Below are 72,089 nucleotides of genomic sequence, written 5' to 3'. Positions count from 1 at the left end.
TCTATAATAAATTCCAATTTCTTTTAAAAATGCAACAATATTTGGAAATGGAACATTATTAAATAAATCATACATATTATTGACATTGAAATGCTTCTTACGAATATCAGCAAAGTCAATACAACTAATTAAAACATGTTTAATAGTATACTTGCAGTTGCAAGGAGGAAGAACTATGAAAATTAGCGAAAAGAGGCTTAATTCATCAGATGCATACACAAAGAAGTACATATAACGAAAACACGGAGGGGACTTGATCTAATTACAGTGTTGAATTGATAGACTTTAAGGATTAGTTTATCAAGATCGTTTCTAAAAGAGGGACGAAAGATACCAGAGGGACAGTCAAACTCATAAATCGAAAATAAACTGACAACGCCATGGCTAAAAATGAAAAGGACAAACACACAAACAATAGTACACATAACACAACATAGAAAACTAAAGAATACACAACACCAACGCCACCAAAAACTAGGGGTGATCTCAGGTGCTTTCTAACTTTCTAAATTCGGCCGCGGTAAACACCATCTCCGTAAAAATAAAAATGTGCAATCCCGTTTGAAATAAGTTTTTTACAGGTACAACCAAATTTCAAATTCAAATATTTATATCTATGCAAGAATTTAGTAAAGGTTTTAAGTAATTTGTGGTAACGAAATGCCTGGCTTCATAATTAACCAGTAATACATAGTTAAAATTAAAAACGTCACATCAGAAACGGACACAGCGAATGAGTTGTGATATATAAACACTGTAAGATGTTGCTATAAAAACATATCTTTTGTTAAATACTTGCCTTCATTCATTTTAATAAGAAACAACAAATTGTGCACATTAACATTTAAATGCACTATATGTACCATTTGTCTTTAAAATGAATTTAAAGTGTTGACGTTGTACAGGAGGTTCAATTATTTGGAATAGCCGAAAAGACCAAAGAATGACCAAGTGAGATTTTCTCATAATTTGGTGTCCGTCGTTCTTGGTTGTCGTCGTCGTCGTCCGTTAATTTTTACAAAAATTTTCTCTTCTGAAACTATAAAGCCAAACTATATTAAACTTAGCATAAAATCCTCCTAGGGTGTATGGTTATAAAAAATGTGTCCAAGGACACCACCAATCAACCAAAATTTCCACTATGGCTAAACCTGGAACATGGAGCTAAAATGTAGTTTTTGGCTTTTATCTCTAAAAAAAAAGCATTTACAGCAAACCTGACATGTTTTTTCAATCAAGGTCTATCTGCCCAGAAATTTTCAGACGCATCATATAACCTGTTGTTTGGTTGCTGCCCTTGAATTGGTTATATTTAGAACATTTTGCAGTTTTTGGTTATTATCTTGAGTATTATAATAGATAGAGATTAACTGTAAATAGCAAAATTGTTCAGCAAAATATGATCTACAAATAAGTCAAAATGTACAAGTGGACCCTGAAGGAGTAATTGCTTTTCATAGTCAAAGAAACCCAATTACATGTACCAATCAACATTACTGACATAGCTAACAATAGAACATAGGGGTAGAATGCAAGTTTTGTCTATTATTTTTTGAACCGTTGTAAGTAGAGACAAAATATGAAAGGAGCAGATATGTTCAGAAAAATGAGCTTAACCAATTGTCAATATACGTCAAAACTCTAAAACAAATTATTTTAGGACTTATTGTCCATAAATGACAAATTTTACTATTTTTCTTTCTTGTTTGCCTATTATAAAAAAAAATTATGTTTTGGAGTTTAGTATAACGTCCATTTTTACTGAACAAGAACACATTTTCATTTAAAGGCCGGCTAAGACCAACCTCCGGGTGCGGGATGTTGTTGTTGCATTGAAAATTCAGTTGTGGCCTTCGGCTGTTATATGCTCTTTGGTCGGTCGAGTTGTTGTCTCTTTAAAAATTCCCCTTTTCCATTCTCAATTTTATAAACTATAAGATCAGTAATACAAGTTAAAAAAAGATTTCTGTCATGAAGTTTATTCTCGTCTACAATGTTGGAGAGTGTCTTTTGTTTGATAGTTTGACATGCCCATAGAACAAGGTAAGCGACATAGGCTCTATAGAGCCTCTAGCTTTAGATTAATAACTGTTTTAGTGTTTTTGTTTGTTTAAAAGCCACTTTGAATTTTAACGAGAGCATTGAAATTATCTACACGTTTTGAAAACAATACTTTATTGATTTTGTCTTCGTTTCAGATTTTGATAGCTCAATTAGTAATCTAAAAAGGAGTTTTGAAAACCGAAAAGATATGAGCGAATTTGAAACAATATACACTATGAAGCAAAAGCAACTACCGCGAAACAATAAATTAAATTCGCTGCTATTAGAAGCATCAGCGAAAAAACAACCTTTCCTATGTAGGTGGATATTATTCAAGCTTCGAAATATAGAACACAATAGAAATATTGAACAAGCATTGGACATTGCATTAGAAAACAACGACATTCACACTGCAAGAGTTCTCTCATGGAGCGTAACAAATATTTTTTATAAAAGATATAAACAAAAGCTTTCAAGTGCAGTAAATATATATCCTGGTGTACGTTGTATATGTAAGGAAAAGGAAACAGACAAACGTTATTTCTGTTCCAAAAGTCTTGTAATTGTTGTAGTATTGCAACGTAAAGTTCGAGGTTTACCCAAAGAATTTAGAGGATTTATGATTGAACACGTAAGGCTGTATGCCTTAAACAGATCAGAAGGAAATGATATATTAACATATCTTTCTAAGAAAAGACGCGATTCTTTTCATTTAAAATTAGGCATATCAAGTGAACGAGCTCAAAACTTATTTGTCAATCATAATAATCTTGGGCTGATTTGTCCATCTATTGGTAAGTCCAGATATTTCTCATCTAAATGTCATATTATCACAGATGAACTGTGTGTACAGTTTCATTGCACAAAGAAAGGAATCATACCGATAGGGAATGAACATTTTCCAAATACTATTAATGGATGTCCTACTGATGTGATTCAGTCCCAAACTCAACTCTTGTCTACTCTACGAATCGGGGATAAAATTGGACCGCAAACAAGTATAGGAACACTCGGAGGATTTGTACGATATCTAGATGTTTTCGATTGTTTTTTAACATGTGCACATGTTATGTATGATTTAAAAACTCTTTTTGAGTCATCTTCAAATTTTGCAAGGCTTCAAGGTGCAAAAGCATACATACATACTCCACAAGGACAAGTTGAATGTGGAAACGTGATTTGGCGAGCTTTTGATCATGACGACAAAAGCAGAACAAGTGTGGACGCAGCATTAGTAGTGTTAAGTAATGCAAATATAAATCCAAATGACATTCTAAATGGATCATATTCTCCAAGTAATTTTTCTGATCTGGGTAAGTAGATTATGATTGGACTATAAAACACATACTTTTGATACAACACGTAATTCATTTGAAATCTAGGGGTATTAATTTCATGATTGCTCTTCATATTAGTATGCATGAAAAACTTTAGCCTTAATATTTAAAATTAATATATTAAGCGTTTATCTATTAACAAGGGATACACATATCCATTTTAGTACATTGCAAAATCATGTCTTAAAATACTGCAACAAATCTCAATTTGGTTGGTCTTAAGGTGGTATCCAACACCTTGATTAATATTTATTTGGCTCGTTTAATTTTCATTAAATTTTGACTAAGTATTAACTTTAATTTTGACAAAAATATCAAAATTTCAGAAAAATTTCCTTGGTTATATAGCAGTTTGACAAACATTAATGTTGATCGTTTAGAAGCTAAATATTTACTTGACAATGAAACGTGATTAAAACGTTTAGCTGACTTTTTAAAGAGTTATCTCCCTGTAGTGATTGGTACCACCTTAAGTCTTAAGTGAACCGTTGTCAAGAAAATACCGAGTCCCCCACAAAATATAATCACTCACTACAGATCAATTGACGTCGGCTATGGAACTAAAATAGCAATTCATAAGAAACGAGTATCGTCGTAGAGGGACGCATATAGGCAGCGCCATAATATTCAGCGACGACAACAGGCTACACAATGTATCGCATGTTTCAATAGTACTGTTTGAAATAGTGATAGGAAATGAAATAGTTAGTTCTTACTGGTATTGTTTGTTTAGCAAATAAACCATATAATTTGCAATTGTAGTATACCACGTATAGACTGAGTAAATTGTTTTAAAACAGGTTATAAAATTAGTTGATCATTGTAAAGGACTAGCTATCGAATTAAATTGCATATACACAAAAATAGTAAATTTTTATCTTGAAGTAAACATGTCTTATTGAGTGATTCGTTTTTTAAAAGTTTGAAGTTAGCAATGCTGATAGATAAACTAGTCACGAAGTTGATTGGTTAACTGGACTGATAATATTAGAATAAAGTTAGGGTTAGGTTAAAGGTTACGTTGGGGTAGGATAGGGGTCAATGTTCGGGTAATGGGTAGTGATTGGGTAAGGGTATATGATATAGGTTATATGGTAAGAGTTATATTATTCCATAGAATTACGGTTAGAGTTTAGTAAATATTGGTGTAAAAGTAAAGATAAGTGGTAAGATTTTTTTTAAGGATAAAGTTTAAGGTTGTCAAATAAATTATAAAAATAAAAAATGTGTCCCTAGAACACAGATGCCGTACTCGCACTGTTATTTAGTGGACTGTGAAATTGGAGTCAAAACTCTAATTTGGCATAAAATTAGAAATATTATATCAATGGGAACATGTGTACTAAGTTTCAGTTTGATTGGACTTCAACTTCATCAAAAACTATCTTGACCAAAAACTTTAACCTGTGGCTAAAAAAATTAGAAAACAAATACTGAAGATATAAAGAATAATTGATATTTATCCTATAGACTTGCTGACCAGCCTTACTGAAAAATTGTGTTGTACTGATTTTTTTATATGTTGCTAAAGTATCGACAAGAACATATAACGAATTGATATAAAGAACCTATTACTTGTTTACCTGTCGACTTGCTAATCCGTTGACTAGTTTACAAACTGACAGCGACACTGTCTTCTTGTCGACATGCTGACCGGTTAATTTGATAATCGAGACAATGGTTTGACTTACCTATCGTTTACATGCAGTCTTTATATAGTACCTATTGATTTTGGGAGAGTGCTCTTGAATCATAAGAGCTATTTACGATTTTTATATTTTTATAATCAGTTAAATACGAGTTCTAAATGTTGCTTTACTTATATATAAGTTTGTCTGTGATGAATATAAATAAATCGAAAGCCATGTCCTTTCGGATTAAAAACTTTAAAGTCAGATTCCTTGTGTTGTTTCGTATTCCCCATCTTCATATCTTATACATACTAAATATTTTATATCATACAGGTTTGTCGTCACCATTTTTAAACACTAGTTGTTTGGACCATGAGGAATTTTGTATTTCATCACAAACAGCTGATACTATAAGTGCTGGAGCAGTGACTAAGTCGGAAAAAAATGTCATGTTTCCAAGACAATCAGATGTAGATGTACAGTTTTCTAATACTGGTCCAACTGCAGCTATCGTAAACGCTAATGTATATCAACCTCTTTGGATTTATTCGCAAGCCCACTTACAACTACCTTCTGGCTTTTTGACTGATAGAAGAATATTTCGTATGTATAATCAGATAGCACTCAATCTTCCATTGGTGCAAGGTGATTCTGGAACATGCAGATACATAGTAAATCATCCAGGTCACAAAAATGGATGCATTGGAATGGCTGTTGCATTTAGTGGAGGATTAACATTAGTCACTCCATTGAAAGACATTCTTAAAAGAATGAATATATCATAAAACTGACTAAACAAATACTTTAATGGTCATCTAGTCAATTCGTTTGGGCATAACTTTATTCGTAGCTGATTGTAATTGTTTTTAGTCTGTACATGTACTTCTTGCACACTTGAGTTGTAGAAGAAGCTCATTAAATAGATACATTAAAACATGGTTTGTTTCCTTTCTTTTAATTTCAACCACTTCCACGAAAATTATATAATATGATATCTCCTCGATTTTTCTTATTCTTTATTTTTTTTTTTATCACATGACAAACATTTTAAACTTATAAATATTGATACATAAAGAAATATTTTGCTTTGAGTGCAATTTTATTATTTCTGAAGGTTTATTTTTAAATTTCAGTTTTCTGTAATTTTTGCGCAATTAACATATTTATGTGCACCTGCTTTAGAATTCTGTTAATCTGTTCTATTTCGTTCATATGATATTTTTTTTTTAGAAAAAAAACAAGAACCAGCAAACACCTTAATTAAGGGGTGTTAATTATTGAACTTTGACATGATTTAATAAAAATTGCACCATACGAATTATTGATGACCGAGAAAAACAGTTATTACAGATAATAAGCTATCACATGATATATATAATATAGCCGTATATAAGGTGGATGCATTAAAGTCGTTAACTGGGCCCCTTTTTAAAAAATGACACTCGCGTAGTAACTACATCCGTGAAGAAGTCATTTAGGGTAATCATTTGATCAAATTTCAGAAAAATCACTACTTTTCCATGATTGGATATACAGCAACATCATTCATGTAAATGATACTATTGCTTATTGCTGAAAATGGGGTCTTTACAGTAAAACACGTATAAGTTTAACAAAATAAGAAATCAAATTAGATAGCCAAATTATCAAAATTAAGAATAGCAATCCAAAAAAGACTGGTTAAACATTATATGAAGAAAGTACTAGAAGAACTACATTTTTATCAAACAACATACTGTAAATAACCGGGGAGGAAAAATTGCTAAAGTAAACAAGAAATATTAGATCCAAAGGAAATTAATACAATTTTAATATATATGACAAGAAGGTTCCAATTGGCTATCTTTAATTGGACAAACTATTAAATTGTGAAAATGAACGATTTGAAGCTAAGCATTTGCAAATATTTATTGATAAACATTTAACACCCAGTCTTTGATAGAACCATGCAAAATGCCTATAAGTAGGTCCACAAGACATGTCAACCAAATAAAATTAAATTTTGCACACATGTTATGATAGTCAAGAGAAAAACAATTCTAACTTTAAAATTATATTTTAAGCTATTTTTAGATTTTACAGCGCCATCTACTGGAAATGCCTGAATTTCAAAAAAATCTACAAAAATATCACAATTTTGTTACTCTGAATATGCTAGATAAGGTTATGTTTAACTGGTATTTGAATTGATTTTTATAACAAGCATTATTCGTCCTAGAAAACTTGACAAATTGTTAAAGCTTGAGTATTTCTAAATTTTTAGGCTGACTGGTCCAAAAAGGGCATTTTGGGCATATTTTGGATACTTGGTAAAAAGAGCATCAAAAGGACATGAAATCTCATAAAGTACTTTGAATTTTTAAATGTTTTAAATATTTCTATAAAGGTTTACATGTGTACTAAAAGTTTTATGATTTTTGAGCTGGGGGTCTCTTACACCGTTACCATGGCAACGGAATCAAAATGGGTTATTTTCAGATATTTTCCACAATAATCTGTGTATTTAATCAAGAAAACTTATTTATCTTTTGACACTATCTCATAATATTTGGCATGAAGGTGTATTACAATAAGGCAGTATGTCTTATAAAATTAAAACTGCCAGTTGACCTTGACCTTTGATCTCAAGGTCAAAATATTTGATTTTTTCCCCGTTTGTTTTACTAGAGCACACATTTTTCTCTTCCTTGAAGATTTTTTTAATACTTGACACACAATGTCAGCACCTAAATATGATGTGCTATGTACCGTGGATAATGACCTTGATATTTGACCTTCAAGGTCAAATAAAAGGTCAAGGTCAAATAGGTAATTCTATATGTCAGCCTAAAACACAACATTCTGTCTTGACATGTCAATGTGAAATAGAAGTGTACTGATTGCTTATGAGACATCACAATTAAAATGGAGTGGTAGTAAGCAATTTTATTTTATAGGCCACAGAACGGACAAGACCTTTGCAGTACAGCTAAGGGTTTTTCCCTGTGGTCATGTTCCGCTCCCTCATATAATGATGTTTCTGTTTAGACTTTATCTTTTAAAAAAGTTCAGAACCCAATCCGTAACCCATATTTAATCTTAATTGCCTTTCTAGTTCATCATGGGGGTCATGCCCTGCCCCTACATACAATTGATGGTTAAATAGCTTGAGATATGTTCATATTCCTACCTCAAATCATATACGTATATTCTTTCAATCAAACCTTAGAGTACACCAATGATGTTTTTGTTGGAGTTCACTCCCTTATAAACACTGTTCAGATACGACCTATAAACTATATACTTTAATAATTTTATATCATGACTAGACCAATTAAGTGTACCATATATTATGTTACTCATGTCCTAACCCCTCGACTCCTAAATTGTTAAATTTATTGGAAACAGTGCATAATTCCACGCACGCACGGTATATTTTAATTTCAATTGCAGTCTTTTTTGACAAGAGTGACTTCTACAGGGCAGTCATTAGTTTTGATGCACTAAAACAGTTCTAACGAATAATAGTTAATTTTTTTTAAAAATCGTAGAATTTTAGCATAATGCAGAAACTTAAAATACTGCAAATTCAGAACTTAACGTTTGTAATAATATTAGAATTGCTTATTCATGATGGTGACCGTCAAAAATGTGAGATTAATTGAAGCAAATTTAAAGTACACTGTAACAAAATATTGTACAAAAATAAAAATGCAACTTTGGTTATATAACAGCCTATGCAATATAGAGCTAACTAAATGGTGACGGGTTTCGCAGTTTGTTGCAGATCGTGTAGCGACCAATGGGTGTACAATCTTGTGGCTGGTTAACTTCTAAGATGAAATGTTGTATCCTTGACATACACCCAATATCTATTCTTGTTGTCCCTCTCAGCATCACATTGCAGTTGGGGATATATGTAAGACTCAGATCGACGTCCGGTCTCTAATCAACGTCCATTCCTCAAATCGACGTCCAAATCTGACGTCACAGTAAAATATCCTTCCAAATCGACGGTCAATTTTATGCCTATCTAATCGACGTTCATTTTTTAGCTTCTCTAATCGACGTCCAATTCTTAGCTTCTCTAATCAATGTCCATGCATTTTGGACACAGAATACAAAATTAAAAATAGCCGACAGCAGCTGAAACTTTTAGACCTTTGAATATTTTATGTTTGACAAATAATATATATTTAAAAAATAAAAAGAGTTTTGTTTAAGATTTATAACATACTGGACTAAATAAGAAAACTGGTTGTGATATCAATTTTTAAATTTTAGAGATTACATAAAAATAAGGAGATGTGGCATGACATGAATAATGCAAACAATTAAAAAAAAAAAATTCGAAAAAAGAAATATGACAGACATTAACCATCGAAAACCACTGCAGTACAGGCCAATAAAGTATATGTCGGGGTTAAACATGTGAGCACTTAACCTAGAACAGTTGTGCACAACATAAAACAAAATGCCAATTTCTTGCGTGTATGTCTTACTCCAGGTGAAAAGCTCAGAAATTTGTTTTAAAATATTTTACACAGTCCGAATTATAATACTGAAGAAAACAAAATGGCTGTACTTCTTTATTTTGTCTATTGTTGAAGACCTAATAATGCCCTCTAGATGTCGTTTGGTTTTCTTTGTCGTTAGGTTGTTTTCTCCTTTGCATACCCTCATATGCATGTCATTTATTAACATGAATAGGAATGACACACTACTTTGTAGATCGATTCGATTAACTTTTTAGTCAAGATAAACTTTGATATACATGATACCTATTTCGGGTTAAAAAAAAACAAATATAAAAGGTATGTAAAAATGTTTGAACCCTACAAAACATGTACATGTATATAAGTGTAAATAATTAAGTTCAGTTATTTATTATCTATTTATATTGAACAATTATCGATTAAAGACGATTAAAATCAATCGGACGCAGTTTTAGCAATACATGACTTCACATAGGGCGTCGATCAGAGGTTCAAAGTATTTGATGTCGATTTGAGAATGTGACGTAAGATTTGGACGTCGATTTGAGAAACGGACGTCGATTAGATCTGAGTCTAACATATATATAAATGCTGTTCGTTTTTCTATCCGAGCATCGGTTCGTATTGTAAAGTATCTAGTATAATTAATCGTTATCTAATCTAAATTTACACCATTGCTTTCTAAAGATAAATGGTCAAGGCTGAAGATGAGCCCAGTTCAAACAATTAGAAGTTGAGGAACATTGAACATCGGTTGTTTTATTCATATTGCAATTATTTTGAAATTTATAGAAGGTCTCTTTAGTCAGTTTGTTAGATTTCCCAAATAATAACTAAGAAAACAATGAAGATTTGATAAATAATGGCTGTTGTTTGAAAGGCCCAAGGAAATGTAAAATTTCTTCAAAAAATTAAAAAGAACCTATAACATGTATAATACATTGTACCACATCTTCTTACTTTTATATTGTATGCTTTTTATACGACTGCAAAAAAACACATTTGGTTTAAGTGAATGGATCTCTATAATTAAAAACAAAGGTTCAATACCACAAAAGGAAGGTTGGGATCGATTTTAGGGCTGATGGTCCTAACCGTTTAGGAATAAGGGGCCACAAAGGGGAAAAAACAAGCATTTTTCAAGTTTCAGGATAATTACTTGTGTATTAGTATTTCTATTGCTCTGAAATTGTACCACAATATTTAATATTACAAGTAGAAGGTTGGGATTCATTGTAGGGGTTAGGGGGCCAACAGTTTAGGAATAAAGGGCCAAAAAGGGACCAAAAACAAGCATTTTTATAGTTTCCAGACAATAACTTGTGTGTTAGTGTATGGATCATGACATTGTACCACAAGGTTCCGTATAACTTAGGGAAGGCTAGGATCGAGTTTGGGGTTAATAACTCAAATATGGAGGAATAAGGGGACAAAAAGGGCCAAAAACAAGCATTTTTCTGGTTTCTAGACAAAATAAATTGTGTTATGGATCTCTCTGGAAAGTACTAAAAGATTCCGTTATACAAAGGAGAGGCTGGGATTGTGTTGTGGGGTTGTTGCTACAAGGGGGTTTCAAAAAGGTAATGGGGGGGGGGGGGGATTTTTTCCAAAACTTTACAAATTTCGAATTCAATTGCACAGTATTGCACAATAGAATTGTTAGATCTTTGACGACATTTACTTTGTGTCAGAATTATATATATTGTGTCAAAAATTTGATTTCAATCCAAATTCAGACAGTATCAAGCATGAGTATTGTGTCAATGATGCCCCAACAGTTCAATGTTCGACATCTTCTGTCGTATTAGGCTGCGCGTAGCGAAGCATTTCATATCAGCAAGGCGGGAAAAAACTGAAAAAGACCTTGTTATGAAGGCTGTGATTGTTCGTGTCAGTGTAAAAGTGTAATTTTGACATAAAATATATAAAGTGTTTCTAAAGTTTGCTTCAGACATTATCTCTTAACCATAAAAAAAAAAACTTAACATAAACAGGCTCTGTCCAAATTTCATAAAATCTAAGTTTTGACAAAGTTGTTGGTGTTAAAAAAAAGAACTAAATGTTGACGCCGCTGCAACATCGCTATATCTCACTTTTATAACATAAATAGTGCAGTATCGATATAAATTATCAGCATGACAATATGTAAAAGCAATTCAATGGCTAAACTTGCCAGTTTACTTCCTATTGGTGTTATTGTCCTTCAATGGCGATTTTAAACATTTATCTGCGTGTTTTGAAATGGGACAAACTGTAATAGTTTAATATATAGATGTATAGAAACTATAGGGGCAAAAAACAAAGAACTACAAAAAAGGTCTGCATTGCTCAAATTGTCAGACGACTTATAGCCTTCTAAAGACGATTTTTAACCTTTTTTTTTTAAATTTTTGACTAGTATCTTGAAAACTTCAATCTAAAGATGTCAACTTTAAAAAGCAACAAAAAAATGTTTTATAATTATTTGATAAAAAGAAACATTTGAATACATTAGATTGTTTTATAATGATGAGTTAAAATATGACAGCACACATTAGTTTAGAAGTCTGTGTTTATAATTTAGGATTTCTTTGTATTATCCAATTGGTCATATAAGAATCAATGTTAATTTGACTGGTTTTTTTTAGGTATTTACACCTTGTTAAATTATTTCTCTTTTCTTTTAAAAATATTCTTTGAAACTATATGGATATACAGATTGTTATTCTATAAATGTTTGTTTATAATCAATTAACAACTGCAAATTTTTACATTTTTCAACAGAATAGTACAAGAAATCCTAATTGTTTTAGTCTGAACATTCTCTTTATACACCTTTGTAGGCCTTGTTTTTTATTCATCTTTATGAAAAGAAAGGAAGAATTGACAGGCTTAAGAGTTATCAAGAGCAAAACACTAAATTGGAAGAAAAATCTTTTTTTTTCTTCAGATTTTAGAAAATGCATTTTTCTCAAAATTGCCTCCCTTTTAATCATAGATAATCAATATTAATGGCATTATTTATGTTGATTGTATTGTCTTCGTTGTTAGTTTAACATTGTTAGGTATTATAATGGTTTAGAAAAAAGACAAAAATACATTCACAAAATTGTCTACGGATTGATATATTAATTTCATTGATTTCAGAGAAAGGCAAATTTGAATATTACATGTATTCAAGGAGAATTTTAGAAAGTACTCAAACAAGAGCCCAACCATCGTATATGCTTAAATGCGTTAATAACTATGTCTCGTAATATAAGTTCAGTTATTTATTATCTATTTATATTGAACAATTATCGATTAAAGACGATTAAAATCAATCGGACGCAGTTTTGGCAATACATGACTTCACATAGGGCGTCGATCAGAGGTTCAAAGTATTTGATGTCGATTTGAGAATGTGACGTAAGATTTGGACGTCGATTTGAGAAACGGACGTCGATTAGATCTGAGTCTAACATATATATAAATGCTGTTCGTTTTTCTATCCGAGCATCGGTTCGTATTGTAAAGTATCTAGTATAATTAATCGTTATCTAATCTAAATTTACACCATTGCTTTCTAAAGATAAATGGTCAAGGCTGAAGATGAGCCCAGTTCAAACAATTAGAAGTTGAGGAACATTGAACATCGGTTGTTTTATTCATATTGCAATTATTTTGAAATTTATAGAAGGTCTCTTTAGTCAGTTTGTTAGATTTCCCAAATAATAACTAAGAAAACAATGAAGATTTGATAAATAATGGCTGTTGTTTGAAAGGCCCAAGGAAATGTAAAATTTCTTCAAAAAATTAAAAAGAACCTATAACATGTATAATACATTGTACCACATCTTCTTACTTTTATATTGTATGCTTTTTATACGACTGCAAAAAAACACATTTGGTTTAAGTGAATGGATCTCTATAATTTAAAAAAAAGGTTCAATACCACAAAAGGAAGGTTGGGATCGATTTTAGGGCTGATGGTCCTAACCGTTTAGGAATAAGGGGCCACAAAGGGGAAAAAACAAGCATTTTTCAAGTTTCAGGATAATTACTTGTGTATTAGTATTTCTATTGCTCTGAAATTGTACCACAATATTTAATATTACAAGTAGAAGGTTGGGATTCATTGTAGGGGTTAGGGGGCCAACAGTTTAGGAATAAAGGGCCAAAAAGGGACCAAAAACAAGCATTTTTATAGTTTCCAGACAATAACTTGTGTGTTAGTGTATGGATCATGACATTGTACCACAAGGTTCCGTATAACTTAGGGAAGGCTAGGATCGAGTTTGGGGTTAATAACTCAAATATGGAGGAATAAGGGGACAAAAAGGGCCAAAAACAAGCATTTTTCTGGTTTCTAAACAAAATAAATTGTGTTATGGATCTCTCTGGAAAGTACTACAAGATTCCGTTATACAAAGGAGAGGCTGGGATTGTGTTGTGGGGTTGTTGCTACAAGGGGGTTTCGAAAAGGTAATGGGGGGATTTTTTCCAAAACTTTACAAATTTCGAATTCAATTGCACAGTATTGCACAATAGAATTGTTAGATCTTTGACGACATTTACTTCGTGTCAGAATTATATATATTATGTCAAAAATTTGATTTCAATCCAAATTCAGACAGTATCAAGCATGAGTATTGTGTCCAAAATGCCCCAACAGTTCAATGTTCGACATCTTCTGTCGTATTAGGCTGCGCGTAGCGAAGCATTTCATATCAGCAAGGCGGGAAAAAACTGAAAAAGACCTTGTTATGAAGGCTGTGATTGTTCGTGTCAGTGTAAAAGTGTAATTTTGACATAAAATATATAAAGTATTTCTAAAGTTTGCTTCAGACATTATCTCTTAACCATAAAAAAAACTTAACATAAACAGGCTCTGTCCAAATTTCATAAAATCTAAGTTTTGACAAAGTTGTTGGTGTTAAAAAAAAGAACTAAATGTTGACGCCGCTGCAACATCGCTATATCTCACTTTTATAACATAAATAGTGCAGTATCGATATAAATTATCAGCATGACAATATGTAAAAGCAATTCAATGGCTAAACTTGCTAGTTTACTTCCTATTGGTGTTATTGTCCGTCAATGGTGATTTTAAACATTTATCTGCGTGTTTGCATATTATTTTGAAATGGGACAAACTGTAATAGTTTAATATATAGATGTATAGAAACTATAGGGGCAAAAAACAAAGAACTACAAAAAAGGTCTGCATTGCTCAAATTGTCAGACGACTTATAGCCTTCTAATGACGATTTTTAACCTTTTTTTTTTAATTTTTGACTAGTATCTTGAAAACTTCAATCTAAAGATGTCAACTTTAAAAAGCAACAAAAAAATGTTTTATAATTATTTGATAAAAAGAAACATTTGAATACATTAGATTGTTTTATAATGATGAGTTAAAATATGACAGCACACATTAGTTTAGAAGTCTGTTTTTATAATTTAGGATTTCTTTGTATTATCCAATTGGTCATATAAGAATCAATGTTAATTTGACTGGTTTTTTTTAGGTATTTACACCTTGTTAAATTATTTCTCTTTTCTTTTAAAAATATTCTTTGAAACTATATGGATATACAGATTGTTATTCTATAAATGTTTGTTTATAATCAATTAACAACTGCAAATTTTTACATTTTTCAACAGAATAGTACAAGAAATCCTAATTGTTTTAGTCTGAACATTCTCTTTATACACCTTTGTAGGCCTTGTTTTTTATTCATCTTTATGAAAAGAAAGGAAGAATTGACAGGCTTAAGAGTTATCAAGAGCAAAACACTAAATTGGAAGAAAAATCTTTTTTTTTCTTCAGATTTTAGAAAATGCATTTTTCTCAAAATTGCCTCCCTTTTAATCATAGATAATCAATATTTATGGCATTATTTATGTTGATTGTATTGTCTTCGTTGTTAGTTTAACATTGTTAGGTATTATAATGGTTTAGAAAAAAGACAAAAATACATTCACAAAATTGTCTACGGATTGATATATTAATTTCATTGATTTCAGAGAAAGGCAAATTTGGATATTACATGTATTCAAGGAGAATTTTAGAAAGTACACAAACAAGAGCCCAACCATCGTATATGCTTAAATGCGTTAATAACTATGTCTCGTAATATAACCAAATAGATACATACTTTTATGTTTAATGTACTGAGAATTGATAAGTTTGAAAAAAGTTATTTTAAGTTTTTTTTTAAATCATTTTTTACTAGATTATCTCCCTTTGTACCATATAAATTCAGCATATATGGCACAATAAATTGTAATTGAACTATGGTCATTGTTACTTTGTATGTATTTGTCAATTATTGTACTGCTTTTGAAATAGAAACACTTACATTCCCAAAATTATCCACAAAATACTAGTTAAAATTCATTGATTTATAGAGAGAAAAAGTAAATTTAGGCATTTTTCGAGAAGAATTCTACAATGTACTTGATGGAGACCCCAGCAAGTGTATTAGCTAAAATGCATAATTAAGTATCCCAAAGTGAGTTATTTTAATATTTTTAATGGACCAAAGGCTGGATAGGTTTTAAAATATGTACTTTTTATGATTTTCTGAAAATATTTTTTACTGGATTATCTCCCTTGTAATAATCCACAAACTGTTTCTTGAAAAATGTATGTACTGATGAGTTTCTAAAGCTTTAATACTTGATTATTCAATAAATCATCATCCTCAATCTCGTTTTTTTGGCATTTATAAGTTTCAGGGTGTTGAAATTGGTCAATTTCATAGAAAAATACTGCCTTAAACATGGGAAAACTGCTTCCCGGTACATTACAGCATCGCCAAGCTGAAAGACATGGGAACCAGATGAAATATTTTTAATATGAATTTCTTTCATAATGATGTTTAAGCACACAAAGTTTCAATCGAATCTGATGACCCCCCTTGTGGACTGTTTTGCATGGTTTTATGGGAGACTGGGTGTTAAAGCTAATACACTACAAAAATGTAGATGAAAACTTTTACACTTTATTCTTCCAAACTGTACTCTAGTTGTATTTTATTTTTAAACCTTACAGAAGATAAAAAAAAAAACGATTTGCAACTTGCCACATTTAAATAGAGTTTTGGTTGAGTTGTAGCTGAGTTATATATAAAAACAAAAACATGAAGCATGCTTGCCATGAGACAATTCTCCACAAGAGACCAAATGACACAGAAATGAAAATCTATAGGTCTCTTTACGGGATTCAACAATGAGTAAAACCCATACTGCATACACAGCTTTAAAAGGCCCCGAAATTAATATGAAAACTAATGGTTTACTTTTATAAATTGTTATTTGGATGGAGAGTTGTCTCATTGGCACTCACATCACATCTTCCTATATCTATCAAACTAGAAATCTAACGGCCTAATTAATGTACAAAAAATGAACGAAAAACAAAGATGGTATACAGCACACAAACTATAACCACTGCAATAAAGGCTCCTGACTTTCAGAATGTGACAAGGTTCAACTAGTTTCGATTCGAGGCGAGCTAACCCTCCTCAAAGTTGACGGTGGTGTAACAGTACAAAATCAGTTGAAAAGGGCACAACTATACATATCGATACAACGTAGAAATACATCTGACAAAACACAAAGTCGACTTGGCAGGGTACTTGTACATTCCCTCAACAAAAAGACTCTGAGTACATATATTTGAGAGTATTCGTAGCTACTGACAGTTAGTTTAAAGCCATTATCAACTAATAAAACAAATCATGTATCTAAGACTAATCAGTACACATCCAACAATCAATAAACTTAGTGAAAAGACGTCATTAACATTCAGAGAAAAACATGAGCTTGTGCAATGTCAAGATACTGGTATACACAGATTGTTGAGCCATGAATGTGAATAATGTATAAAGGATAATATTTATTTTGATTTGAATTTATTCAAAACAAATCATTTTTAATACCAACAAAAACAATATTCAATAATATAATTTTAAAGGGGTACTAGCTGTCAAATTCATGGACAGCGAGTTGACTCAAATTCTCATATTTTATTTATAACAATGTACATTATTTATCCAAACAATCAAAAGTCTGAAGTAAACAATTTACAGAGCATAGGGTCGATAATATGTAACTTTGTTTCGTGTGTATTTTAGAATAGACGGCATCTAATTGAATATCGAGTTGTCTCTAGATGACCATAAAGGCGATGTAAACATAAATATAAATAGATTGAGCCAAATTTTACAATTGGATTTTTATAGGTCTGTTTAATTTTATTTTATAGATTAAAAATATATGTTTCTCCTCGTTTTTACCTGTACAAGAATGATTTTTTGGATCAAATCAGTCATCAAATGATTTACCTTTGTTTCAATTTTAATGTTGACATTCTTTTCATTTAAATAACCAGTATACACGTACAATGCATGAGTTGTCCATCTCTAGCTAAGGGGTTAAATTGAAGTTCACATGACTACGGATTTAATGAGGTCGAATTATTCACTTGCAAGTGAATTATTCATAATCAATGTTAGTTAGCATAATTTGACAAAATTGAACCATTTTGGCTGCTAAAAGCGAATTATTATTTAACTATCTCACAATTATTACCGTCTCAACAAAAACAAAATGATACTTAAGATTTTTTATATATCTCGGAGCTAGTGCCCCTTTAATTTGTGATAAGTAATATTTTAGAATAAGTTTATTTAAAGGTTCGATTAGTTTTCCTGCATTCAATAAAAAATTTCTTTCCATTATAAAAAGGAAATGATGAACTATGAACAATGTTTATTAATATCTGCAAATTACAAAATGTTTGATAATTGAACCAATTTATATTCAAAGCCGCATTTTCAAATCAGACGGTCATGTATACACATGGTGATTGTATTTAATTGTTTTGCATTTTCAAGTAAGCAACAAAATGACTTTGGTTATATGATAAATAATTATTTCATAATTAAGCGTCTTTAATTTCATGCCTCATTTTTTAATCAAAAATTACAATTTATAAGTTAAGGAAATCTGTTTTGGTAAAGAAAAAAATATACTACTTGAAAAATATGCATTTATAACCAATGGATATCATGTTAATATTAATCAAGCGATAAGAGTGTTTGTCCATGCCGTTCGTATATGACTGCTATAGAAAATTTGAAAGTAAAATTAATTGATTAATATTATTCAAATTGCAGATATCAATTGGAGGCCTTTTTATGTTGTCATTGAGTATAACCACACGGCGTTTTTAAGGTCTTTCCTCTACGCGAGGAAAGACCTTTTTTTCTTCTCTGTTTTTAAGCCAAAAGTTTCAGAAGGTATGCTTGTCGTATATCAATCGAAAGGTCGTACAAAGTACATTACAAAAACATCACTTTTACAGGAAAGACCTTTCAATTGTTTTACAAGCAATTGAGATACTAGCTAATTTTGCTTTTCTTTATTCCACAAAACAGAACTTCTGACGATATTAATAATATCGTTATCACATACTTTATGCATATATTCTAACACTAAACTGCATTACATAGTTTTTATTTGCACAAAGAAGACAACTTTGATTGTTTTTGTGATGTTTCTTCCTTTTTGTTGTTTTGTTTTAATTTTTTTATGGCACGTAATTTGTTTTCTATTATATACTGTCTGTATTTATTGAGTTAGTATACACTTATTTTGTATCGGCTGCAAGATTTTGTCATATGTTTCATATTATTGATAATGCATCAAAAGACAGAACTACGGAAGCGTATTAGGGACATAGAAAAAATAAAAGTAGTAGTGAGCTTTTTTTCCAAAGTCGAAATTTTGACATTTCAAATCTTAAAATTTCGACTTTAACTCGAAATTTTAACTTTTCTTATCTTGAAATTTTGATTTTCTAAAATCTTGAAATTTCGACCTTTCAAAGAGTCGAAATTTTGACTTTTTTAGAATTCGAAATTTTGCCTTTATAAAAAGTCGAAATTTCGACTTAAACTCAAAATTTCGACTTTTTTAAAACTGGAAATTTCGGTTTTTTTCTAAACTCGAAATTTCGACTTCTTTTTAACTCAAAATTTCGACTTGTTTTAAACTCAAAATTTCGACTCGTTTTAAACTCAAAATTTCGAATTTTCCTAAGTATTTATACGTTTGCGATTACCACATTCACAGTCATTTATATCAGCAAGCGGAGAGCCATATACATCATAAACTTAATAAGCACATTTTAATAAACTAAACAATTTTAAAGAGGTTATTTTAGATAGAAAATCTTGTTCTTGCCGAAGAATAAATAAAATATGTTTCACGTTCAAATACATATTTCAAGTCTGGACTTCAGATATGTGTATCAAGACAACCCCGTTATTCCGATACACCCATGTTACGACATACTTTTATTCAACAGTCTGATATATAAAGACAAGGGTTAATAGTTGTGTCATAAGAATATCAACTTGTAGAGTTTAATCAATATTTAAAAAAAAAAAAGAACCATTTATTCATTTCAAAATTCCAAAACTAGAAAACCGAGCAGCTCATTTGTCGTCCTGAATATGCATGGCATTTTTGGCTACTTGATTTACCATTGTTTAAACAAGGCAAAGTCAGTGACTTGCTATTGGGAAACCAAACAGGCCTTTGAAACTGCGATGCTATATGTTCTCAGATATGACGATTCTATGACAGTGTCGTGGGAACTAAAACATGGAACAAAACCTATTTCAAAATATAAATTGCCAAAATGTGTTGATGACCCTTTAATAATTTGCGTCCATGGCTACTCCTTCTAAAATTGTAATAACTGTGTTTGAATACTAACATCAAAGTTTTAAAAGAGATCAAAGTCGAAATTTCGATTGTAAAAAAAAATCGAAATTTTTAGTTTAAAAAAAGTCGAAATTTTGAGTTTAAAATAAGTTGAAATTTCGAGTTTAAAATAAGTCAAAATTTCGAGTTTTAAAAAAGTCGAAATTTTGAATTTAAAATAAGTTGAAATTTCGAGTTTAAAATAAGTCGAAATTTCGAGTTTAAAGTGAAGATTTAGACTTTTTGTAAGTCGAAATTTCGAGTTTCAAAAAAGTCAATATTTCGACTTTTCAAAAAGACGAAATTTCACGATTTTTGAAAGTCAAAATTTCAAGTTTATGTCAAAATTTGAAAAGTCAAAATTTCAAGTTAAAGTCAAAATTTCGAGATTTGAAAAGTCAAAATTTCGACTTTGAAAAAAAAGTTCACTGCCAATTTTATTTTTTCTGTCCCTAATACGCTTCCGTACAGAACTATTATAACCAACAACCAATTTAATCAACAGTCGCTATTCTAACATGTTTTTTCAAATTCCTTTTATTCCTTTTACCTTGAACTTCATAGTTTATCAGTATCAATATGACATTTCAGTGCAAACAGGTAAACAGATAGATAATATTCATGTTGTATGTAGTATGTCGTTCAATACTTGACCTCGATCAGAAATATTTGTGAATACATTTTGCTCTAAGTACCTAAAATTACAAAACAATAAGATAACATTGAATTCTTCCTCAATACACTGTCAAAAATTGAATTCTTCCTCAATAAACCCTGCTGATAACGGACTTTACGTATGGAATTTTCCTGGGAGGAAATTTTGTTATTTTTCTTTCTTCTGCTTATGAATGAAAAAAAAAAAAAAAAAAAGTATTATATAGTATTATAATGTAAAATAATGTGTTTAAAGATTCCCTTTTTGACTTTTATCAGCTATCAGTTAACTAAAACGTCCTTGCATTTTCATATACAAGAACCGTTGCTTTATAAATAGGAAATATAAAAAAAAAAAAAGATGTGGTATGATTGCCAATGAGACAACTCTCCACAAGAGACCACAATAACACAAAAATTAAAAACTATTGGTCACCGTACGGCCTTTAACAATGAACAAAACCAAAACCGCATAGTCAGCTATAAAAGCCCCGAACTGAGAATGTAAAACTATTCAAACGAAAAGACTAAGTTTGTTTTGGAGTAATAAGTTATATATTTCATTATATAAGGAGTTTGTAATAAATTTATTTTTGGACAATTTTTTAAAATCAAACCTAAGAAAATAAGATTTTATTTTAAATCATCGGAAGTCTTCCAAGATCCTTGGTCAAACAAGCCTGTTTGCGGAAATATCTGTACATGTGATTTATAGGCAAACTTTTGTCAGATGGCCACTCCAGACTGCAAATTTCCTTAAGCTGTTTTTATCATAAAAGATATGCTTCGAATAAAATTTTAAATTATTATTAATTTTATCATCTATATAATGTTAATCACTTTTTTTATCAGGACCTCAATGTTGGAAACTTCGTTTTGGATTTCAACTTTTTTCTTCCATTTTACTAAATTATTATTTTGTGTACTAAAGTTGGTACTGAAAATGTTTTAACTTTGACAATGATTGGTCAATGATAGAATGAAATTCAAAACAGTGTGGCTGTGGCCATTGATTGACACATTAAATTCATCCATTGACTGGGACAATTTAGGTGAACGTTTCTATGTAACGACCACTGCTCACTATGTACTTTTTAAAGACACTTAAACTATGGGGTAACCAAAGGTTCTCAACACCTTAATAAAGTAATTCGAAAAATTAATCAAAAATAACACGATGTTTTGATTTATATCAATTATATAAATCAAAACATAAAGGTTATTCCTGATTACTTTTTCGAATTATTTTATAATTAAAGGCGTTAAGAAACCTTTGGTGACCCCACAGTTTAAATGTCTATCGTAGGTACGTCGTGAACAGTGGTCGTTACAGACAAACGTTCACGTAAATTGTCCCAGTCAATGGATGAATTTAATGTGTCAATCAATGGCCACAGCCACACTGTTTTGAATTTCATTCTAAGTTATTGGATAAACACAGATAGAGACAACACAGTCTCATTTAAATATTAAGCAAGAGCCTAATTCAAATAAAACAACGCAGTTTATTGTCAAATTTGTTGTTGAAAACTTAAAAACATTTAATCAAACATGTATAAATGGTAAAGTGATTATTTTAATTTGAAACAGGGAATGTAAAGTGTTGTAGCTGCCTGCTATCTGTTTGAAAATCGAACCAAAAATTATATCATTCAATTACTAGTAAAATGGAACAAAATCAAATATCTCTGACCTATTTCAATTTGCTTTAGTGATACATTTTCATGTTTTTAAAACCCGTTCATATGATATTAATTGATAGACATTGTTGTATAAAAAAACATTAACGGTTCAAGGTTTACAGCGCTAGATGCACATTTCGACAATGAATGTCGCTTCTATGGTGCCCAAAAACGAAATACTATAAAATCCAACACCCAATACAGTCGTTGAAGAGCTAATAGAAATGAAAATGGTCTAACCGGATTACCAAACCCTTGAAATGAAACAAAGCTATGTGCGATGGAGATGCACTCCTTTCTTCAAAATGATTTCGAAATTCGTCGTAACACCAAACTTGAATAAAACAATTATAATATATTTGCATGACAGTATCGAATTACTAGCTACTGATGTTATGAAAACCTAGGGGATGATAGGGAGCCTTTTTACCAAAAGCCAGTGAAGCATGAACTGTTAGTCATAGTGATTCAATAATGCTTATCTTACTTATACTACATATGCATCTATTAATTGAGGATGACCCTTTAATTTATAGATGAAGTCACCATTCAAAAACTCTGAAATATTTTTTTGAAAAGGAGAAGACAGCAACAAAAGGGAATTAATTAAAGAGAGACATTTATTCAATCTCGTCAAATTACAAATCTATATACAAAATAGCAAAATTCGTAAAATAACAAAAAATAAGCACCAAAAAATGGTCAGTCTATGCTTTATTCTCAATGCTCATTGAAAAAAGTGTATCAAAGAATCGGCAAAGATATAACCTTGGTTTTAATGTGTTTGATCAAAGAACTAAACGATCAATTCAGTAACATGTTCTGACAGAATACACTTGTTTTCATTTTAAACTTATTGAAGTTTCAGCGCAAGGATTTGGAAAATAACACTCTTTCCTACAAAATTACAAAACAATATGTGTAATTGAATTATTAGATAATAAAATGCACGGAGATATTGCCAGAGGGAAAGGTATGTGTCTGTGTCTCAACTCACATTGTTTCGCCTGATTGTGCCTTATTCTCGATTTTTGATACGCAACAATTCTAGGAGTAGACGTTTGTTCTGTCGACGATCCCGGTCTCACTCCTTCAACATTTTATTCCTCCTGAATCAATTTAAAAGTTTAACAAGACACAGTGAACAGCAACAAAAACAACTACAAACATACATATAAAACATACTATTTGATAACCACTGCCATATTCCTGACTTAGTATAGGACATTTTAAGAGCAAATGGTGGATTGAACCTGGTTTTATGACTAATAAAATCTCCCGCTTATATGGAAATGTTAAAAACAAAACGGGAGCACAGTACACATAAACGCAAGATCACTAAGAACAGAGAAATACAAAAAAGAATTATATGATAGTACATTACAACATGTTAACCACAGTATTAAACCAGACACACTTTCTCTCAATAGTATACCACAATAGAATATGAATATTTGTGCGACGAACCGTCACAAAAATGAATCACCACTACAAAAAGTGACCGGTAAATTTCTAAATATAGGATATACGGTTGGAATTTAGTTTGTATTGGTATTATATGTATTTCTAACCTTTTCAAGAATATTAATATGAACTCGTTTAAGTAATGGTACCGGTGTAATTATTTTCATTTATGTCTGTTTCTTTTGTTCACACACTGTTGTCAATGTAATGGAATTTTATGCGACTGTCATACAACTGAAAGGTAAAGCAAGCTATAAAACCAGGTTTCATTCACCATGAGAAATATGTATGTACCATTCAGGAATACGACAGTTGTTATCAATTCGATTAATCTGTTTTAGTTTTTTGTTTCGGTATTTTTGTAACTTTACTTTTCGTCTACAAAAGACTCATTGGTGACGCTCGAATAATAAAGTAAAAATAGGCCAAATAAAGTTCGAAATTTATAAGCAGTTAAAACCTAAAATTCCGAAAGACTTTGCCAATTACAGCTAACAAGTCTATTCTTTGGGTAGAAAATCTTATTGCGAACCCAATGAAAGTTTACCATAGATTCACCTGATAGTTACCTGTCGATTTAAACTTTTGGCAGTTCTATTGTCCCATCTAACAAATACAACAGGTATTGTTCTCTGTGTAGTTTATCCATTGGGACCTTTAAATTTCTTCTAAGAGAAATCTATCACTCATTGATTAATCTAAAAAGTTTATCTGCTAAATAGATAGAAATAACATGTTTACCATTATAAAAAATTACATGTGAGTTTATATTTAATATGTATTTTCAATCTGTTGAATGTAAACACTGATGCAAACATAAATAAAAGTTGATTTCTGACAAAATTTTCAAAAAACATTTGACATTAAAACCCTAAAAATGATGATAATTATTTAAGGCCTTCTTAAAAGTATTCTATAACTTAACAAAAACTAAAAAAATGAAAAGTTCGAAAGGGACAATACATGTACTTAAGTTTTTTTTTAAATCATTTTATTTATGATTAAATTAGTGTTTATTTTAAACAGATTGAAAAAAAATATATTATTAATATTGAATAAACACAAAATCACATGCATTTTTAATGGTAAACATGGTATTTTTATCAATTCAGCAGATACATTTTTTACTCAGGTAGATTAATCAATAAGGGATAGATTTCTCTTAGCAGAAATTAAAAGGTCTCAGTGAATAAACTACACATAGAACAATACATGTACCTGTTGTATTTGTTAGATGGGACAATAGAACTGCCAAAAGTTTAAATGGACAGGTGACTATCAGGTGAATCTATGGAAAACTTGCATTGGGTTCGAAATACGTATTTCTAAAATTTCAGTTAAGAAAAAACAAATTGTTTGATATTTGAGGAGAACATGTACTAGGAATAACATCTTTAAAATAAATCGAATTACGAATTTCATGCAAACGAAGCTCTGGTCTGGATTTATCTTCATCAGTAACGCTCAAAGCGGACAATTTTTAAGCCGAGATTAACTGAAGAACAGTTAAAGAGCTTTATGACCATAGAGAACTTAAACAAATAGGCAAATCCATCTACGTTCAAATATGTCAGAGGAAATTTAAACGTTAGGTTTAATAATATCAACATGTATTAACGGACATTTTTAGAAAGGTTCCTTCTTCCTTTTTAAACTAGGTTATCAACATAATATTAGGCAAATATTGACTTTTGAGGAGGTGCAAACAATGATATTTTAATCTCAGAGATACGAAATTCACTGAATGATTAATGTCATTTTTATAGAGTTGGTAATTCATATCGAAGATCAACAATTGTTTTAAAAAAATATCTTTTCGTTTAAATCCAACCCCAACGTTTGAATTTGCTTAACCTATTTAACTGTTCTTCTTATACAAAATACTTTATCTGTTTTGTCATTTGTCAAATTTGTAGAAGTTGGAATTTGCATATACTTATGGAGAAGGGAAAATTCTAAATGTTCTAATTGATTTTCTGAAATACGTCCATTTTCTCATTGGCACTCATACCACATCTTCCTATATCTATTTGAACATTAACATAATTTGCATTATACAAATACCACATCTGTAAAAGTCCCTGTCATGCCTGAATTATGCCCCTTGTCAATTTATGTGAATAATCTTTCCAAAGTGCAAAATACGAAATATTAGATATATTTAAATTGATAAAAGATACAAACTATAAAATAAAGTTGTATTGAAATATTTTCGGCATGAAACTGCCAAAAATGTGAACAATTCCTAACGCAGTAGACTATGCATTCTTAAATTGTCTCAACTTGGCCTCGTTTTTTACTTAGATAGACAGCTGTAACACTGTTAATTCTACTAATTTGTAACAATATTGAGTTACTCTATAACCAGTACAAACTTAACCAAAAAGTGTCCTTATTAAACCACTCTGTTTTTGGAAATACCTAAAGTAATTAATTTACTTTTCGTCCAATAGTTGTCTATATATATGTTATATGTGAATTAATGAATGAATGAATAATTTATTTGCAAAAAGCATCTATGGATGGAGAGTTGTCCAAATGGCACCCATACCACATTGTCTTATATCTATATGGCGATCATTATAAACAGCAGGAAACAAAACACATGAAACAATGTTAAGTATTTATTTGAAATCTGATTTTTCATACTGCTTTAGATAATTACATAATTTCATACTAGGGCAAAAATGCCACACATGTGTCACGCATGTGCCTAAAAACGCATGTGTCACAGATGTGTTACATGCGTAATACACATGTTTCTTGCCACGCATGGGAATCATGTGTTGTACACATGCGTTCACATGCGTAACACACGCATGTGAATCACATGTGTCAGAAATACACCTGTGTCACGCATGTGTTGGATAACGCATGTGACACATGCGATATTTGCATGTGTAACACATGTATAGTGAAACGCATGTGTAACACATGTGTAAATTACACAGGCAAATTTTGGTGACATGAAGTTAAATTAAATTTTTCACATGATTTTTACGATAGATTATTCACGTGAAATTCACATAAAAAAAAAATTAAATTAAAAATTAAAAAATTAAAATTGTTTATTAACATCTTATACCTTGCAAGACATGTATTCCATTGAAAATCTTAATTTACTTTAAACATGTTAAAAACAATCTAATTTCAGTGAAATTCATGTGAACAATTCACAATAACAAACATGACAAAGTTCATGTGAAAAAGTTATATTTAATGTTAACTGAATTAAAACATGGAATTCATTAGAGAAATTTAACATTCTTCGCGAGTTCCAATTTTAGTAACATACAAGTATGAGATACAAATTCACCTGAATTTTATGTATTCCAATATTTATTCCATTTTCTATTTGAAGAAATAAATCATTAAAGCTGTTCACCTTTGTCTGAAGATTTTCCATAAAGGGGCACATATAATCATCAAAAGATTTTATTACTAATCTTTTTATTTGGCATAAATTATCTCCCTTGATAGTGGATTAGATGCAACTACAAAAAGTTTTATATTTATCTCTTGTAGAGTCATAAGGGTGGAATTTGTAAATATATATGTGTGTATACATCTTTGATTTCAAATTTCAGATACCTAGATTAATTTGAAGGACTTATATAGTAATATAGCTTTATCAGTATTAAATATCTCAATGATTTTAGGATTTAACATTTTTTTCTAGAGGTTAGTGATGTATAAACCAGGGCGATTAACTCTCTAACTGAATAAAGTCCGTTGGTAATGTTTGTGAGTTTGAAAAATGTCTTTAATCCTTATAATTCTTAAATCAAATCTGAGAATACTATAACAGTTACACACATATATATATATGTGTTATAGTAGTCTCAGAACAAACAGGTGCTTCATACAGTAAGTTATGGCACTTGATTATAGATTTGCATATCTTATTCAGGATTTTCTTATTTGTAACCCTTGTGTTATAAAAATGACTGAATGTATACATTAACATTGTACATGCATGACATGTGAGGCTATCAAAATTAAAAATTACCTGGTTTGGTTGTTCTCAGTCAAACAAACGTGACCAATTAACATTGCCAATACATGATTGTTGATCATTCTGATTATCTGTCCAAGTACAAAACTATGCTAACAAGAAAATACACATGAGCATATAGAAAGTACTTGAAAATGTTTCAGAGTGTAACTGTTTGCGGTCTGAGGTTATCTATCCTGTTCAATGCGGCTCATAATGTTTAGGGGAAAGAAACACTACTATCGTGTTTAAATCACGACAAACACTTAGTCTAAATACTTCGTTCCGTACGATACTGGATACCAATTAAAGTAGTAGTTAATTACAGCCATAAATCCAATAAATTGAGAAAAGTCAAAAGAATGAAGGATAAAAACAACAGTAACCCGTTGGACTTACGATGACATAAAATTAAAAATTGTGCCAGTGACGGATCCAGCAATTTTCATAAGCAGTGGCTGATCTAGAAATTTTCATAAGTGGGGGCCCATTGGCTGCCTAAGAGGGGGCCGCTCCAGTAATACTTCAGTGATTCCTTATATGATCAATCAATTTTTTTCTCAAAAAAGGGGGGGGGGGGAATACATGAGTTAATTTAGGTACTGTGAATTATAAACAGTTAGGAACTTCAATATTTGGCAACTTATGTTTTAGAATATTTCACGGCAAATTTAGTAAGTAAAATTTTGATTTGATTGGTCATTTTGACAAACATGTGAAGATAAGAACTGGTGAGCTTTTTGTTGAATATAATGAGAAGATAGTGTTAAAAATGTTTGCATAGTTCATGAGTTGAGAATTATAAAACAAAATATATTGTTTAACCTTGGACAAACAGATCAAGTCCAACATTTAGCCCCCTCCCCCCTTTTGGATCCGCCTATGATGTAATTTTAAATGAAGGAGGCGAATGAGGCAGTAGGAATTTGAAACTTCTAGCTGTCTATGCGGTATGGGCTTTGCTCATTGTTGATAGCCGTACGGTGACCTATAGTTGTTAATTTCTGTGTCATTTTGGTCTCTTGTGGATAGTTGTCTCATTAGCAATCATACCACATCTTCTTTTTTTATATTTATAGGACATTTCCTAAGAATATTACAAGGAAAATCCAAATTGTCACAGATTCTTAACTGAACTTGTGTCAGATTTATAGTAAAATTTCTAATTCACTGACAACTGTTGGACACGGTCACAGGCAGGGGCGGATCCAGAATTTTAGAAAGGGGGTGGAGCGAAGTTTTTTAAAGATTTTTTGAAGAAAAATGGGACTTTTTGGGGCTAAAAAACATAAAATAAGTGTAAAATGCATATTTTTAATGGTTCCCTATTTGGGCATGTATATTTTAAAGTTGGTGTAAAGTGTAAGGGTTGGACATTTTAAATTTTTATGCTGTATTCTCCCTATTAATTGTCTTTCATAAAATGATAGTATGGAACCAAAGCTATGTACTGATATATAATTACATGTGGGAATTGTCAGTAAAAAATAGACATGGAAAACTCTCGTTTGTTGTATGTTAAGTTAGAATAACCTCACAGATTTCTTGTTGTAAACCAGATATACGCCGGGCTTTTCGATGAAATTTACAACAAGACCGACACGATTTAAGAAAGACAAACAAGCAATTTTTATCCAAATGTTTCAACCAACAAAATTAAGGGAAGTGAGGGGTTCCAAATTAACCAAAGGCTACGAATAAGTCTAAAATGACAACGAGTTTATGAATGACGATCGACAAATGGAGACATAAAGGCCACAACCCGGCCACTGAGCAGCTGCTTGCAGTATGGTCTTGAAAAAAGGTATTAAATATATCATTCCAGTCACACATGCAAAACCCCGCCCCAAAAAAATATGCCCGGTTTTTTTATTCATCATGTTTATTTAATGCTAAATGATTCTGTTCGAAATTTTCGTTTCTTAAAGCAAAAAAGTGGACAAGATTATTGTTTTCAATCCAGATACGGCCATAATTTTTGTTTTTAAAAGGCAAAAACCAGAGTCAGATTTTTTCTTTCAAATATCTCAGACTGCCTTCTCAAACAAATGGTTCGTATCTAGAGCTTATGTTGACTGAGGATCATCATTCAGCTATGTTATTTCTAGTTAAAATAGGCCGAGGCGTTTTGGGTAACACATGTTTTCGTAGGTAAATAATATTGCTTTTTTTTTTATGAAAGTGTAATAGAGTATAACCGTTTCTGTCTCGTGGAATTGTGAAATAGAAGTCAATACATTCTTACTCAATCCTGCTCAGTGGCCGGGTTGTGGCCTTTATGTCTCCATTTGTCGATCGTCATTCATAAACTCGTTGTCATTTTAGACTTATCAATCCTGTGTCGCTTTGAAGATGTCATGATTGTCATCCTCAGTCTATCCATGTGTTACTGTAATTTGGATTTCAAAATGACTGAGTGACGTTTTTACGGCGAACTGGTCAACTCCACTATAGCGAATCACACGACTTCAACACAATCAGTAAATACCAACAAAAAACATCATTTAAGGTAAAGAATTGTCGCATGAAAAAAAATACACGGGAAATGGCAAAGTTCTCGAAGCCTTGTCTTGAAGTCTTGTCTGATTAATCAGTTTACAAAAAAAAAATGTCCAAGCAAAGGGGGCGTATGCCCCTCTACGCCCCCCCCCTTTGCCCCCACCCTCTGGAACCGCCACAGTGGCGGATCCAGGGGGGGTCCGGGGGTGCGCACCCCCCTTTATTTTTGCCGATCAATGCATTTGTATCGGGACATATGTTTTGCACCCCCCCCCCCTTTGCCCTGGGTGCCCTGGGTTAGCACCCCCCTTTCGAAAATTCCTGCATCCGCCCCTGCGCCACTGACAGTTATACTCAAATTGCAGACTCTTATTAGTAATAACAAAAATCTGTGTTTTCTGTGACCTCATTTTGTAAAATATATGTACATGATATTTTATTTATTACACTCTAACTGTCTAACAGTTACATTTAATTATTCTCTGATTTAGAGTAATTCTCGTTTGTCAATTTTCCAAACTTCACCATCATGCCCCCCTCAGCACAATTATTTAATTATGAATGGAACAAAATGTGAATGAGTTATAAATAATAGATAATTGATTGAATATCCTTTATTTAGTTTTTCTTTATTCTCATGATTCTTCCAGAGACATATATGCTCTGAGAATAATGATCCTTTATTCTATATTTTTGCTTTTTAACTAACTTTTTTTTTTTTTTTTTGGTCCTTATTCAATTCCCCATTCTCGATTCCAGACTAAGTTAACTCTTACATAAATGATATGATATTATACGTAAATGTACGAAAGCTTGGATCCTCGAATACGGAAAACCGGAAATCTTTTCACCGTGGTCGTTTTTGTATAATATGACGCGAAAGGACGCTCGTCTGCTGATGTTTGAAATGGTCAGACAGTTGATACAAAGAACTTTGGTTTTTCAAACAGATGGTTCAAAAAGCTATTGTAAACAGATATACTGAAATGGGTTACACTACCGATTAACTGGAAGAAACCGGGGAACGTAACATACATTTTAAAAAGTCATCGCAACAAAAGTGTATCCGGATAACTTTTTTGTACTTGTCCAATGAAAGGTAAATATAATCATGCACATTTTTAGGACGATGTTAGACTAGTTTTATACTTTCATGAAAAAATATATAGTCACTTTATCCACGTCATGCATGTTAACCCCGAAAATCAGTCAAAAATTGACAAAAACGGAAGCAAGTCAGTTCGCCCCACTGGTAAAACGCCAAACGCCCCACTTTTTTTAACAACACGGCCTGTTTTTTAAATTGCTCCACTCTTTTTAAGGGAGCTCAGTCTCATTCATCTACCATTTGAATTGTATGGGAGAAAATAGGGTGGTTGGGGGTTGGATGAAAGTGAAATATCGAGGACGAGTTTTGAGTAAAAATCTAAAAGCCAGGACCCCCCCCCCCCCCCAAAAAAAAAAAAGAGTAACGACAATGCAGGATAACATTTTCATCATAGCCCCCCCCCCTAAACCCTTGAAAATCCAAGTGGGAACTACCTTACCAACTCACCCCACTTTATATGCAACTTTGGATCAAATCCAGTTAAATATCCAGGTTTGAAATTAGCAGGGGCCCATTTGCCCCTAAAATTTGGAGTGGGCTTCTAAAACTTCTGCTTTTCTTTCATAGAACTATATAAATTGTGTAAAAAATATAAGATGTCATAATTTGAACTTCAGCTTTTATCCGACAGCTCAGCTTACATGTCGGATAAAAGCTCTACAGAGCTTAATTATGTTGTATTGTTATATGTATAACTGACTTTAAATAAATCTTTATGCTCATACTTCAATCCCTAATTATACTCCTGCCAACAGTCATGACAGTGGCAACTCACCTTACTTGGGAAAAATCTAAATGAATACAACATCAATATACAGTGCTCCAGCTAGAAATCAAAAGGGGCAGGGTGCCAGTGGAGGGCAAGGCACTTTTTTATGATAGGAAAAGGCACTGCTCATTTCTTTTCTTTACGTTTCTGTGTGTATCACGAGTTCATATTCTTTTTTTTACTGTATACATGGTATATGTTGTCAATAAAGATGCATAAGGTCCGAGACCGCAATTGTCGTCCCTTGATTTTCGTTATTCACGAATATAGTCCCTAGTGTTGACAGTGGGTTACTGGCCATTAATTTTTATACCCCTTCCAAATTTATTTCTCCATGTTTAATGCCTCAAATTGCAAGAAAGGGGGTAAAAAACAGTGTAAAAAAATTTTGTTCCCTAATTTTTTTTAGAAAAGTAGAGTTTGGTCCAGCTGAAAAAGGTTAAAAATTAGCACCTCGGAAGCTGTCAAAAGATTTCAATACGCCCTATATGTAAAATTGTCCATATTTTGAGTTAGAGCCGATGAAGTTTTCTATAATTTTGATATAATTTGTCCCAAAAGTAGTACAGCACACTGTAAAAATTTCATTGAGAAAGCGCAGGTGGGATTTTAAAAATTTTATATATATGTTATAAAGGTCTGCCAACTTGCCCTACTTTAAAAAATGAAAACTTATCTACCCAGATTTAAAAAAAAATGTGACTGTCACCAGTAAAACTGCATTTGCAACCGTCAAATCCACAATTGACGGTGACAACTCTTCAACTACAGTACTGGTATTCCGATTCTAATTCATAACAAAAAGATATAATACGATGGAGTTTTAAAAAATGTATAAATTGACATACAAAAAAAATCTGTGAAACTTTATGAATGATTTTCGCGCAAAGACGTCATGGCTAAATATGACTTCATACAAATGAAAACTTACAAATTGGAGGTTAATAAGTTGCCTCTTCGATTCAAATTTGGATAAAATCACTGTAAAACAGTGAATTGGAGATGGTGTTGTTCTATTAATGACAACATTGTAGTAAATCGAACCTTTGTTGATCCAATCAATTCAATATTCCGGCTCCCTCTTTAGTTTTGCCTTGTCAACAGGGGAAATGTATTAGGTCCGAGACCACAATTGTCGTCCCTTGATTTTAGTTGTTCACGAATAAAGTCCCTAGTGTTGACAGTGGGTTACTTGCCATTAATTTTTATACCCCTTCCAAATTTATTTCTCCATGTTTAATGCCTCAAATTGCAAGTAGGGGGGTAAAATTACACTGTAAAAAAATTTGGGTCCAGAATTTTAAAGGAAAGTAGTGATTTGGTCCAGGTGAAAAAGGTTGAAAATTAGCACTTCAAGTTCGGAAGCTGTCAAAAGATTTCAAGACGCTCTAAACATAAAATTGTCCATATTTTGAGTTAGAGCCGATGAAGTTTTCTATAATTTTGATATAATTTGTCCCAAAAGTAGTACAACACACTGGAAAAGTTTCTTTGAGAAAGCGCAGGTGGGATTTTTTTTATTTTCATTTATGTTCTAAAAGAAATGCACTACGAAATGATTGTGGTCTCGGACCTAAGATTTATTGGAGAATACATTTATTTAACTACTCTTATATATGCTTAATTTTTTTAGTGATTTGCCAGATAATTGCAAAGAAACCTGCTAATTGTATCATAATATATCTTACAGGTTTTTTAGCCAACTCAAAATCATGCTTTTAGGACCCTCTTGTTGTACTGAGGAAGTGGACCGCTCAAGAAGATGAAAGGTACATGTAATGTAAATATAAAAATAAGAAAATGTAGTATGATTGCAAATAAGAAAAGAGAGGAATTTGTAAAAGTGAAAATTCACTTGTTTTCCAATCCTAATACTAATAAAAGTGTCTTATATTGTAATGTTTAAATTACCTAATTATTTAAAAAAAAAATTGTTTACACTAACGAGAAAAGACAACTCTCCATCAGAGATCAAATGACATCAAAGTTAACAACTATAGGTCATCATACATCCTTTAACCATGAGCAAAGCCCATACATTATACCATATATATATACTGTAAATTCTGAAATATTGTGTGCATTTATTATTGCCACCATTGCCATTTTCAGTGGCAGATCCAGAAATTTTCATAAGTGAGGGCCCACTGACTGCCTAAGAGGGAGCCCGCTCTGGTCATGATTCAGTGATTCCCTATATAATCAACCAAATTTTTCCCAGAAAAGGGGGGCCCTGGCCCCCACGTAAATCTGCCTCTGATTTTATCATTTAAGACTTAAATGCAAGTTTAATCTTTAGGATTTTGAGAAAAATCCTGTTAAATTCATAAAAAATATTTCAAAATGCGAGTTTAAATTATTGCGTTTACAACTAAACTCTGTCCCATTTTTAGCAATAATCATGCTAATAAAAACCTCACAATAATTTCTTAATTTACAGTAGTCCGGTATATAAAAAGACCCTAAATGAAAACGAAAAATTTGTAAAACAAACTGAATTACAGGCTTCTGACATGGGACAGGCACATACTAATTGAAGGATGTGATGGGGGCTAGACTATATAGCTAGCAGTTTGTGGTGCCAAACCCACCTAACCTGGTACATGTATATTGATGTGAAAAGGGCTTAACTCACCGGATCTATACAATAAACAAAAAAGAAATGCATCTAACAAAAACACGCACAAGACGTGTTTTTTGACAGTAAATTTATTCACACATTGGCAAGATACATGTACATTGAAAAGTTGTTCTTTTGTTAAATGCCTGAAGTACGGATTATAACACAAATGACAACAGGCCCGAGAATACAGTTCTTCTGTAGTGCATTAAATACAAATTAAAAAGGTCGCACCTGCTCTTTCTCAAAAAGATTTTTACAGTGTAATGTACTACCAGTGAGACAAATAATATCAAAATTGTAGAAACTTCTACCAGCTCTAATGTTCACGAGTGTAGTCTTTCCTATATCAAAATGGTGTATTTTAACATTTTTGCCTATTAACAGTCAGAGCTCTGACATAAACAAGTCAGAATAAAATGACTTCCATAGGTCAGATATAATTTGATGTAAGTGTTGTCTCCCTTCTTGCACTCAACAGAATATGACTTGTACAGGTCAGTTTATGTCAGACTTTAATTTATCATAAAATGACTTCCACAGGTCAGCTTTTGCATAAAATATTGTGACTTAATATCTTCATATTCTAATAAGATTTATGTCCCTTTTTAATGCATTTTGACTTAGAGAGGTCATTTTTGTTCTGACTGTAAGCAGTCATTTCTACCACTTTGTTATCAATCTCCATAAAATATAGTGATTACTAGTTTCGAATTAAAGAGTTTAAAATTGGGGCTCATCATACCTTCTTCTTTCCAGAATCTTAACATAATATATTTATCTCCTCAAATTCAATCATTTCCAAATACAAACAAAAACCAAAGCAGAAATACAATATTGGATACATTAACTAGTACCATGACAATACCATGACAATACTTCAAATCTTCCAAGGAAAAAATAAGGGATCTATTCTCATCCACTTTTAGCTAAATTTATCAAGAGCAAAACATTTATTATTTTAATATTTCATTGAGGTAAATACTGTTGTGCAAACTGACTCAAACAAGTCACACTATGTTCTGACTTCAAAGAGTCAGTCAAAACTAAACTTATTTCAACCTTTAAGTCTAGTACTGTCATATTGATTTAAAAATGTATGAGAAAGCCAGATATGGGACAGAGAAAATATTAAGGTCCCCTAAAGTCACAATGAGGACAAAAAAAAAAATATTTGGTATATTCAATATTTAAATGCATTTTCTTTTAAACAGGTCAAATCATGTTTTGACTTAAAACAGGCAGCCCAAAACTAAATTTATTGAAATTTTTAGAGTGGGGCACTGACATATGATATTAAATGAAAGTATGGGAACGTCAGACATAAGAAATATATGTAAGATCCCCTAAAATAAATAACCATTTGACTTAATTGTTTCTAAACATTTATCAAATAAATTCACAAATGGCAGATTCAGAAGCAGGGCTTAAAGGAAGTACACCTAGCTTTGATTGGAAAATTTGTTCTGCAATCTGACTTGAACAGGTCAAATCATGTTCAGACAAATTGACTTAAACAGGTCAAATGGGCATGTTCTGACAAATTGACGTAAACAGGTCAAATCATGTTCTGACTTAAAAGAGTCTGTCAAAAACTAAATGGCTTGCAAAGTTCTGTAAAAGTTGTGCATTATCATGATTGTGATGTGATTGTTAGAATGTATGGATACAAGTAGGAAAAAAAATCACAAAAAATTAAGTCACAATTATAAGAACTATATATATAAAAGATAATTTGGTATATTTTTGATACATGTATCTTAATATTTCATTGAGGTAAATCCTGTTGTGCAAACTGACTTGAACAAGTCACATTATGTTCTGACTTCAAGGAGTCAGTAAAAAACTATACTTTAATTAAGTATTGCAACTTCAAGTCTGGGATTGTCATATGCATTTAAGAATGTATAAGAAACTCGGATAAAAGACACCCAATAATAAAGTCACAAAAATGTGGACTATAAAAAAGTGTATTTGGTATACTATTATTTAATATTCAAATGTATTTTGTTAACAAATTTCTCCAAATTATTTAAATTTTTTTATTATATTTCTGTATTTTCAAGACTTTTTTTCTGTTAAATTAACATTTGGAACTTTCGGTTTTAAAAAACATTATTTTAAAAACCATTTGACTGAATTGTGTCTTAAAAAAAATTATGAATTAATTAACTCAACAGTAGCAGATTCAGATATGGAGGGGGCTTAAAGGAGGAAGACTTAGTTTTGATTGAACATTTTTTTTCTGTCAACTGACTTTAACAGGTCAAATCGTGTTCTGACTTCAAAGAGTCAGTCCCAACTAAACTTATTTCAACTTTTAAGTCTAGTTTTTTTCATATTGATTTAAAAATGTACGGAAAAGCCAGATAAAAGACAGAGGAAATCAGGTCCCCATATGGCACAATAATGAGGACTATAAAAAAGTTTATTTTGCATATTCAATATATTTAAATGTATTTTGTTTTAAACCGGTCAAATTATGTTCTGACTTCAAAGAGTCAGTCAAAAACTTCAATTTAGCTAATTATTACAACTTTTTAGTCTATATAATATATTATTTTAAACCATTTGACTGAATTGTTTCTAATAAACCTATCAATTAATTAACTCAACAGTAGCAGATTCAGATAAAAGGGAAAAAGGGGGGGGGGGGGGCTTAGAAGAAGAAGACCTAGTTTTGATTGGATTTAATTTTCTCTGTAAACTGACTTTAACAGGTCAAATCATGTTCTGACTTCAAAGAGTCAGTCAAAACTAAACTTATTTCAACTTTTAAGTCTAGGATTTTCATATTGATTTTAAAATGTATGGGAAACCAGATAAAAGACTGATGAAATAAGGTCCCCTTAAGTCACAATAATGAGGACTATACAAAAATGTATTTGGTATATGGGCAGGAATTCACTAGTGAAATTTTAGGGTCAATATTGTTTATCCAATTAAAAAATAAAGAAATCATGCAAATATGGAGAATAAACATTGTTTAAATATCAAAGTGGGTTAGTCTTTATTGCAAAATGCAAAAAAAATGGATCCAATTAAAAAAATCATCAAAAAATCAGCACTTGTTATGTGCTGGTAGTTGAAAACTGTAGACAAAAAGTGTGACATTTCTGCAGTGGCAAAACCCCTAGTCATATTTAGAATATGCCTGAAGAATTGTTCTACTATAATAGTTGAAAATCAACTGCAAAATGATCCTTCTATCATTTAGAAACCCCATTTTGTACAGAATCCGATTATTGCTGCAAATAAAATACGTTTGAAAATGGACAAGTGCATGTAACTTTTCCCGTCAACAAATGTTACATGCACCTTTTCATTAGCTGATTAGCTTTGGAAACAAGTTATTGGTCCAGCATGGCAAATTTTGAAAGGTGTCAACAATGGGTACAATTTGGATTTCATGATTTTTATCAATCAACTGAAGTTTGAAAAATATAGAAGGTAAGAAAATTTATTTCATTTTCGTGTCAATACTGCCCAATAATACTCATCTTTTTATAACAGTTGTATACTTTATATAGTAAGCATTACCATAATTATTTTTTTCACATTTCAACCCACTGACAATTACATTAAAATGTGGCTTTGTCATCTTTCACACTAGGCATCTACCAGTGATCAAGCAGATGATAAGAGAGTGGGACCAGGTTAATTTGACCTCACAATGAAGTGTTACATGCACTTTCTGTGTAAATAAGGTTCTTTGATAATGATGTGTGACTTGCTTTGCAATTTTGTCAAAAAATATAAGTTTATCTTGTATTTAAACAGGTTTGACCCTACGATATTCATTTTATTGCTGGAGAGATTTCTGTACATAACATTGACACGAAAATATTTACCAAGGAAAGGTGTCTATGATACATGCAAAAGCTTTTTTTTGTACGGTTTGCCTTATCAATCTAATTTTTTACATGAAATACCACAGATTAATTGCCAATTTGATTAACTAGTACTTGTATTCATTCTCAGCATTATAAAGATAACTGGCCACTTAATTTGAAAACATAAAATGTAACATTGACACCAGAATAAAAACAATATTACTTTATTACACTTATAGCATATTTGGCCAGTGCATAATATTAAATCAAATGTAAATTTATGCTGAATTCTTAACAGAAAAGTTGTTGATCTTTCTTGATTTCTAGACTTTACAATATTAACTTGTAATTCTTATCGTTTAAAGGCATGTAACATTGACACATCTTCTGCGTCCAGGTTACATGCTACAACCTAATAAATGTGCATACAATTATTCAATCAATAAAACCTTGTTGAAATTTAAATTTGCTTCATTAAAATGATATTAAAGAAATAAATGAGTTTTAATTATTTGTGTTTATTTTTTTCCTGATTGACTAGCAATTTTTCCTCATCATTTGTTGGTGTTCCTGTCAATGTTACATACATAACCCAGAGTTATAATGTTTTAAAAGCATTGATTTCCAAACCTCTGTTATGAGCTTTAAAATGAGTTTATCTGAGTTTATAAATGACTAACATCTGAAATATTGTCATCACACAATTTCTTTGATGCTCCTATGATAACTTTATGAGTAACATGGACTACGATTTTTGTATCAGGTCTTTTTTGTGTTACATGAGAAGATTTTATTGTGTTGAAATCAATAGTTAATCTAATTTTTAATATTCAAAGTTATTATTATGATACCTATTTTAAAAAATAATGTATAAAGTAAACCCAAATTAACTTTTTTTTCATTAAGAAATTGTGTATGTAACATTGATAGAGTCTATTATTTAGACTTTTACATGTTCAGGCCAGTGTTACATGCGTAAACAAAACTTACTGCCATATGGAGCTATTATTTTATTTTTATTTTACAAAATTAAAGCGTTTTCAAGTTTTCCTGTTTAATTTGTCTTTTAACACTAGTTAGTAACATTGACAACAATATTTTGTGTCAAGATTTTTTTATGTTACATGCAAAGGTATTACTTCCTTAAAGTCAGACATTTATATAACATTTTATAACCTAAATGATTAATTAGATATTACTGGGTAGCAATTATATTATTTCTCCAAAGTTGACTATTAAGCACACCACTTTCATCTTCTGTCTTCATGTATGTAACATTGACATACAACCTTTTACTTTTCTGTCAATGTTACACGCATGAACAGAACTGATAAGATTTACTTACTCCTTTGCTCTATAAAGAGATTATTGATAATTTAACTTGTTTTACCACCACCAAACTTCATCTTTATTTCTAAATATAGATATTCTTTTTAGAAGTGTATTTTTTCATTGACAACAAAATTGGTGTCAGTCTTGAAAATTTACATGCAATTTTTAATTAAAAAAATCTACAGGCAATATAAACCTAAGAAAGAAAAAGATGATCAGCAATACATGTGATGAAGAAAACTCACAGAAAGATGATGCAAAAAGATACTGTCCCTGTCAACCAGTCAGATGGTGATGTCCCTGGCAGCCAGACAGATGGTGATGTCCTTGTAAGCCTGGAAGATGGTGATGTACATATCAGTCAATCAGTTAGTTGGTGATGTTCCTGTCAATCAGTCAGTCTGTGATGTTCTTGTAAGCCAGTCAGAGGGTAATGTCCCTGTCAGCCAACAGATGGTGATGTCCTAGTCAGCCTGGCAGATGGTGATGTTCATATTAGTCTGTCAGTTGGTGATGTTCCTGTCATTCAGTCATTTGTGATGTTCCTGTCAGCCAGCCAGATGGTGATGTCCCTGTCAGCCAGTCAGATGGTGATGTCCCTGTCAGTCAGTCAGATGGTGATATCCCTTTCAGCCTGTCAGATGGTGATAACCCTATCAGCCTAGCAGATTATGATGTCTGTGTTAGCCAGTCTGATAAGGTCCCTATTAGTGAGTCGGGTGGTGACAGTCCTTTTAGCCAGTCAGATAGTAGTTCTGTGTCAGAAAACCAGATGATGGTGACTGTGTATGCAGACATACTAGTGATCTCCAATTTGACCATTCTACAGCAGTGTAGAAGATAGTTATTTCAAAATCTTGTTTATTTAGATCCCTTTTCATTCACCAGTCAACACATGTACATGTATCATGTGTATTTACTGATGCTCATTATAGAAATCATGAGGAATTCAATTTGTAACATATTCTTTTTTAATTGTTATGCCAATAATTGACATTCCAGAATATATTTTGCATTATAAGAGGTTCAGGCTCCTTCTGATTTCAAAATAATAATAATAAACTCATCATGGATACCAGAATTGAAATTTTGTAGGCCAGAAACGCTTTTCGTTTACAAAAGACTATTCAGTGACGCTAATGAAACAAAAAAGTAAAAAAAGGCCAAATAAAGTTGAAAACAGGACTATTATAAGTCTAATGGGTGTTGGTTTTCTCTTCTGAATTGTTTTACACTGGTCATTATGGGGCCCTTTAAATTGTGGCTTCCTGTAGTTTAGGTAACAAGTTTTCAAGATGAAATGGCATTGAAAAATTGAAACAAGATATTTGAGAGTTTCTATATTATTGTAAATTTTATAATCTATGCATGGATTTTGGTTCTGATTGAGGGTAGATTGATTGTTGTTTTTTTTTTTTTCTTTTTTCAGATAGATAGTTGAAGATGTTGGAGACAGAAAACAAGAAACAAGAAACTTGTTTTGAATGTTTGAAATAAAATTTATTGTTTAAACCTTAAAAAGTTATCATAAATGTAAGATTAACCAGCAGAAATAAAACGAGATATAGGGTAATATGTCTATCAGACAACAACCTCAAAGATGAAACCCAAATTGTTCTTTATAGAAGTTATGTAAACGATTGAAAATAAGATTCTCAATAAATGCAGCTGTATCAACCTCTCGTAGATTTGTCCATATTTTGTCTTGGTTTTTCATACTATTAGTTTTAAGTGTAACTGTGTCACATGAATGAGGGATACATGTAATCATTTTGTGCCCTTACTTTGTCAGTATTAGTTATTGAGTGAGAAACTTTGTGGATGCTGATGGTTGTGTGGTTGTCTTCTTATCAATCTCATCCCTGTGCATAAAAAAACAAGTTGCTTACTTACTGATATAAAAATGTTTCATGTTGTGGAAATTTTGGATGACTCCTTCATCAATTGATCTATCTTTGGTCTTAACTTTATTTCTCTGGTTATTTTGACATTTGAATATCTTTTAACTTAGCCTTCCATAGTGTACCACCATGAACAAGCATAACTACTGGTATAGTTAAAAAAAAAATATGTCTGCTGTCTGAAATTTAGGTGAATGGTTTTGGTATTAACCACTATTCAAATAATATCATATATGAGAAATGTGGCAGTATAATTGTATAATTTACATTCAGATGGTTGTTTGGAGGCTTTTTATATCTTTTAAGGTCAATTCTGGCATGGTTCATTATTTATATTTTTTGTGTCCACGTTACATGCAACATTTAAGTCACTATTTTATGACAGAAATGAGATAATTGCAAAAATATTAATACAATTTTTTAATGTGAGGGTAACACAATGAAAAAGAGCCTTTACATGTTCAGAAAGAAAATGATTCTTACTGTATTTATCTCTTAAACATTGCATGTAACATTGACAGAAAAGTAGAGGAAACTTGTTTTCACAAAATTTCTGAAAGAAATGAAAATATACATTTTAGAGTTTTGATGATAGACAATGTTTTGTGATCAATATATATGATGTTGAATGTTGAATAAATTAAGGAATCATTAATCTCAATTTGGAAAAAGTGTCCATGTTACATGCTCCAAATTCATTATTTGCTTTGGTTCCAAACTGACGCAAGTTTAAAAATGATTTTTTTTGGTTACAAATAGAAGGACACCATTTGTAGCAATAATTTGTAAAAAATTTAGAAGCTTATAATGATTTTTATTTTTTTCTTACAATGTCACACTAAAGTAGCATTAGCGAATTCCTGCCCATATTTTATATTCAAATGTATTTTGTTAACAAATTTCATCAAATTAATATCTTAAAAATTTATTCTATTTCCGTATTTTCATGACTTTTTTTCTGTTAAGTTAACAAATAGAACTTTTGGTTGTAAAAAACATTATTCTAAAAACCATTTGACTGAATTGTTTCTTAATTTTTTTTTAACTCAACAGTAGCAGATTCAAATAAGGGAAAAAGGGGGGGGGCTAAGATGAAGAAACATAGTTTGATTGGATTTTTTTTTCTGTAAACTGACTTTTAACAGGTCAAATCATGTTTTGACTTCAAAGAGTCTGTCAAAACTAAACTTATTTCAACTTTTAAGTCCAGGATTTTCATATTGATTTAAAATGTATGGAACATTTTTATTTGATATATTCAATATTCAAATGCATTTTGTTTTTTAAAGATTTTCATCAAATTATCTAAAAAAAAAAAAAAATATTGTATTATTTCTGTATTTTCATGACTTTTCTTTTCTGTTAAGTTGACACATGGAACTTAATTGTGGTTGCAAAAAAAAATTATATTTTAATAACCATTTGACTGAATTGTTTCTAAAAAAAAATCAGTAATTAATTAACTCAACAGTAGCAGATTGATATTTAGTGGGTAGGGGGATTAGAGGAAGAACACCTAACTTTGATTGGACATTTTTTTCCTGTCAACTGACTTTAACAGGTCAAATAGTGTTCTGACTTCAAAAAGTCAGTCCCATCTAAACTTATTTCAACTTTTAAGTCTAGTTTCTTCGTATTGATTTAAAAATGTACGGAAAAGCCAAATAAAAGACAGTGGAAATAAGGTCCCCATACAGCGCAATAATTAATGAGGACTATAAAAAAGTTTATTTTGCATATTGATTATTCAATATTTAAATGTATTTTGTTTTAAACTGGTCAAATTATGTTCTGACTTCAAAGAGTCAGTCAAAAACTTCACTTTAACTTATTATTACAACTGTTAAGTCCGGCATTGTCATAAATATATGCATTTAAGAACGTATGGGAAAAACAGATAAAAGACACCCAATAATAAAGTCACAATAATGAGAACTAATATTTTATATTCAAATATATTTTGTTTACATTTCATCAAATCATCTTTAAATTTTATTATATTTCTGTATTTTCATGACCTTTCTTTTCTGTTAAGTTAACACATGGAACTTTTGGTTGTAAAATATATTATTTTATACCATTTGACTGAATTGTTTCTAATAAACTTATCCATTAATTAACTCAACAGTAGCAGATTCAGATAAAAGGGAAAAAGGGGGGGGGCTTAGAAGAAGAAGACCTAGTTTTGATTGGATTTAATTTTCTCTGTAAACTGACTTTAACAGGTCAAATCATGTTCTGACTTCAGAGAGTCAGTCAAAACTAAACTTATGTCGACTTTTAAGTCTAGGATTTTCATATTGATTTTAAAATGTATGACAAACCAGATAAAAGACTGATGAAATATGGTCCCCTCAAGTCACAATATTGAGGACTATAAAAAAAAATGTATTTGGTATATTTTATATTCAAATGTATTTTTTTTAACAAATTTCATCAAATTTATATCTTAAAAATTTATTTTATTTCTGTATTTTCATGACTTTTTTTTCTGTAAAGTTACCATATAGAACTTTTGGTTGTAAAAAATCATTTTTCTAAAAACCATTTGACTGAATTGTTTCTTAAAAAAAATTAATTATCCCAACAGTAGCAGATTCAGATAATGAGAAAAAAAGGGGGGGGCTAAGATGAAGAAACCTAGTTTGATCGGATTTTTTTCCTGTAAACTGACTTAAACAGGCCTAGGTCAAATCATGTTCTGTTAAAAAAATGTTGAGGAGAAAATACTATGAAAATCAGACTAAGTTTGGTGACTTTGTTGTCCTTCAAGAAGTGGTACATATAAATACATAATATTTTTACTACAACTATCTATTGGGTGTTTTTTAAATAGATTTTTTAGCAACATTTATAACTTTGTAATTTATGTTCAATTGTACACTTGTTATTCTTAATATATATTTTTTTGGGAACAAAATCTTGTCAGGGTTTCTTATGGTACTAGCATGACAAGAGCATTCATATTCTTAAATACTCTAAACATTAAAAACAAGTCATTATCTTCAGATCATTCTGAGTCTTTCTGGCCTTATTAAATTAAAGTCAGAACATTCAGACTTTCATAAGTCAGAACATTCAGACTTTCATAAGTCAGAACATTCTGACTTTCATAAGTCAGAACATTCAGACTTTTATAAGTCAGAACATACTGACTTCCAATGTTCTTCTCACTTCTGTAGAAACAAAGACTATCTATATTTCAAATAAAAGGTTAATGCTTTATGTGGCTAAGCATCTGGGGTAAGAATTATAGATGTGTAACTTCATAGGAAAACATATATGCCATATAATTAGGGATTGACCCTGTACATGTATGTCATTCAAATCTTCTTGAAATGACGAACAGGAATATTATATGGTTTAGGGGTGGTGATCCAGACCATTTCAAAAAGGGGGATGGGGATGACCCCCATGGACTTTCCCTTTATTTCATTTGATTTGTTGTATTGTCCCATATAATAATATATAGGCTTAAGGGGTGGGGATCTCAACCGTTTACATGTTTTCAAACATGAGGGGGTGGGGTGACCCCAAGGGACTTTATCTTTATTTCATTTGATTTGTCTTGTTGTCCCTTACACTAATATATATGGTTCAGGGGTGGGGATCTTGACCATTTACATGTTTTCACACTGTAGGGGTGAACACCCCCCCCCCCCCCCCCCCCAAGGGACTTCCCCTATATTACATTGGGTTTGTTTTATTTTCCCATACAAGAATATATATAGTTTAGGGGTGGGGATCTCGACCGTTTACAAAATATAAGAACATTCGCAAATGGCAGGGGAGGGGGTAAACCCAGAGACTAGCCCAGTATATTTCATTCAAATCAATTTGACATTATAAAAAGGAATATATATATGCAGGGCTGTTTACAGGTGGGGATCTCGACAATTTTCAAGATATAAGATCATTCTCAAATGACAAGGGTTGGGGCGACCCACAGAGACTAGCTTGGTATATTTCATTATACTTTACAGAGAGAAAAAATTGAGTTAAGGGGGCAGGGATCTCGACTGTTCAACATTGTCAAATGACAGGGGTAGGGTGATCACTGGAGCCTTACCCTACATTTCATTTGATTTGTTTTTAATATCATATTCCATGTTCATAATTGAAAAACCCGTTTTGTGAATCTGTTTATAATGTTCTCAAGTTAAAATCATTTTTAAAATAAAAATAAAAAAATATTTCGGTTCTTTTAGTTAAACCCTCCCTTCCCTTTTCCTTTATTAAAATTATTCCGATTTCATTTCATTTTCATTAATATCAATATTCAAAAGATCGTTTTTCTCATTGGGAGAAACGAAAAAACAAATATATCTATAAGCCGCAAACTCGGAAAGGTTCAAAAAGTCAATTCATGATTGAGTTTAAAAATAGAAAAATCACGTGATGATGTTCAGCTCGAAGCAATAATTTTACTTTTAAAATTGCACTGACTGGTTATTAATGTTAATACTGTTTAAGACAACACGAGTTGTCTCCCGAAAATAACAGTTCATTATCATAACAACATTTTCTGACCTGAACAAGTCAGAATTGTCAGACACCAGGTCATCTCAAAGGCCACGCGTCCGTATTTACAGGTCACGCGCCTTCATGAAACAGCAACAAAATCACTTGCAAAGACCTTCTTCACACGCAAAAAATATTAAAATGGCCATGAAAATACGGAGGTAATATGTATTACCTTCTGAAAATGACCACATTGACCTAGATTTTCAATAAAAAAACGTAAATAATCACTATATTTTCAATAACTTCTCGTTCGAGAAACTCCCAAAACAACGACTCTCAAACAAGTGATCTCTCGCAAAAAACCACGTGATCGTATGTGTCTTAGATCGGCGGCAAATTCAAAATATCTTCTGGTTTGACGGACTCGATGGAAAACTACGCAAAACAAAAATTGACCCGTACAGGTCAGAATGTCAAAACATTTTCTGACTTGAAGAAGTCATTTTATTCTGACTTGTTTATGTCAGAGCTCTGACTGATTAACTTAAAACAGCAAAACAAGATCTAATAAACATCTGACAATAATTAATGCCTAGAATGATTTTTTAACTGTATACAGCAGAATAGATAAATTAAAACCAGAAAGTTCATACTGTACATATATTTATTAGCTAAGCTGTTGATCTTCTTTCTGTTGTTTGCTTACATGTTCTTTGCATTCACTCAAAAGTAAAAGTACATATAGTTCTGTAAAGGTGTAAATTAGTGAGCATTAGTTCAATATGTTCATACTACATCTAGTTTTTGTCTGGACTTCATGGACTTCTTGATTAAATAATTTGGATTTTATACAATTTTAGCTTGATACCAAAAGAATGGAAAGTACAGTATTAAAACCACTGGTGAACATGTACTGTACATGTAGGTGTGAATGTCCTGCAAAAAGAACTCATATCAAAGTATGTTCATCTGCAGAATTTCAGTAAATATAAATAATTTGATGCACTCTGTTCTCAAGTATAATTGTACATGTACACTTGCTTATTTTTCTCTCTTTCCAATGTCAAGTATGCTTCAAGGCATCCTTACCCTGATCCCCCCCTGCTCCATACACACACACTCAGAAGTTCAAATAATCAGCATTTATAATATTACAAACCTACCTAGTCAGACTGGCCTATACAATGTATATTATGAATTGACAAGTTGTTCTTGTTTTGAATACATAAAATATTTGCCACTGGACATAGTTTCCGTACAATAACTTTAGTTTAAGTAAATGGATATCTATCTCTATGAAATTTAAATACAAGGTTTGAACCCACACAAGGAAGATTGGGATTGATTTTGGGGTTATGGTCCCAAAAGGGGTCAAAATAAGTATTTTCCTAGGTTCCAGACAATTACTTGTGTATAAGTGTATGGATCTTTCTGAAATTGTACCACAAGGACTTGAAGGTTCCATACCAAAAAAAAAAGGTTGGGATTGATTTTGGGGGTTATCAATGGTTATGGCACAAACTGTTTATGAATTAGGGGCCAAAAACAATACTTCTCTAATACTTTGTATAAGTTGCTTATTTCTAGACCAATTTCAATGGGGTTTTATTCTTGAATTCTTGGGGTTCTTTAATATGCTGAATCAAACCCTGTATTAAGTTTTTTTTAATTTGGTCCCCGTTTTTATACGACCGCAAAATGTTTGCGTTCTTATATTGGTATCACGTTGTAGGCTATATAAAATGTACAATATACAATGCAATATTCACTTAACTACCAACTGATAAATTAAAGCAATCTTCACCATTCAGTGATTACAAGCACTCTGATTACCATTCTAGGGTTATGCCCCTTTACAAGTGGAAAAATTGAAGAATTTTTTAGTTTCTGTTCTCTTAACTTAAGTTTGTCTCAACTAAATTTAATGAAATGTGTATATAATGCTTATTACCTCTAAACTCAGTTTAATTCAATTTTTGGCATCTTCACTTTTACAGTTCTTGAGTTATGTCCCTTTATAACATTATATGCTAGCAGGGGCATCATCTGTGTCCTTTTGGACACATTCCCCATTTATTTTTTTAGAAGTTACTATTAATTCTAACCATGACTGTATGACATTTTATATTTTAATATTTTATGATGTATTTAAATGAGTAGTTATTGTTGCAAACTCCATTAGAATTTTGAATTGAGATCATTTTTGGAATAAGAGAAAGGGGGACGTGGAAATAAAATTGGGGTGGGGGTCAATTTTTTTTTCTCATTTTAGATTTCAGAATTTAAAAAGAAAATTTCTTCAAATATTTTTTTTTTGATAGGATTAATATTCAACAGCATAGTAAATTGCTCAAAAGCAAAAAATTAAGTTCATTAAACCACATTTATTCTGTGTCAGAAACCTATGATGTGTCAACTATTTAATCACAATCCAAATTCAGAGCTGTATTCAGCTTGAATGTTGTGTCCATACTTGCCTCAACCATCAGGGTTCGACCTCTGCAGTCGTATAAAGCTGCACCCTGCGGAGTATCTGGTTAAATTGGTCACATGCCATACATATTATATACACAGGTAATGTGTAGTACACATGCATGAATAGAGTTAGTTTTCATTATTTAAAAAAAAAAGGAAAATATGTAGTATCATTGCCAATGAGACAACTATTCATCAGGTCAAAATGACTGAATGTTAGCAACTAAAGATCACTTTACATGTATGTACAACTTTCAACAATGAGCAAAACCAGTACAGCATCAAGCAAGCTATGTCCTGGAATGACAGATGTAAAACAATTCCAAAGAGAAAATTAAGGGCCTGATTTACATAAAAGCGAAAAAAACAACCAAGATAAATACATGTTGCAAAAACAACAACTATTATTTCTCCACTCCAGTTGTTCACACGATATTTATGTATATATATATATATGTAAGTTTGGTAAATCATTACTTATCAAATTTATGTTATCATTTTTGCTTGATTAGTAAGCCAATATTTTATGGTTATTTTTTTTTTTTAATTACAGCAACTGTATTCCAAGAGTCTGATGGCTGATAATGTATTACAGGATTTTATCATTCAAGCAACATCTTAGAAGGATAAGTGCAAATGTATGAAGGAAGCCGTGGGTACAAATAGCAATTACAGCAGATACATGCAGGAGAGAACTCTTAAACAAGGACATGATATGGGAGTGATGTATTCAAGAAATCTCAAACACATGGAATTAAATATTGTGTATATTTTTTCAAACACAAGTACTTTCAGAATATAATACAATCATGACAATTCAAATTCAAATTATTGTTTATAGTCTAAAAATGAATAATGCATGTTTTAAACTGAATTTTATATAAATATTTGAAAGAACAAGAACTTTTATATTATTGTGAAGCCAAACTTTGAAATTTTCTAATGGTATAAAAAAACTCATCATAGATACCAGGACTAAATTTAGTGTATACGCCAGATATGTTTGTTGTTTGTCAAAATATGTTTTGAAATAAGAAGGAAACAGTTGTAAATAACTGTAAGGCATTCAATATAGCATATCAAATACATTTAACAGAACCTTTCTATTTCAATTTATTAATATAATGCGAAATGAGGTATAAATCAATCAGACAGCTACACAACAACAAAAACATATGAAAGGCATTAAGGTGCTAACATACAGTCCTCAACAATAAACAGTTGTCTAAACAATGTCATGATCTACTTAATTAACCAGAGTCTATACCAATCAAAGAGCTGCTATTAACACAATTTTTTTTAGATATGCTTTTTATTAGGATAAGACTTAAGACAACCACTGAAACCCTGGCTTAAAACAGGCACACAAATATGTGGCAGGGTAAACTACTTTTTTTCTTCAAAATTTTTAAAGAAGCATTGGCATCTTTTGCAAGTAAGACAATTTCCACAATGGGATTGGATTGTCTCATGACTGATAACCACAAAATGACTTATATATACATATTAAAAATGAAATATTCATCAGTGCATACATATGCTTTAATTGAATTACCAATCCTTACATCACTTTTTAAAAAAATATTGCGACTTGAACGTAACCAACAAAATTCTAGGAGTGAACTTAAGGTAACCTGGATATTTGCTTGCCTTCTTTGTTTTATTACATCTTATCTCTTGCATTGGAGATATTTGAGTTTGGATTTGTATTGATAAGGATCAAGAAAGTAAAATACAATTGAAGTATGAACACATAGTCAAGACCAAGAAGAATATTTATTTATATCAAAATAGAATGTGCACTAGATATATAGATTAGCATTGACTTATCTAAAATATGCTCAAATACTGTGAATTTGTGTGATTGGTGCTCAATTCACCTTCATTTCCTTTAAAAAAAATTAATATGAATGCTTGATTCAGGTTAGCTTCACATGAAAAATTTAACATGAATTTCATGTTAGCTGAGCTCAATTCACATTAATTGAACGCGAGTTTCATGTATAAGCTTGTTTCAGGTGAATCTCACATGAAATTTACCTGAACAAAATTTGCCTGTGTACATATATGGAAAACCCATGTATAACCCATTTAATTCACATTAGAACTTCGATACATGTCAACGATCATGGTAATTGGACAAATACGAATACATTTTGAAAAATATTTAATACAGGCACCATGCCTTTTACATGCAGAAATCACGCATGTATCACAGGTGTATTTCCTTACACATGTGATTCACATGTGAAACGCATGATCACATGTGTATATCATGCGTATCACACATTTTGCAAAATTTTTAATACAGGCACCATGCCTTTTGTATGCAGAAATCACGCATGTATCACAGGTGTTTTTCCTTACACATGTGATTCACATGTAAAACGCATGATCACATGTGTATATCATGCGTATCACATTCGTTTTTCACACATGTGTCACATGCGTGGCATGAAACGTCTCTTTCACATGCGTGCGACACACATGTGAAACGCATGTGTCACGCATGTTCACATGTGTGGCATTTTTACCAGTGTACCAATATATATAGCTCCTCATACTGTCTTCTATCATTTTTTTTCATTGAGTGATATCATTTACAGTCTTTCTGCCTTTTTTCATATGAGGTGAAGAAGTCAGTATAGTGTTGATATGCACGAGTGCAAGTTATTAATTGGGATATATAAACATAATCAGAGTAGCAAAAGGGAATGATCCTGCTGAGTAATTGAGAAATGGGAAGTTGACAATTGGAAAGTTAATAAAATCCTCACATTTGTCATTAATCTATTTTGTGTCAGTATCGAAGTGATGACCAATATATGAATTGTGGTAATATCTTTATTTTAAAGTTCACTCTGATTAATGAGATGCAATGATTGACTGAAATGTTTTTTAGCATATGACACCATATCTGTAGAAAAGAATTCGGTCAGTTTGGTTGCTCACACTTGATTAACGACCGCCTACTGAACTCAATAGATATGATGTCAATCAAAAAAAGTCTTCAGAAGTGATGTGTTGATTGTGAAATATATATATATTTGCACAAACACATAGTAACGCATACATTAAGCGATAGATCTATTGGCAAGAATACGGATGAGTTTAGTGCATTTCAGCTACATAATTCATTTTAAGGTAAATATATAAGAACTGTTTTACTGCATTATCATACATAAGTAGCGGCTGTATAGGTTAATATGTTGTTACACGTTTAAGATATCTGAAATCATACAGGCGTTTCCGTGTGTTGATTATATAAATTGCTCCGTATTAAAGACCAGGCCGAGAGAGAGAGAGAGAGAGAGAGAGAGAGAGAGAGAGAGAGAGAGATTTTGTTTAATAATGAAATAATATTCACATGACCTTCAGTTCAACCCCTAGGCTAGAGATGGCTTACGCATAAATTAAACGTGTCCAGTTATCAAAAGGTAAGGTATATCAACTTGGAAAGTGAAACAAAGGTAAATCATTTGATTTAATGATTCGATCCACAAACTGTCATTCTTATACAGGAAAAAGGATGTTTCATATATATTTTTAACTTATGATATAAAATTAAACAGACCTATCACAATCCATTTGCACGAGTTCGATATCTATTTATATCTGTATTTATGTTAACATGACCATCAGTAGTTTGCGTCTAGACTCAAAATCACACAAAACGATGATACATATTAGCGAGCCCCTGCCTTGTAAATTTGTTTATTTTAGACTTTTTATAATTTGGATATACGTTTTAGTATGTTGTAAACCAAATATGAGAATTTGAATAAAATCGGTGACAGGAATTTGACAGCAAATGCCCTTTTAACCATGATGTTATTAAAATAAACGTTTTTATTGTAAATTTATTTTCAGATTGAATTCATCAAAAATGACTGCTTCTGATACCATTCTTGTGCATAAAGGTATAAATGTTACTTATATGACCATTATTCTATATTACATTAATTTTAAAGTTGGTAACTAAAGTACCTTAATTAAGCTGTAGCGATGTAATGATTCGAAAAAGTCAGAAAACACAAAAAGGTCAATCGAAAATCATGTCCAATAAAAAACAGAACATATCCGTCGTCATCGATCTGTGACACCACTATACTGAAACGTTACACCAAGACATGGTGGAGCATGTGTAAATTTAGGGTAGAATTTAACGATTTTGTATTCTGGATGCAAAAGCGATCTACACAAAATATGTAGGCGCTGCCTTTTTTTTTGCTTTCTATGTTTGTTTTACAGAGGTTGATAGTTAAAGTATTTTGTCTTAGGGAGGGATAAACCCTACTTTGTAAAAAAAATTAAAAAAACTTTGCTTCAACCAAAAATATTTCAGAAACTGGCATTATCAAGATACATACTTGATTATTTCGATTTAAAATTGAGAATGGAAATGGGGAATGTGTCAAAGAGACAACAACCCGACCATAGAACAAACAACAACAGAAAGTCACCAACAGGTCTTCAATGAAGCGAGAAATTCCCGCACCCGGAGGCATCCTTCAGTTGGCCCCTAAACAAAAATATCTACTAGTTTAGTGATAATGAACGCCATACTTAATTTTAAATTGTACACAAGAAACTAAAACTAAAAATAATACAAGACTAACAAAGGCCAGAGGCTCCTGACTTGGGACAACATATTTGTTAAGTGTGGAGGACGTATTTTTCAACACACCATCGGTATTCCCATGGGAACCAACTTTACCCCTAAGAAGTTAGCAGTATCCGATATACAGATGATGTACTCTCACCAAATGATTCCAATTTGGTGACTGTGTTAAACGCATCTATCTCATCTAACTTGAGATAAAGGGTACAGTTAAGATACAGTTTAGTGTGCCTCATATCTTGACTTACATCTAGAAATGGACAATAAGGGTCGGTTGAAAACTTTACGACAAAGAGATGATTTCAGCTTTCCATTTCTATGTACCAACATAACACCAGCGCCTGCATACGGAGGATATATCTTCTAATCGATACGATATTCCCGGGCTTGTATTTTCTATCATAATTTGTCTGATAGAGGGTTTTGGCTCACAAGAAAGCTATATAACCAAGAGTTCCAAATGATGAAGTTGCAATTGAAATCATGACTTCGTAAATTTTATGGACGCCATCACGTACGGGGCGCCGAATGGGACTCTTGTGGTTTTGTACAAAATTCAATTCTGTCATAACAAAATCATTTTTGTCTTACAAAACTATGTGCTACAGACTTGTTTTGTGAGAAATTCAATTTTGTGATGACAAAATTCATTTGTGTAGACAAAATTCATTTTTGTCATGACAAAATTCATTTTTGTAGACAAAATTCATATTTGTCATGACAAAAGTCAATTTTGTCTAAAAGGTATGCAAATATAAGAAGATATTTGCATACAAAATTGACTTTTGTTACCTGATATGGAAATTAAATCACAATAGTCAATTGTGTGAGGTAAGATTCAATTTTGTGAGACAAAATTGACTTTTGTGAGACAAAATTGACTTTTGTGAGACAAAAGTGAGTTTTGTGAGACAAAATTCAATTTTGTGAGATAAAATTCAATTTTGTCAATTTTGTTGAGACAAAAGTCAATTCTGTCAATTTTGTTGAGACAAAAATCAATTTTGTTGAGACAAAAGTCAATTTTGTTAATTTTGTTGAGACAAAAGTCAATTTTGTTAATTTTGTTGAGACAAAAGTCAATTTTGTCAATTTTGTTGAGACAAAAGTCAATTTTGTTAATTTTGTTGAGACAAAAGTCAATTTTGTCAATTTTGTTGAGACAAAAGTCAATTTTGTGACGACAAAATTCATTTTTGTGCCGACATAATTCAATTTTGTAACAACAAAATTGACTTTTATGAGACAAAATTGACTTTCGTGAGACAAAATTGACTTTCGTGAGACAAAAATCAATTTTGTTGAGACAAAATTCAATTTTGTCAATTTTGTTGAGACAAAAGTCAATTTTGTCAATTTTGTTGAGACAAAAGTCAATTTTGTCAATTTTGTTGAGACAAAAGTCAATTTTGTCAATTTTGTTGAGACAAAATTCAATTTTGTCAATTTTGTTGAGACAAAAGTCAATTTTGTCAATTTTGTTGAGACAAAATTCATTTTTGTCAATTTTGTGTAACAAAAGTCGATTTTGTATGCAAATTATTTCACAGAAACCAAACTAAACTAATTTGAATACAAAATTTTCAAATTAGGTAACAAAATTCAAGTCTGTGTAACAAAAATGAATTTTGTCATGACAAAAGTGACTTTTGTCCGCTGATAGATAATTTTGTATGACAAAATTTTAAATTTGTAGTATGATACAAATTTTGTTAAACTGAACTTATTTTTGTTGAACAAAAGTCACTTTTGTCCGTACAAAATTGAATTTTGGAGTCCCATTCGGCGCCCCGTATTACGGGGCGCCGAATGGGACTCTTGTGGTTTTGTACAAAATTCAATTCTGTCATAACAAAATCATTTTTGTCTTACAAAACTATGTGCTACAGACTTGTTTTGTGAGAAATTCAATTTTGTGATGACAAAATTCATTTGTGTAGACAAAATTCATATTTGTCATGACAAAAGTCAATTTTGTCTAAAAGGTATGCAAATATAAGAAGATATTTGCATACAAAATTGACTTTTGTTACCTGATATGGAAATTAAATCACAAAGTTCAAGGTCAAAAGTCACTTATCATGGTAGTAACACATCCTTTGGAGCTGAGCTACCCTTATACCATATATCAATAGCCTACATAAAAAGACAAAAATGTTACAACCAGAACCTGATCTGAACAGATTGACTTACGGACAGACTGATACCCAAAGGGCGTCTTCTTTTTTTTTGGCAGGTCCATGATATGGTTTTGTTTATTTAGAATGACTGACAGAACAAACTCCCTTTCACCATACATTTTTCATCAATTGTAATTACTAATTTATGACAGTTTATCTATTAAATGGTATTTTACTGAAGTCAATTTTCCAAATTTTGCCACTTTACTTCAATTATCAGTATACAGTACAGACAATAAATGAGGTAAGAAATGTATGTTCATATTATGCTTAAACAATGCTTAGGTATAGACCTTCAAAATGCTTGTATTTAAAAAAAAATCTATTGGGTGGTTTTTTGTACAGGGTGACCTAATTTGCATAATTGGCTCCTACAGAAGTGCCAATTTTCATCAAAATGTGTTATTTTTACCCCGTTCACAGATTGTAACTGAAAGTAAAGCACACATCCAATTATTATTATATGAAACAAATGTATTTTTTATAATTATGTAGAAAAAAAATGTTTTAACTGTAAAAAATTAAAAAATTAACATGAAATTAGTGTTTTATTGGGAAATTGAGGAAATCATCATTAGGGGGGGTAACTCATGGTGGGTTATCTCCCTTATTTACCAAGAAAGTGGTCATAATACTTTCATATTTTGCTGAGGACACCCTAATCTTGCAAAATGATAAATATTGTAGAAATCTATTGGAGGATTTTTTTTTAACAAAACATCCTTATCCACCTTAAACTGAACTTATTTTTGTTGAACAAAAGTCACTTTTGTCCGTACAAAATTGAATTTTGAGTACAAAACCACAAGAGTCCCATTCGGCGCCCCGTATTACGAGTTTGTTGACCGTTATGTTATATCCATTTTACAGATAATAGCGGGTATGTTCCTTATATCGTTGATATTCATACACACCGATACAGTTTCAAGGGAGGTAACTCTTGGCGGCAACGTTAAGCGTTTGAATTCCCGCAAAACGTCACTTTTTGCGGGACGTAATGCGTGTAATTTTCCGTAATAAGAAACGTAATGTGGATTTTTCGATGCCCCATTTTATGTTTCTCCCGCATGCCAACTTCTACACCATTAATATAAGTGTATTTGATTCTAACATGATAACAGTCTAATAAAATCATAAGAAATAAAACACATTGACTGGTTCTTTGAGATCTTCAACAAAATATCGTATAGTGAGCAATCTCAAGACGACTTACCCTTTTGGTGTTACTAATATAATGCATGTCAATTATCATTTTTTTAATTATCATTTATCATCCATGATTTGGTTCGGGTCAGATTTTCTGTCATTTTATTACAGCAAAGAAAACCAATGATATTTATAAAATAAAACCAAAAATTTAGGTACACGAAGAAGTAAACTTCCTAACTCAACAATTCATTCAATTTATTTATGTTGGGTAATCAATCGTATGCCGCTAATATTAACAATGATACAACTTTAATAAAAGAACAAAGTTCCTATCAAGTTCCTCTACGTAGTACGTTTTTTTTATCTAACAAAAGGCAATAGCAAACAATATTTTTATACACCCGTAAAAAATTTACGGGACGTATTATGGTATACAAATGTCCGGCGTCCGTCTGTCCTTCGTAAACATGGTACAGCATATTTATACATCACGTTGCGATGGGTATAATGTTTTGACCCGTTCGTCTGTCTGTCCGTCAATCCTGTTTCCTGTCATCGCAACTCCTCTTAAACCACACATCAGAATTCCATGTAACCTTGTTGGATAATAAGGACATACGTAGATGTGCATATCGACATGAAATTACAATTCATTTTTTTCTAGGAGTTACGCCCCTTTGAACTTGATTGCTTTAATATACTACTGCAACATTTTGAAGTTGCAACTTCTCTGAAACCACACAACAGATTTCCTAAAACCGTTTTAGATAATAAGGACATACTATTCAGATGTGCATATTGACAGGAAATTATGATTCAATTTTTTTTCTTATACAATTTTGTTTATTACAGTTATTTTATTTCTCCAGTGACAAAGCGGGTATGTGGGTATGTGAGCGCGCTCACTAAGGTTCTTTGATATCCTTATTTTTCTTTGATCGTAACATTGGTTGTTTTTCCGTGATGGTGAAACAATCTGTATACTTTTTGGTGAACTTTTTGAGTTACAGGACTTTCTAACTAAAACGGGGGTATGTTTTTTTTCACAGTTCGCCGTGTATCTCAAAAACTGTTTATGATTATTGCTTAAAACTTTACACACTTCTTAGTTATATTAATCTGAAGATTTGTATACTTTTTGAGGATGATTCAAATTTTATTTAAGAGTTATTGAGTTAATGAAAAAAGAGGGGGTTTTCACATGTCGCGCCGTATCTCAGAAACTGTTTTTAATTAGCGCATAAAATTTCACATACTTGTTAAGTTAAATTATTCTTAAGATCTGTACTCTTTTCGTGATGATTCTTTAATTCATTTTTGAGTTCTTGAGTTTTCATTGAGCTTCAATTTGGTATCATAGAAAACATGTTGTGATATATAAACATCTTTTTGAGCAAGAATTAGGAATGAGTCAGAATATACTTAGCATGACTACCTGTACAACCGCCATGTTGTTTTAAAAAAAAACATGTATTATGTGTTTTTCATAAGACGACGGGCGTATCATGCGCTCGTAGCGCAGCTGTTTATATTGTTCTTTTTTTTAAAACATATTAGAGAAATGACGGAATGACAGCAAATACAATGCAATTTCCAATATAATTAATATTTTCAAATGGCATAATTCTTTTAAGGAATAGTTGATATGCACTGATTTTCGAACGTGCCCATACGATATCAGTTTTATAGAAATTAGGCTAGAATTGTACACTTGAAAAATCTAATTATACAGAAGGACCGAATGACAGACAGAGGAATGAACGTGCGATCTTTTATGTACCCCGCAATGCGTCTCGCTAAGGTGAAAAATATCATATAGTTATTTACCAATAAAATTACGCAATGAGAGAAGTATTTGGATTTTTGCAACTTGCCACCCTCTCCCCTCCCCATCCCCCAAAAAACAGCTTTAAAAACTGAGGAGAAAGTATATAATAGTACAATATTCTAAAATTAACTTGCATTTAAATCTGAATTTGGTTGGGTATAGTGTGGAAAGTTGGGAGAAGAACAAAAACAAACCTAAAGCTGTGTGTGTGTGTGTGTTTGTGTTTCGGGGGGGGGGGGGGGGGTATAGGTAATATGTCCAGTCCTCTCGCTATTAATTCAATCGTTTTTGCCAAATCAAAAAATTTAAAATTATGGTATGGTTTCTCTGTCTGTCTGTCTCTGACAAAAGCCTCCTTTAGCAAATTGAAGGTTCTCCTTTATAAGGTTTTGTTTTTGTTTTCTGACAACATAAAAAAAAGAAGATGTGGTAAAATTGATAATGAGACAACTCTCCAAAAGAGACAAACATGACACAGAAATTAACACCTATAGGTCTTCAACAATGTGCAAAGCCCATACCGCATAGTCATTTTTAAAAACTGCGAACTTTCAAACTGTTTTATTCAATTATAATCATTGACCCGAACAAATTAAAGTTTAATTTTATGAATAAATGTGAAATTCTAGAAAGTGATTAAAACGTGAATAAAGGGATTTTAATAGGGTGTTGTAAAAAAACAGCAGCCCACCAACCAAAACAAAACAAAATCAACATTCAGTGGTCAACATATGGTATTTATAAATGTAAGTGTGTACAGTACATGAACCTGTATGTCAAGTTCTAAATTGCCGAGTCTTTAATTTTAAAAGCCGTAAAGATTATCAACAGTCCGTATTAATATTTTTTTTTAGATCTATGTTTCTCACTTAGACCACACACCAGGGCCGTAACTAGCCCCTTTTAATACTGAGGCAAAATATTTTTGCCGAGCGTAGCGAGGCGAAAAAATGTTGGCGAGGGGTTAAGGCCCCCAGAAGCTCTGAGAAAAATAACGCAAAATCGTGCATTCTGAGCGTTTCCCGGACTCTTTCTTACATAGAAACGCAAATCATTTTAGCTATTTTTTCGACAATATTCTGGTCTCAAAGCAAAAACATAGATTCATTTATATTTAAGACTTTAAAGTTTTAGGGAAATTCAAAACATTAAAAGACCGATATTATGGATATGTAGGATAAAGCAAAAATCGTAATTCTCATAATCATTAATACCGGATCTGTCTGTCTAGCTGTTCTTGTCTTGTATTGTGCTGACTTGAGATTTTTTATGACTAGATTTAAATATAGTGACAGTCATTAGTGCAGTAATATACGTTAAATACTAGTACTGCTCAAGTCGACACTAGGGACCATATTGACCTTGTTTTACGGTATTTATGATTCTTTCATTATTGAAGACCCTTCAGCAACTATCAAGATGAAGAACAGGAATAAAAACTTTGACCATTGATCATTTGTATTTTTTTTTCTATACATTGACATTGTGTGCGATTAGCTCTCGTGCACGTGTACTTCATAATCCTTTATTTTCTGTTAAAGGGTCTGAACACGACTTAGTGCAAATTTGGGCAGAATCAATTTGCGCCAATTGCAGTTTTGAAAAGGTATTAATTGCACCACTCTCTTTTATTTTGATGGTATTAATTGCGCCAATAAATGAAATGAAATTGCGCCACATTTACCTGTAGATATTTTTTACTTATATCATACCTGTACATGTTTTACCTATATCATACATGTACCGTTATTAAAATTTCAACTTAAGATTTAATTGAACACTCATCAAATTTAAGAAAACTCACCAAAAAATATTTTTTTTAGTAATAGAATTTTTTTTCACGAGTCAAGAGTGTCTGATATACCATTCAAGAAAATAGAGTCTGATAGAGGAAAAACCGGTCATCATTGTTGAATAACACAAAATTCCGTCAGGCATTTGTACAGAAAACTGGAGAAATAAGGTGGAGATGTAACAGTTAAGGAAAACTGGAGAAATGAGGTGGAGATGTACAGTTAAGTCGTGTTGTGCTAGGTTATCCACAGATGAATCGTGTACAATTATTTTGAATGGAGAATTAGATTATATGTCATGAAACAAAAGTCCAGAAATAAGAACGTCAAATTTTGAGAACTGCGTGCAAAAGAAAAGCAACCGATATGTTGCCAGAGCGACCTTCAAAAATAAAAAAAATCAGAGCTCTTCAAAATTGAAGAAGAAAATTTAGAAAAGAAAGATTTAAAATATGTGCGTCAGTCAATGTATATGGAGAGAATAAAACTGCATACGGCTCAACCTAAAAGACAAGCAGAATTTCACAGAATATTGGATGATATTGGTGTTGTTACAAACAAAGATGATGACTTTGTATTGTGTAACGAGCCAGAAAGCGGGATAATTTCATTAGGATGATTATTTTATTGGCTCAAATGATACCTATAGCTTTGAAAATTAGGTGGCGCAAAAGAAGTATTGGCGCAATTAAGTTGTGGCGAAAATGGGTTACTTTTTGGCGCAAAAAGACAAATTTAACCCTTGAATGTAAAAGGTCATATGGCAATACATTGATGTTTTTTTTTCAACAAACGATTTGATACCGGGAAATTGGTGGTCTTACTTTAATTTAAACCATGTCAGCCATCTAGTTATCCACAGGCGCTTGGGTGTATGATACAGTTATTTTTTATTTTTTGTTGTTGATTAAGATGTTCAATTTTCTGTATTTATAATACATATCTATCACTTCTGTGCATATCTCACCTACAGAAAATACATAATTTTGCAATCCATACTTAGAAAAATTGGGTATGGTTTTATATACAAGAAAAGCAGTCTCGTATTCTTTGATATCAAGTTCAATTCTCCATGCAGAAACGACCACTTTTTTCTGTGTCCAGTAGCATCGTATATGCTTAAAATATTTCTCGCATAATGCCTGTACATCGGTGGACATGCAACATTACACAGTGTGACACGTTTACAAATGAAAATCAACACTCAGACTAGTCATTAAGTAGGACAATAAATGAACAAAAGACAAACCCGGGACACAGAAGTACAAACAATAGACCATCAACTCTGAAAACCAAAAGTAAAATAGAAACATGGATTACGAAAAATATGCAGGGGCGACATCAGAGAGTGAAAAGAACTTGCTTCTTGCATGCATGCCACTCTCAGTGAAAACAATTTGATATGAAGACAATCATGCATATGAAGACAATCTTTTGTTTTAGGTTCGTTTTTTTTTTATATAATTTAAAACATGAGGCATTTGCCTCAATGTAGTTACGGCCCTGCACACAAAGTGATGTATTCAAGATTCACATGATTTTATTTTCGAAAACAATATTACAACTTTCTAGGTAGCTCTTTGTACAAGCAATATTTATACATTTAAAAAATGTCGCCGGTAATTTGCAGAGATAACGTCGAAATTGTCTGCCATCGACGTCGTGCATTTTAGCGCTAACGTTGAGGTTACAAAGGGGGGACGCAATTTTTAGAATAAATCGCGTTTATCATAAAATCCAGCACGGTGACATATTTTTTATTTGAGATTTGGAGAAAGCATGACAAAATGCAGTTTATGCAGAAAAATGACAAAAATGACATTTTCAGAAACAGTTTATTTCCTTATTTTTAGGTTTAAAAAAAAACCACTTTGAGCATCTAGTCCGCAATGTCAAGCAAGGCTTGAACAATTGTATAGTCATTTGTGTTGGGATTTATTTTTTCCTTATTGTCACTTATCACAGCTTCAGTTTGAAAAATAAATTTTATAACAATGCCTAACTTTTTTACAAAATAGCACGAATCCCCAATTTTCAGCCTCAATTTTCTTGAAAACAAGCACGGTGCTTCAAATCTATTTCCAAATCTTAACTTGCTTATGGTGCAACTTTAATCTTCTAAATAAAAGAAAATACATATTTTAAATACAATGTATGTAATGATGTTTTATTTAAAATATCTTTTCAATATAAACACTGATTTTTTCATAAAGAGTGGATTTCAGACAAAATATTTAGCATTGTTCTCATGAAATTTGCATTTTTTATTGTTTTTGTTTAGTTACAGCTACATTCAAGAAGATCTTAATTAAAACATCTTCATGCTCCAGTTTTGATTTGACAATCACACATAAAAAAAAATCCATATTCAATAATGTTAAAATTTTGGTTAAAAAATCAGCTTTGTATGGTTAAATCAGTGGTTATATTGAACAGATTGAAAAACTTTTTTGTTATCGAATAATTACAACATGCATTTACATGCATTTACTTTAGTTAGAACATGTATTTGTATCTATTTATTAGATATATTATTTTTACTCAGGATAATTTAAAAATGAGTGATACATTTCTTTCATGAAATTTAAAGGAACTACTGAATAAATTACACAGAGAACAATAGCTTTTGTATTTGTTGAATAGGACAAAAGAACTTAAAAAAGTTTAAATTGACTTAACAATACCAGATGAATCTGTTGAAAAGTTTCATTTGGTTCGCAATAAAAAGTGTATCATATTTTTTTTTATCTAATATCGATAAAGTTTGTGCAAATACATTGAATGTCATACTTCCTTACTTTTTGTTTTGTATTTTAATTATGAATACTTAAAAACATTCCTCGGTAATTTTGTTTTATACCATGGGCACTTAACGTTTTGGATTTGTACAATGAAAGTTTTAAGCCTAACATCTTTCCGGTTATTTTGTTTAAAGTAAGTTAGTTATTTTTGTAGTGTTAATATGTCAAACCGTTTGTACGAAATAAAGTTTTTAATAATTGGCTTATTGTAGATTGGTTTTACAAACTTGATCTTCGTTGTGACAACATAGATATCAATTGTTTCGTTGACAGAAGACTAGAAAAACAATATGGTCATCTTAAAGCTAGACATGAACGTACAGAATATGCGGGTAAGGTTTACATTATAAACGAGAGGTAATTCTGCTAAATTAGTTTGATTTTAGATAATAAAGAAATCAATTGTATGGTAGTTTATTATTGCAGAACCCTAGCGTACACATTCCTAGATCACTTTTTATCATCGCTCCATTGAGGCGGAATGAGAGAGACATATATCTTTATCAAAAAATTTTATTCAAACCCGAATTTTTTATTGGTAAACAAGAGTGGGGCGATGTTTAAGAATGTGGCGATTTATTGTGGGCCTATTGGAATGTGAGCAAGTTGACATGGTTTCATATTTAAACATCGGGTTCGGGGTTCATAAAGGGTATACATTGTCATTGAAGAGTAAAATATAATTTATATTATAAAGGTTGTGTGGCGTTGTCAACTAGAATTGTGAAAGTTTTATGTCTAATCTAAAACAGCTGGGATGTAAAATAATTATCCCATTTGGACTTGTGTGTCAGTGTCAGATCACCCTCTGACCTATCAAATACTCCACTTTGGAATTAAAATTTGTCTCCTTTTCTTAGTCATGATTTTGTATTATAACTATACATATTACTTCTTTCCTTTTATATAGTACTGTATTTACGTATTTGCACGGGCACTCGATGTATCGAATCTTAAGCGTATTCACAATCCAATACATTGAAACACTTCATGTATGATAATACATAAACGCGAAGTTCAAGATGTTTGTTTTACATATACAAACTAAGTTTAAACAAATTTCCAACTCCGATTTTAATTCCTTTTCATATATAATTTTATGCTCTTTATAATGAGGGAAAAAATGAAATATTCGGAAATAATGAAAATTATTAAAATTATTATGTTCCTACTTCATATTTTTCGATTTTTTTATCACTTTTTTAATCATTATTTTGAATAAAGGAAAATATGTTTACTTATGACAGTCTTAAGAGCATCAAACGTATACCTATCTTAAGATAGCTTTGATTAACATTCTATGACATATTATATGATAGTCATAAGATCGTCATAAGATTTGTCTTTAGGTATATCTTTTCACATTTCTTACGATACTTTGGAAATCCAGGCCCAAGGAGGTTAAGACTTGAAGAAAAATCGCTAAATTGACGGCATAGCCACAATTGTTGGAAAGAATTAAGTTTCGGAAGATATAGTGAATATAGCTTCGTCTGGATATGTTGTATACCCACATGCTTATTGTATAATTGACGGGGGTGGCACTATCGGAAACGTCACGAAAAGTAGGGGATGTTTTATGACAGTGACCATTAATGCTTTAGGGAACATAGTTGAACATTGCATGACATTCACTGAGAAGCAGGAAAGACCAGATAGAACATCAAAAGAATCTGACAACACCGTGGCAATAAAAGAATAACGAAGAAAGAAAACAAGCTAACAAAACACTTCATTGAACACTTAATATTGAACAACACGAACCCAATGAAACACAAGGGACGATCTCAACTTGAAGAAAAAAAGAAAGAGACAAGCTAACACATTACTTCATTGAACACTAAAAAATTAATAACACGAACCCCAAGAAACACAAAGGACGATCTCAACTTGAAGAAAAACAATGACACCATCCCTATAAGTTCGAGATTATAAAGGCTGAGCAATGATAGTTCATTTTCGTCCTACCGTATTCCGCTCATTAACTATGTTATTTTCCTTTGATTTTCAGATTATGAAGGATCAAAAGCCATCAAGAAAAAAACATTGTCTAACGATACGAATCGTAGCGAATTTGAAGACTTATACATTCTAAAAACAATAAGAAGACCTGATGACAAAGATTTGAATGTATTTTTAATAAAAGCATCTGTTAGAAAACAACCCTGTCTTTGTAGGTACATATTGTCTAAGCTTCGGAATATTAATGCGTTTACAGTTATTCACAGGGCGTTGTACACCGCATTATCTAATGAAGATATTCAAACTGCAAGAGTTTTATGCTGGTGCATAACAAAAGAGTTTTATAAGTTTCATCAAGAAAAGCTATCTAATGCGACTAATATATATCCTGGTGTGCGTTGTACATGTAAAGAGGAAAGTTCCATAAAACGCTACTTTTGTTCTAAAAGTCTAGTAATTGTTGTGGTACAGCAAGAAAAAGACTCACAATTACCTAGTCGTTGCGGAAAATTTGATATTGTACATGTGAGTCCTAATTTGCCGTCCCAATCTGAAGGAAATACAATATTAGAATATCTGACAAGTAAGAAAATTGATTCATTTTCTTTTAAAGTATGCATTTCAAACCAAAAAGCTCAAACACTGTTTCTCAATCACAATAATCTTGGACTTATCTGTCCATCTTTTGGTAGGTCCAAATTTTTCTCTTCTGAACATCATACTATTAGCGATGAACGATGTATCCAATTTCACTGTACAAAGAAAGGCATAATACCAATAGGTAATGAACATTTTCCAAAGAGCATAAATGGATGTCCAACTGATGTGATTGAAGCCCAACCTGTACTTTTATCAAATATTCGTATAGGTGATGAGGTTGGAACAGAAACAAGTGCAGGAACACTGGGAGGTTTTGTGAAATATCTAGATGTCGATTGTTTTTTAACATGCGCACATGTAATGTTTGATTTAAAAACGCTTTTGGAACCATCCTCAAATTTTGCCAGGCTTAAAGGTGCAAAAGCGTACCTATACACTCAGCAAGGACCAGTGGAATGTGGACGTGTTATTTGGCGATCCTTTAATCATGACGACACAAGCAGAACAAGTGTGGATGCTGCATTGGTACAGTTAACTAATGCATCTGTTAATCCAAATGACATTATTGCTGGTTTCCCATCCCCTCGCACTTGTTCTGATTTAGGTAAGTATTTTATACTACAGACTCAATAACAATAAAGTACTTACATAATTTGGCTTCATAAGAGTTATATATACGTTTGAAACCTCTAGATATCGTGATATATTATTCAATGTGTTGATACTTTGTTTCATTATACGTTTATTTTAGATTGAATATAAAGGAGGAAATGCTCAAATTATCTTATCACTTATAGCTTTGGTGTACAAAACATCTTGGATTTTCTATAGATTTTAAGACAATTTTTATTTTTTTTGTTTTTTAAAGTTTCAACTAAAATAGTTCGTCCTTTGTAATGATGAAAGCCTTATGGTTTTAAATTATGTGTCAGTAGACAAATCAATTTATATTTTGTAGCCCAAACATATTGTTTATTACAAATAAAAATATGTACAAAACACTGCACAAAAAGACGTGGTCTTGACAATGCCATTTAGATTTCAGAACAAAATATCTGAAACTAAATTTACCCTTTTTTTGTCTATGTGAAGGGTTTTTAATTAGTGACCCATTGCAATTCCAAATGTGTCCAAATAACTATGCATGAGATGTTTGTAGTTCTTTAACCAAACTACAATTATTCAATAATGAAAAAACAAGGCTCTAATTGAGTAAATGCATTTATTCATTATGATAACAACTTAGAGTTTGATGTGTGAGATTTAATCTAACGAGTATAATTTGAGTTATTTGTTTTAAATAACATAAACAGTACCAATTTTATTACCGTTACACCTAACCCGGCGTTAGTAATACTATATTGAATGTGATAGACGAATTGTCTTTGTAAAGTTGATTGTCGTATGCTCTTGTCTTTGTACAATTGTGCATTTACTATTTAGTATGCTGTCTGAATCTTTTCAGTTATTTTCTAAGTAATATATGCAAACCTTTGTTTTGACAGTAGCGAATCAAATCCCGAACGCTTTCAAGTTGTACATATAGTTGCTTAATAGTTGGTTAAATTTCAAAATCAAATAACAGTGGCAATAATTTGATTTACTTGTACTTTATTGATGAGTCTTTTTGTCTTATCGTTTTTGTATTTATGCACAATTTGTTTTTTATATCGTACAGGTCTGTCGACATTTTTGTTGAACGATATGTGTTTGGACCATGCAGAAATTTGTATTACAACACAGACTGTCGATACTGTAAGTGCTGGCGCAATGACAACGCTTGATCAAAGCATAACGATCCGTAGACAATCCGATGTAGATGTGCAGTTTTCAAACACTGGTCCAACTGCAGCTAGCGTAAACGCCAATGTGTATCATCCGCTATGGATTTATACTCCAGCCCACTTACAGTTACCGTCAGGTTATTTGACTGATCGAAGAATATTTCGTATGTACAATCAGATGGCAGTACACCTCCCGTTGGTACAAGGTGACTCCGGCACGTGCATTTACATCGTTAATCATCCTGGTAACAAAAATGGATGCATTGGAATGGCTATTGCATTTTGCGGGGGAGTAACAATAGTCACTCCATTGAAAGAAATTTTTAAAAGAATGAATATTTCGTAAATTTTTGTCATCAATTCAAGGAATAGTGTTGATCCAGTCAAGAGTTTTGATGTTTTACTATATGTATAGTGATTTTTGTTTGTACAGTCTACTTACTATATCGTTGAAGCACAATAATTTGGCAGATTTATGCAAAATTGTAAACTTAATAAACCAACCAAGCGTTTATTTATAAATAATGGTAGCAGTAGTATACCTCTGTTTAAAAGTAATACATCGAATAAGCGAAAACAAACCTGGGTTACAAACTAAAACCGAGATAAGATATTCGTAAACTTATTATGGTTCTTTTGAGGCGGGATGTATAGAGACACACACACGTTAAATTTTATCTCTATAGAAGTCGCTATCCTACTACCTGTCGATACATTTATTTTTGGCCTTGTAGAAGTCATGTCTTCTTTGACTGTTCATGACGTTAAAATACTAAATCCCTGGGATGCGTTTTAGTTGTTTTATTATCTGATGCATGATTTTTTATCATTAATTGTTTTTGTTTTTGTTATTTGATATACATATGGATCTTGTCTATATACCAGCTTATATAGGAAGATCTACTTATTTTCACTTCTTCGTACTATATTTGTATCAACTTCAAGATTATTCTCCTTAAATCTGTACAGTAAAGTTTTAGCTAGCTCTAATTGTATAGTGTTATTGTTGATATTCATCCCAATTTGTATCTAGTGTTAAATTATTTATTTATATGACAGAACTTTCTTGGTATTCCTAATAATTGGAAGATTTTTATACACATAAGTAGTATACCTAAAACGACAAAGTTATTTTTCATTTACCTCTATACATTATTTTTTTTCAAAAGTGATTATTTTCGAAGGGTTAAATATTTCGCGGTGGTGTCTTGCCATGGCTTTGTTTGGACTAATTTGTTTGGTTTTTGGCCTTGAATGTTTGTCCCTAACATTTTATTAACTGTGCATTTGCATTCAGATATCACAGATCAAATTTATTTGTTCATAGTGTACTAATTAATTTACGTTTTTTGATTGAGTTAAGCCTGCCAATTGATATTTTATCTTGTGTTTTTCTATCTTGTGATGAATCTGATGTACATTAGTTATCGTCTGTTTATGTGATTTATACGTGTTTCTCGTTTCTCGTTTTTTATATAGATTAGACCGTTTGAATGGTTTTACACTTGTAATTTTGAGGCCCTTTATAGCTTGTTGTTCGGTGTGAGCCAAGGCTCCGTGTTGAAGGCCGTACATTTACCTATAATTGTTTAATTTTATGAATTGTTATTTGGATAGAGAGTTGTCTCATTGGCACTCACACCACATCTTCCTATATCTATTAACCTTCTGTTTCGATTGGTCGTCACAGGTCAATTTTCATAAGATTTATGTCCAAGTTTAAGAAAAATCACTACTAAATTTTTACAAAAGTTTAAAAAAAAAGTGTTTGTATTATAATTTTATTTCCTAATAATCAATTAAATATTATAGGACATAATATAATCATTGCAAATCATATGCACCGTATTTATAGAACATTGGTGTTTTTAAACATTCCAAAGAACGACAAACTTGCTTTTGAAGCAAAATTCTGTTTGGTGTTTCAACCTTCATATGCTCAAAATAAAAGGAATTTATCGGTTATTGTTGTCTTTATAAATTTAATTTATGTATTTTTTTTCTTTATCGCCTTTGCACAACACTTTGTATGATCTCAACGATCCAGAAAAACGCTATAGTAACTGTATGATAAAAACGAAGTTGGAAATTTTGAAGAAGCTTAATCTGGTAAATACTCGTTTCGAACTGTTTACGCTATGCGCTTTAAAATCACAAACTATAAGATATAGCTATACACTAGCATATTAGAAGTTCTCATTTTATCACATTTAAAAAGAGGCAACAGTAGTATACCGCTGTTTGAAAGTCATAAATCGATTGAGAGAAAAAAAAATCCGGGTTACAAACTAAAACCGAGGAAACACATCAACAATAAGAGGAAACAACGAAACAACAGAAACACTGAAGTAAATAAAAAAAACCAAACGGCAATGCAAAAACAATATCATGCATCATATAAATTGCTGATCAATGAGCAACAGATGACGTATCGGACACCACTGAAATTTTGTTCTACTAAATAACTCACTCGCTGTCTGAATACCTCTTTGAAAAAATATATATAATTCTCTAGCATATGGGTCGTAACATGAAACTGAAAAATCACAGTCTAGAAAACTTCGGACTCAAATGGTCAAAATACTATTCCATTTATCTTTCAGCAAAAGTATCAAATATAGTTTCATACTAAGATAACGCACAAAGATCATTCAAAAGGGAATTTGAAATAAATTTTTTTTAATATTAATGGTCGTCATCACGAGTTGGTTGTAGGTTTAGGAGATCTTAGTCATTCATGATAATTGACCATGTTCCAATCACTGGGTGTGGTAGAATTTTTCTTGCTCATTCTTTAGTACTCTGTGCTGTGGTTTGTGTAATGTTTAATGTCCTTACCTCGTTTTATTGTTTTTGCAATGGCGTTCTCAGTTTGCTTTGAACTTATGATTTTTAATGTATCTTTGATTCTTTCGCCTCCTTTTTCCAATTGTTTTCAAGCAAAAAAATATTGTACCTCTTTAGCTCACCTGGTTCAAAGGGAGAAGTTAGCTTCTATCATAACTTGTAGTCCGTCATAATGATCGTCTTTTAACTATAAAGTTTTTTCAATTCTTTATATGCATGTATATATTATAGTCTTCTTTGCACGATAGTTTCAAAGCCAAAAATGTCGTATAATCGTCATTTTTTTTCACTCTGTCTGTTATGAGGGGAAAATATGGTAGCTCATTAATTGTCGTGGTTTGAAGCCGTAGTTTACCGTTTTTCACCTTTTAGTAAACAATCAACAAAAAAGCATGGATATTGAGCACGTGTATAAAATGTTCATTCATATAATAGTTTATTTCAGTGACAGATCCATGCGTATTGCGATCACCGAATGTTTCGAGCAGTGTCACTCTAAGGTCACTTTGAATACGGAAAATATGTCGGCGAATTGCTTCCTGGAAGCAAGCAATTAAAAAAAGTAAACCTCTTCTGAATGTGGAAAATTTTTAAATTTTCTTCAGAAAATAAGTATATGTACATAAGTTTAATAATGACAACTATCAATTTTGTTATAAAAGATATGCATCATTTTTTTTTTAATTTGAGGTTTCATGACTTGAAACTTCGATTCCACTTGAAACTAAACATTGATTCCACTTGAAACTAAACATCGATTCCACTTGAAACCAAACATTGCCACAACCATGACTGCTTTAACAAAGAAGTATGTGCAAAGTAATCTCACAAACAGGTTAACTTGGCATGCATGGCTATAAATAGACGTGATGGATACAAACTTTTCTATCAAATTTCTTTTAATGTGGAAGCTTGTGTCATCATTAATGTCACATTTCATTCTGAAATTTCAGAGTGACGCGAGATTGCTGTAAGCCAGTCAAAATAACGTATTATAATGAAACATACATATAATGTAATCATTTAAAAAATATTTAGAAATAGGAGTCTTACATCTTACAATTTTATTAGAACAGGCAAAGAAAATTTGTTTTCAAAATGCTATTTCAAATTGTAAAGATAGCAAAACCATTTGTAAGTATGTAAATTTTAAGTTCCAAAAATATACATACATGTTATATTATCATGCGTTTAGAACATAAAAATAGTATAATAAAGAACGCATTTCATGTTAGAAAAGAATTTATTTGGTTCAATCCGTTTATCAAAGTTGACAGAACGAGTATTTTTTACAGATCTTGGTACATGAAAGGCATACGGTTCATCAATGATATTGTAGATGATAAAGGCGAATTTTTGTCTCATGATGCTATTAATAAAAAATATAACCTGAATATTACTTTTGTAGACATTCTATCTATTAAACTTGCTATACCACGTGACTGGAAAGATTTGTTATAACAACAACACATGTCGCCTAACAGCAACTCATTTGGTTTCGTA

General features: G+C 31.5%; 2 protein-coding genes and 1 long non-coding RNA gene across 3 annotated transcripts in view; all 3 read left to right on the top strand.

Moving 5' to 3' along the window:
* LOC139519597 (uncharacterized) overlaps positions 1-5,945 on the top strand; it is a 16,072-nt gene extending 10,127 nt beyond the window's left edge. Inside the window, exons 4-5 of the mRNA XM_071311778.1 lie at positions 2,199-3,356; positions 5,345-5,945. Coding sequence (XP_071167879.1) covers positions 2,199-3,356; positions 5,345-5,796 — 1,610 coding nt within the window. The 3' untranslated portion in view covers positions 5,797-5,945. The remainder of the gene's footprint in view (positions 1-2,198; positions 3,357-5,344) is intronic.
* A 25,430-nt stretch (positions 5,946-31,375) lies between these two features.
* On the top strand, positions 31,376-50,667 carry LOC139519596 (uncharacterized). Its single transcript, XR_011663631.1, has 4 exons — positions 31,376-31,618; positions 34,087-34,165; positions 47,407-47,505; positions 49,575-50,667. It is a non-coding gene; the product is annotated as an uncharacterized lncRNA (long non-coding RNA).
* A 10,397-nt stretch (positions 50,668-61,064) lies between these two features.
* Positions 61,065-68,836, top strand: LOC139521361 (uncharacterized). The gene is made up of 4 exons (XM_071314840.1): positions 61,065-61,173; positions 63,606-63,725; positions 65,405-66,559; positions 67,634-68,836. The coding sequence occupies exons 1-4, from the start codon at positions 61,065-61,067 to the stop codon at positions 68,083-68,085; spliced, it is 1,836 nt and encodes a 611-aa protein (XP_071170941.1). The 3' UTR covers positions 68,086-68,836.
* The last annotated feature ends 3,253 nt before the right edge of the window (positions 68,837-72,089 follow it).

The sequence above is a fragment of the Mytilus edulis genome, chromosome 4, assembly GCF_963676685.1.
Source record: "Mytilus edulis chromosome 4, xbMytEdul2.2, whole genome shotgun sequence".
Taxonomy (NCBI): domain Eukaryota; kingdom Metazoa; phylum Mollusca; class Bivalvia; order Mytilida; family Mytilidae; genus Mytilus; species Mytilus edulis.
The sequence above is the reverse complement of the archived record's forward strand: the minus strand, read 5'-3'. Positions and strand labels throughout refer to the sequence as shown.

Excerpts from the sequence above, each read along its gene's own strand:
- LOC139521361 (XM_071314840.1), top strand. The coding sequence starts at position 61,065 with ATGGAGAGAATAAAACTGCATACGGCTCAACCTAAAAGACAAGCAGAA. Across the intron at positions 61,174-63,605 it reads AGATGATGACTTTGTATTGT|ATTGGTTTTACAAACTTGAT; the intron begins GTAACGAGCCAG and ends GGCTTATTGTAG. Across the intron at positions 66,560-67,633 it reads TCGCACTTGTTCTGATTTAG|GTCTGTCGACATTTTTGTTG; the intron begins GTAAGTATTTTA and ends TATATCGTACAG.